Source organism: Carica papaya, chromosome 1, assembly GCF_054855325.1.
Source record: "Carica papaya isolate Zhongbai chromosome 1, ASM5485532v1, whole genome shotgun sequence".
NCBI classification, from domain to species: Eukaryota; Viridiplantae; Streptophyta; class Magnoliopsida; order Brassicales; family Caricaceae; genus Carica; species Carica papaya.
In genome coordinates this window covers 16549986-16621803 of record NC_142309.1, presented here as the reverse complement: position 1 = coordinate 16621803, position 71818 = coordinate 16549986, and the positions used below count along the sequence as shown (strand labels likewise).

Sequence of the window (71818 nt, the reverse complement as noted above, 5' to 3'; positions counted from 1 at the left end):
ATCCCTTCTCTAACGGAATGATTACTAAATATGAAAATCATAAAAATTATTACATATAATTTTCTAAGTGAATTCCTATTTACTATACAAATTTTAAATCCGAACTAAAAAGGTTCGCTTGAGTTCTCTATTGATTATGTGACCGCGAACTTATGATGTGGATTGGGGGATGAATCAAAACGAGTTTTAAGAGTTCAGTAAAAAATAATATTCTATAACAAAAACTTACATATGTATATTCATACCAAAAATATAAATATTGTAAAAGCCCAAATCTCTATCAAGAATTTCAAATATTTAGCCCAATAATAATAATATAAATAATATTGAAATTTTTATTTAGCGGGAGAGTTAAAGGGTCAAAGATTACATTCCATGCATGTTTACTTAAAATGTCCAAATAAGAGCTAAAAGAATGTTTAGAATTAAAACGAGAATAACACTATAAAGTACTCAATAACCTCGATTTGAGATTGGTGAAGTGAAAAAAGACGATTGCTTAGCTAGACTCTTATTATTCTAAGTTCGGAACTTAGTCATCCTGATATGAAATAGTTAATAAGAATGTGATGAACTACATTAACTCAATAAATGTAGTACTCAGGCTCGAAATTTGGTCTGAGAGTAATTTTAATATTTTAAAATGTATAAAAAATCTATTTTTGAAATTAATAAATTTTAATTTAATGGAATTATAAAAAAAAATAGTTAGAAATAAAATTGAAAATAATTTTAGAAAAAAGAAGTGAAATTTTAGATTCGAATGGTATTTTTAAAAGAAAAATCAAAAACTGGGAGTCAGAATGCAAATAAAAAAAATTTGGCCACGTAGGACTGCCCAGTTAGTAGCATCGATGAATCGAAGCGCGCCGCGTGGCAAGGCACGCTGACTCGGTGCTACGCGGGCAATCTGCGTGCCCTGCGATCGAACTACCCAAGATCGATCATGCACGTATGGACGACCTGGATTTGTTCATCCTTTAAACACGATCAGATGGTCGATATCAAATCATGATGAATGGTCCATATTTATTTCCTCCTTAAACGTGATCGGACGGTCGAGATCAAATGTGATGAATGATCCAGATTCGTTTTCTCCTTAAGCGCGATCGAACGGTCGAGATCAAATGCGATGAACTGCCCGTATTAACACAAGATGAATATAAATATTCACATCACACTAAACCCAAACCCTAGTCGCCAACTTCCCACTGGAGAAGAGGAACCAATCGCCGAAGAAAGGAGCTGACTGCTGATCGTCGCCGCACCGGAGCTACCTCTGCCGCAAAAAAATGTAAAAATTCTCTTAAATTTTGAGCACCCCTGTGGGCATATCGGGGCAAAATGAACGGCAGGTGAGCTGAAAACCGCGGATAAAACCCGTGGCGGCTCGCAACCTCCTCCGATGAGTCCCTTCCCGTTTCCTGTTTCGTACGATTTTTCCACCATTGTATTCATCATTCTGTTTTTTACAGGTTAATCAAAGAAAAAATCACAGCCACAAAGGTGAGCCGGCAGAGCTGCTGCATCTGAAAAACTCCACCACCAGTAGGTTTTTATTTTCTGATTTTTTCGGCCAACCAAGACCCTCTAACGTATTTTTTCACAGAGATATATATAAAGGCGGCCGAAATTGGCCAAAATCAGCTGAAAATGGCTAGGTTGAGGCAAACTACCAGCGTAGGCAGTGGTGCCGTCGCTAGAGCACGGCGGTGCTGCCATTTCGGAACCCCAAAATTGACCATAAAGAATTTTTAATGCCGATTTTAGAATTTTTGGGATATTTTTAGGTGCGTGAAGTGTGTTTTAATCTTCACAGAAAAATTCAAAAAATTCGAAGACCGCCAGTAGGCGCAGTAGAAGGTTTGGTATTTCAGACACCGATTCGAGTAAGAATCTCTCACCTCATTTCCTGTTATGGAATTGAAGCTTAATAATCAATAATATGATACTTTGTGAAATTTAAAAAAACTTTGTGTATAATTACAGGTCACTAATGGAAGCAGAACTAATTAGTTATTTATTAGTCCTATTTAACTGATTATTTGATTTTACTGCTTTAAATATATGATGATAAATTCATTGATGCACATATTGCTTGTCTTGTGTCATTTACGGCTGATTTGTAAAATTTGAAATTAATATACAAATAGAAAATTACTTAGTTATGTGAATTAATGAATGATTATCTTACTGGATATCTTGAGAGATGGTGAACGGATCGGGTACATAGGGAACTCTATCGTGAACATTACCTCATACTGGACAGGGTATCAAGAGATAGTATTTTTGGTGCTCATACCGGAGGGGGTATGGGGATGACCCGATTCACCCTCATACCGGACGGGGTATCAATGGATGATATTTTTAGCGCTCATACTAGATAGAGTATGGAAACGGCTGGTTAGTTAATAAGTTTGGATATTAGGTTAACACATAGTGGAGCACCCCTACGGACCCCCAGGGATATCGGTAATTAAAATAAAAAGAGAAAGTTATTGTTCTTGCTCACTTGAAAATAAGATCATAATATTATTTGAGTTATTGTCTCTATAGGTCGATTTTGAAAATCTCGCAACGGTAAGTATGCAATAAATGGTTTTCCTTATAATAAATAAATTTACTTAAATTAAGAGCTCTATTAGTTGTTTTTATGATTTTTACTAACCTTCAATTTCTATATCGGTAAGTAGTGTGATATTCTTATTGAGTTAGTGTAGCTCACTCCCTCTCTCATTAACCATTTTAGATCAAGAAGACCAAGTTCGAGACCCTGATCAGCAGGAGGGCTGTGAGTAGGTGTCCATTTGGATCCTATCAAGAGCTAATGGAGGTTAACCTCCCTACAATATTTATTTACTATTTTCATATATTATTAAGTTTTTTTTTTGTTTTATGAATCACTATGAAAGAGACATTTCTGTAGCCCTATTAGGCATGCTAATTTATGTATAAGGAATATAAACCCTAATGTTATTATACGCTTCTGCATTTAATTTATGACTTTATTTCCATTTAAGTTCTGAGTCTTTAAATTAAGAATATCAATACCTTACCACTGACATGTAAAATCAAAGAGTTGTAAAAAATATAAAACAACTTATGGAACATAATTTAAATGAAATCGAATACTAATGTACCCCTTATTTGTTTTACAAAAAACGTTATTGTTTCATTCCTTAGCTAATAGTCCTCTAAACATGTCACACCAAAATGAAGTCAATATGACAATTTAGGAACAATAAGTGTATATTATATGACATGTAATATTGGGTTCTTAACCGTTCATCTAAAGTCAAGTTACTTACTATATCCATTCTCGTCATACCATTCCATTTTCTCTACCAGCATCACTGGGGCCCATAGGGATCCCTGCTACATGGATTCCAAATATTTATTTTATTTCATCGTTCGTCCCTATACTTTATCCGATAATGGGCGCCACAACTTAAAAATCGTCTCAATACCCCGTTCAATATGAGTGAAATTAATTACTCTCAATCCCGTCTGGTATGGGACTTTCCAGCCCCGCATGGTTGAAGATACGTCCATAGTAGAATTCACTCTATGCACCAAGTCTGTACACTCTCTTCCATGATACCCAGTAGGCATTTTTTATCGATTCACGAATGCATATTTTCCATTGTATTTAACCCATGTATACCTCTACTTTAATTAATACTAGAATATAAAATTTATGTTTCAAATTAAAACATAATTGTAAAACATAATTAAAAACGAATTAAAACGTCAGGATAGGATAAGATCTTCTATATGGTATAACATGAATAACAAAATAAAATAAATAGGTCAGGGCAAAATTAATAAGGCATAATACGATAAATAAGCAAAACATAATAAATAAACAACACGGAGTGAAAAAAGAAAATGAAACAAATACAACGATTCAAGATGTGTAACTGATGCATGAATTCTAGATAGACATGGCGAGATAAGGGTGAAAATAGGATAGGCCAACAGAAAGAAAATAGGCAACTACAAAGTAAGTAAATTAGCAAACAAATAAATTAAAAAAAGAATAAAATGAAAATAAAATAATAAACACCATAAGATAAGAATTGAGATAAAAATAACGAATAGATAGCACAAAGTAAAACTAGTGGTGAATATAGATAATCTTTTAACTGGCTCCATCGGCAACTTGTATTTAATTATCAAAAATTCACAGAACAGTTTAAAATTTCCATATATTACCTATTAATTTTGATTTTAATCGTAATAGAAAAAAGGCTAAGGGATCCTAATACCGTAACAGAAAAAAGGTTAAGGGATCCTTACTCTGGGTTAGAGTCCAGACCACCACCTTTTTTAACTACGGCTCATGGCGGTTTCTGACTTTCAAATTTCTTGGGTTTTCTAGTAAAATTTTGAAACATATATTAAAACATCATGAAAATAAGTAAGGAATGCTGAAAAAGGGCAGGAAAAACTCACAGGAGTCGAGTTGGGGTTCCAACACAGTGGCACCGCCCAGCTCCACCACTTGATTCTCCTTCTCTGATGTTTCTCCCTCTCGGCCAAACTAATTCTGGTAGGTTCCCAGTGGAAATTAGTGTAAATCGTGGAAAGAAGGGTGTTTTATGGAGAAAAGAGGGAATTTTTTGCCTTACCAGGCAATTTCTGATCTTTGGTGCGGTGACACAACTGTGTTTCGCCGTCTGGCTCTCTCCGGTTGCGGTCTTCCTTAGTTTTTCCTACATTAGAGCTAGTCTAAAGGACCTAGAATGAGGAAATAGGGAGAACATGAAGAAAATTTATGTTTACCAATGTGTTTTAGGTCTCCAACACGGTGGCACTGTCATCCCTCCGGCGGCTGAGCTTCTCCTCCGACCACCCTTCTTCTTCTTCTCTAGTCAGAGTGTCAGCTAGAGTTTGGGAGTCGACTGAAAAGAGGTTTAAATACCTCTCTTCAATCGATTTGGGTCGTTCAACCTGGGAGATGTGGAGGCACACGGGCCGTTCCATTGCACCTGTTTAAGGAATCCATCTGGGTCGTTCAATCCAAAGAACATGGAGGCACGTGGGCCGTCCGATCAAACCTGTTTAGGAAATTGATCTGGGTCGTTCGCATGCATGGGAGTGGCCCTAAGTCGTCTGATCGGTGTGGAATGTGGATTGCCAGCATGGGCTTCCCGCGTGGAGCTTGTGTTGACGCGGTGCATTCCAATTTCCCATGTTGCTGACGTGGTCGTCCTACATGGCCCGTTTCCTTTAATTTACATAGTGACACCAGTTTTCAAATTTTTTTTCATGCGTGTCCCCCTTTATTTTACATATTGTCCCTGATTTTTGAAATTTGTTTTAAAAGTGTCCAAAATGCATATATTCTTTTTTAATAATTATTTTTGCACTTTTTTAATAATAACAAAAATAAACTATTATTATTATTTAAGAAAATTTAAATTTTAATATCATAAGACTAATTATCCCGAACCCAGAATATTATAAATATAATTGATTATAACACAAAACACTAAGAAAATCTAAAAAAAAACATAAACACACAATATGGAGCAAAACATAAAACATAATACAGATCTTAATCTAACAAAATAACAATCAAAATATCATAACAGACATCCTAGCACAAAACTTATTCTAATATACTCCTTACACATTCTTTATAAATTGTAAGTATACCAATTTACACACAAATTCACAGGTTTCTCACAAAGGATCCTTAAACATCATATTCAAAATCATATGTTTTCTAAGATGAATTTCTTATTTAAAACATTCAAATCGGATTCCTTACACACACACACATGCACACACACATTTACATATTTAAAGTCTTTTATAGCTTACCTAAATTTTCATCGTGTGATGCCATTTATATCATTATTAGGGAGAGGCGAAAAATGATCCCCTCACTAGATAGATAGTACATACATGCAAATCAAATATCGAAGTTGTAATGATTTGAATCCCTTATTCAGGGTTCTTAGTGCTCAACACTATGTAATAACAAAATAATTACTGAAACTATACAACATAGCAAAATTTTAGAGTTTAAACAGTACATCCCTTGTACATCAACTTAAAATATCCAAAATACCTGCAAGCTCATTTTATGTCCTAAAATAAATGTTACTATAAAATAAACAATCAACCTTAATTATTGCTCGACAGAACGAAGTGGGACAATATACTAACTAATCTTTCACTGTTCAGGATCCAAGTCTTGATATGAAATAGTTAATAAGAATAGGGTGAGTAACACTAGCTTAATAAAATAGCTAAAACCATGCAACTATAATAGCAATCAAAGTGTTGTAGAAAACTGTAAAATAACCGATGGAGCATACATTTTTAATGAAAGCTGGATGCTGATGCATCATTTTTATGTTTTTACGAAAAACGTTTTATATTCGTCTCTTTACTAGCAATCATCTATACACACAATATCTGGATATTATCAAACATAGTAAAAGGCACAATCAATGCACATCCCAATAACAATGGGGATTCTATGGTTCCTTACCATTTCACTAAAAACCAAGGTTACTCTCATTCTTATTTCCATTACATGTCGTCATTTTCATTACTAATATAACTAGGGGTCCATAGGGATCTCTATTACATGTGAATATACAAATATTTCTTTTATGATTCATCAGCCAACCCCATACCTCGTCCGATAATAGGTGTTACTCTTATCAAACATCTCCATACCCCGTATGGTACAAGTGTTGTTAAAACATTTCATAACCTCATCAAGTATGGAACTTCTCAGCTTTGTACAGCTGAGGACACATTCACTGTAAGATTCACCTTATGTACCAAATCCGTACACTCTCTCCCATAATACCCAATAAGTTTTTATCTCTAAAAATTATTTTTATTTCATATCTCAATCTCATAAATTTAAACACTCTTGATATTTTATTCTTTCCCTGCTCAAATATCATTTTTACATTTTAATACAAAGGAGAATTCACATCCAAGGTACAATATTAATTTATGTCCCCATTTACATGGCCAATAGCCATCTCAATCAACACATACGCAATAAGAAGGTTACCAATAGTGCATATCCATACGATTCATGATCAACATAATCAACCAGCAAACACTGCACATATACAACTTACACCACTACAACCATCAACACATCGATTTAAGATCCATACATAGAAAGAGTTCTCATATATATATATATAACCAGCATAAAAAATTATAAATAATAAAGGAAATAAGAATAAAAGTAAAATAAATAAATAATATATAAAAAATAGCAATATAAATAAAAGTAAAATAAAACCAAAATGGATAAATTACTAGAACAAAGATAAGAATTAATTAGTTCCATCAGCAACATCGAATCAGATTAACAATACATATGGATTAAATTGATTTTTTAAAATTTTTAGTTAGGGCTTCGACCAAACCATCATAGAGGAAAGATTTAGGGATTCTTACCTGAATCTCAAATGAAAGAAGGAATCAGAAAGTCTGAAAAGATTACGTTGGGGTTCCCTTCTAGTTTTCTGCTCGTTATTTTTGAAGATATACATACATACAATTAAGGGTTTGATTTAAAAGAGGAATGATCAAATGTAAGATGAAAAAAGCTTTACCAAAACCGACATCAAATTTATACTCTTGACCCAAAGCAATGCGGTTTTATTTCCTTCCTCCGACGAAGCCTTTGTTGATGAACTCTACTGCCCTCACGCGACGGCCATCTGCTTAGGTCGCTGTCACCCATTCTTCCTATTCCTCACACCATTAACCTCCTTCTTCTTCCCCTCTTTCATGTGGCTCTCTCTTTCTCTACTACTTCCTCTCTTTCTTTTTTCTCTCTCTCTCTCTCTCTCTCTCTCTCTCTCTCTCGCTCTCTTCTCCAATGGAGGCTAGGTTTTCTTTTTGAGGTGGGCTAAAAAAGGAGCTTATATATGGGGCTTTTTGGTATTTTAGACAATTGGATCTCAATGTAATGACTCAAACTCCCATTTAGAGGCTCGATCACATTTTAGTACATATGATAAATAACCTACAGTAATTCTTGTGCAATAAATAATTAAAGATTTAAAAATCAATCACATTCCCTACATAACTATTTCAAAAGCGTCCAATATTCATGAATAAAATAAATAATTCAACAAAAAGAAATGAACAACCTTAAGTATTGTCTTGAAAACAAGGTGAAATGAAAAGAAAAACAATATTCTAAGTTTCTTCTTGTTCAGGAACAGGATCCTAAACATCTTGATCTGAAAAATCTAAAATGATAAATTAGATGAGTTACACTAACTCAGTAAAGATACAAGAACCAATAATGTAATAGCTCGCCCAAAGTATTGTATAAAATGAAAAAACAACCAATGGATCATTTATTCCATTAAAAGTTCATTTTAAACTAAAAAACTAATTTGTCCTAACTTCATGTCCTATTTCCCTCAACTCCTAACCACTAACTTAGATTTTCCATCACATCCTTTTCATCTCAATTTCACATATGAATCACAAATACCAACGAAATAAATCAGATTCGTTTTTAGCCTAACTCATTCAATTTATAGATACAATCAAACACATCAAACCCATATTTAAGACATATCTCGTCATTAATAGTAAGTGCAAAAAATCACAACTCAATCCATGTTTGAGTGCAACATGCCTACCAAGTTAATCACATTATTTCGCTTAAGAATTTAAGTTATTCATTCGTATATTTTATCACGCAATATCCTTCATATTAGTGTCATTATTGATCTATATAGATTCCCTCTACACGTGGATACTCGAAGCAATTTCGTACAAAGTACCGACCGTCCTCACCCCTCAACTTAGATGAGCGCCATAAATATCATTCATTCCCATACCTCAACCTATATGGGCACCACAACATCGACCGTCCTCACCCCTCAACCTAGGTGAGCGTCATAAATGCTCGTCGTATCCACAGTAAGGTTTACCGTATATAACCATCGATACATCATTCTCACTTTCATCAATTTGCATGCATTTGTATCGTTAAATTTTGTTTTCTCTAGAATACTCTATTCTGCATGCAAGTTTCCATATATCATACATACTATGTGCACCTATCACTTCATCATACCCAATCGGTTATGTTAACATCCCACACATGCTCATTCACATGCATACATACCACACACTTATGATCATACCCCACAAGCCTTCTCGTACACAAATGAATGTCTAGTTGCTTCCTTACCTTTATTAATTTTCCTATATGTTAAATATAAACTAATTACCAACGTGTATATACATATAATTTTATTTGCACCTTAACATGCATTTTTATCATATATATGTATGTATATCGATGCACATACCTACAGCTGATTTATACACTTACTCACACATCATGTACACACAATTACAACAATACATACACACATATCGACATGCACACGTACCCTATTCACACAAACAACCATGAAATGTCTTTCCCACACACTGACCTGCCACTATATATAAATTCAAACAACATATAAAATAATAAACAATAAAACAAACATAACAAATCAATCTTACAGCAAAAATATATAAAATCAGCTTCTTAGTGTGACCATTGGCAATCACACAAGATTTAGGATTAAATTGCAATCTATCTAGATGTTTTAGGTCAAATTTTGACCAAACGATTACAAGTCAGGTTCGAGTGTCCTTACCAGAGTCGGAATCCGATTGCGCCATCCCAAGCAACCGTTGATTTGGTGTTCGCACTTTTTTCTCTCAAGTTGGCATTTTTCTAATTTAATCTACAACAAGGGTTAAAAAATAATGGAAAAAGTGGAAGAATAGAGGAAATGGCAAAAAACTGCACTTATCGAGCAATTTTTGAACCTCCGGCATGGTGGTGCCGCTGTTGCTCCACTGCCTGTGACTCTCGTTGGTGTCCCCTGCCCCCTCTTCCAATCACCTCTGTCAACTAGGGTTTTTCTTGCGGCCGGTAGGGGTGAGGTTTAAATACCCCACCTTAACAAATCCCAGTAATTCAATCGATGCAATGGGGATCGTCCGATCAGGATTCATTTAAGAGTGTTTTCGACATTTCTTTCCACGTGCATCACTGACCATCAGATCTTGTTTCCAACAAATCTGGGTCATCTGTCGTGCGAAGTGTTGGATCAATCACGAAGGAAAATTAGGGTCATTCGTTTGGTAACACGCGAATCGCTAGCATGATAGCCACATGTGGAGTACCTACTAACACAATCACCATATGACGTGATCTGGGCGGCCCTGTTGTTGAGTCAACCATCCCATAGGACTTATCTTCTCATAATTATAGAGTGACCCCTAGTCACCGAAATCTTTTCAGATGGGGCTGTTTTAATTTTGAAATGGCCTTTATTTCAAAATTTTATTTCCAAAAAGGTTGAAATTAATTATTTTGAATATTCTTTTACATTTTTAGTTGTTTTTTTAACATTTTGTTTGTTAATCCTTTTGATTTTAAATTGTAGAATACATTGTAAATAAAACTTATACTTTATTAGGTGGTGAAATTAAATCATTTTTAGTTCTGAATATTATACTCAACATCAGATCCTAATTGTCCAATTCTTTTGGGTTGTTAAAGAAGTGGTCATAACAATGCATTCACTAGGTGATCTAGAACGAAAGCATACAAACTTATTCACGTCTGGAGTAGGTGTCATTATCCATCAACAAGTAGGGTTCACCATGAAACTCGTCGAATTTTAGCCACACACACACCTTTCCCTCCTTGATTCACGAGTAAACGAGTTAAGCGTATGAACAAATTATCTAATCTTCTTATTGCACAATTCCAATATATATCTTAACTTAAGATTCATAATTCCTACACACAATCAACTATAAATACATACACTATTACACACATACAAAAATTACACATTCACACATATAATAACATGTGTATACATATAAATACACACACTTACCTATAGTTTATATATATAAATTCACACAGTATACATACATATACATATACATTACACCAATACACCTCATCACGCCACACCACATACAGTAAATAATCCATTCAAGCCTTTGTTATTATTAGTTCTATTCTTATCAATTCCTACCTATAAAAAAATATGTACATTACATAATTTATACATATATATTTATATATATCATTTATAATTTATATACACACTAATATGTCTCCGTACGGAATTAACTCAATTTTTACCTACGATTTGATTAGAAAAGCTTTCGGGATCCTTTCTGACTTGGTCTATAGTTCTCTTTCAATCACGATTATCACTTATATTTCGATTCTTCCCTTCTAAAAGGAACATCGGCTCTAATAGTTCCATCTCCGTCTACCAAAACAACTGGAAATGTTTCAAAAAAAGTAGGCATACGACGTACAAAAAGTTCACGCCCTTCTTTATCTCTAAAGATAGGGTGTCCTAACCACCCAACAGCTATTCCATCCCCGTTGTCCATTGAACCCGCTTTGAATAATCCCCCTTTCGCCGAATTATTGCCGATGTAATCATAAAAAGCTAATTTTTCAGGAATTTTAGACCAAGCTTCTGATAAACTTTGATTTTCGGCTAGCCCAACACTAATTCTTCGATATATTTCTTGCTGGAAGTATGCCTGATCCCATTGATAACGAGTAAGACCAAATAATTCGATGGGGGTAGTTGCTGAACCATACCACAATGTTTCTCTTGTTAACAAACAATATACACTATTTATTAACTGACTAATAATTTCGAAATGATATAAAATGAAAGAAAAAATTGATTTTACCTTTGACACGTAATCCAGGTTCATCGAAGTCACCGCACACCACCACACGCCACCATATATGCCACCAACAAAATGGTCGCGCATTGCCATATGCACCATTGCCAGAATGATCATGCATTGCCACACGCGCCACCGTTGGAATGACCACGCTTTGCCGCACATGCCACCACTGGAAACAGCATGCGCCACCACGTTTTCGCTGCTGGCACCACCACGTGCTGCCGTGAAGGACTGAAATTCACTGTGAAAGCTTACAACACCTTAGACTTGGAGCGGAACCACCATGAAGTCGATTGGGATATGGCTCACAGTAAGGTTGGCTAGATCTCAAAAACTCACGACACCTCATATTTGGAGCGAAACTGCTAGATCAAGCCCGACACTATGCCTGGTTTTTTTTTCTCTGGGCATGCATGAATTTGCTTCCCAATCGAAGCTCCATCGCGTTGTCGGCTTGCCCCTAAGCTACGATAGGCCGATTGCTTTGATCGAATTCCTTTATTTTCTTCATCTTCTCATTCTTCTTCTTTTTCTTTTTCTTCTTCTTCTTCTTTCTTTCCTGCGACAATCTCCTCTCCCATTGCATGATGCTGCCTCTTCTCCTTTTTGGTTTCTTATACTCCCTTCCTTTTTGGTTAGCCACGCATAGATATTCCTATCGGTCGTGTCGCCCCCTCTTCCCCTCGACCTCTCTCTCTCTGTGACTCTCCCTTAACCCCAACGCCGCTCGGTCTCCCCTCTCTCTTCCTTCCCACACGACGTCTCTTCCTCCATTGAATTTTGGCATCTCTTCCTTCCTGCTCCGCCTCTGCGATTGGCTAGCTTTAACACCTCACCTACTGAGATGTCAATTTTTTTATAAATTATAGATTGGTCCCGTTTTAAAATATTTAATTCATTTTAGTCTTTTTTAATCACAAAAAACCCTAAAATTTTAAATTTTCTTTATTTAAGCATCTAAAGCCTTAATTCATATATTTTTGTGTTTACTTTAATTTATAAATTAGTATTACTATCATTACTTTTAATTTACAAAAGTTGATGTGAAATACACTGATCCCTTTAAAAAATATGTATAGTATATAAATAACAATAGCTTGCACTATTTTCATTATTTTTTTATCAAAATTTTTTAATAATGATGGATATCTTCATCTATTGGCTGAGCCAAAGGGGGAAAATGTTAGCGGCTACAAGAGATCAGCACAATAATATATGTTAGCATTGTGGGCAAATTATTTTGTGTTGTATCAATACAAATAAACAAAAGAATGATGGTGACTATATATACATATACATATACATATAGTTGCCACGGTACTGAAGGCTATTTTTATAACAAAAGCTAGAATTTTATTTTTAAAAAATAAAAGGTAAAATAATGATGGCAGGTGCATAGCCTAAAATAACTAGACAACCTTATAAGGTTAATTGGGACAACACGCAATAGAATTTGAATCTATAAAAGACAAACTCAATGTTGAAGGTAATGAATCCCAATTTTTAATTACATACGTATATAAATATTTATATGTGTATGTTCTATTTTTTAATGCTCTCAATTAAACAACCCAACAAACAAAAATCATGGATAAGGTGCAATCCTCATTGTGTAACTTTTATTTGTCACTAGTAACTTAATAATGCATAATATATATATATATATATGTATATAGTTAAAACTACTGGTGTATTTTAGTGTATATGAGTTTGTTTTTGTTCTTTCTTGAGGCGGCTGGCTAAATAATTTGTGAAAAGAGGAGATCAAATTCTGAACCACTTGCTCAGAAAACGAGAGGAGTTATCAAACAACTTAATGTTTTTTAAAAATATTTTAAAAAACTCACTCTATTATTGCATCTAAAATTCAACATTGTGCGAATAACTTACTAACTCCTGACTTTGTATATACCCCAACATTTGTCTTTTCTCTTTTGAGACATTGAGTTTGAGTACACATATATACCCATATACCTATATATATAGATAGGATGGACCCATGAAGATTAGTAGTGCCTTTAAGAAAATAATGTAGCCAATTAGCAATTAATATTGCATGTGTGAAAGGAAAGAAACTCAAATATCGATTCTCAGGAATTGTTTGTTGGACTTATTGTAAACTTACGTAATCCATTAGCATAATGATTCTTTGCATAAAAGTTAAGGGTCTCAAGAATTACTTGAATTTTTTTTTTTGTTTTTTGTTTTTGAAAAACAAGAAGCAAAATTCATTTAAATTATTCCAATAACAGACAGTTGTTAGTCGTAATTAAGTAACTCATGAGCTACTTGAATTTATATCAACAAAATTGTTCGTATGTTTTTTTTTTTTTGGGGTACAAGGCATAATCACATAATTTTAGTGGAAGAGAAATTACGAAATTGAGATTTCAAATCTGAATGGAAATATGAATTATTTGTAAGTAAACAAACTATTGATCTATGTTTTTGGTCTAATAAAGATTTTTTTACAGTTTATGAGTAAACCAGCCACCATTAAAATATTTCAGAAAATAAAATCTTCTACGATATCATATCGCTTACATTTAAATTGGTAATATGTCTGTGGGCAGGTGAAATTAAAGGCGCAATTAACTTCCAAGAACTTAGTCTTCTCTCTCATATCGACATGTGAATAATATTTTACTTACTCAACCCCAGGCCTGCTACTACCGGGGACAACTGACAACAACAAAGCATATATACTATACTACTTACACGCTGGTTTTGTAGTCAGTTGAAACAATCTCCTCATTTGCTGCAGCAACACCCCAGGTTTCAACACGGTTGTTTTGAATAATGTAATAAATTTTTAATCTTCTCTTTAACTACATAATATAAAATAGCTATCAATCTAGAGTGAGACAATTTTGAAAATTGAATGTTTTCTTTCATTTATTTTTCCTCTGTTTGTCAATCTAAACCTTTAAACCAATGTTTTACAATGAATAAAAACTTCAATTACGACCCAAGAATTTATTATGTTCTGCCCCCTCACAATGTTTATAATAAATTCAGCATATCATACAATCTCACAGTCCTACTATTCTTTACAACATATTACCTAGCCTATGTGACTCACATAGTTGAATCCAGGAACATCAAAATACAATTTCAAGTCTGCCTTGTTGACAAACTCAGTCGTGGGAATCAGCTTTCACTTCTGCTCTGACCGTAGCAAGGAAGAAGAAGCTCCTCCCTCGATATTCCTTCCCGATGCTGAGGATGACAATTCAACAGTCTGAAGAGATGAAGACGATGATGGAGCCGGAGCAGAGGCTGCAAATGTTGAGAGGGCGCTTATGTTACTGCTCAAGTGTATGCTGGTTCCGCTCATGGAACCTTCAGTAACGGCTTTTGGAGCTGGTGGCTTCTCAATCTCTGTAATTCCCTCTAGCATCTGCACCACTTTCCCCATCATTGGTCTTTGAGATGGCTGTTCCTGTATGCACCAGAAACTGACTTGAATTGCCCTCATCACTTGCTCCATATTGATTTCCTGGTCAACAAGTCTTTTGTCGATGATTGCCTGCAAATTGCCCTTCTCAAACTCTTCATATGCCCACACAGAGAACTTTTTTCGATTCGTTTCGTCTGAGACTTCAAAATTTCTTCTCCCACTCACTATTTCTAGCAAAACCATGCCATAGCTGTAAACATCAGATTTTGACGTGATTGGGAGATTAGCAAGCCATTCTGGTGCTAAGTACCCTCTTGTTCCCCTAACACTTGTCAAGGTTCTATACCTATGATCTTTGGGGTTTATCAGTTTAGCGAGGCCAAAGTCTGAAACTTTGGCATTGTAATTCTCATCCAAGAGAATATTTTCAGGTTTTATATCACAATGAACAATGCAGTCTCTACACTCCTCATGAAGGTATGTGATCCCCCTTGCAGTTCCAAGAGCAATGTTAAATCTGTACTCCCAGTTCAACAACTTTCCAGACTGTTCTTCTGCGGCAAAAAGGAAATTATCAAGTGACCCATTTTTCATGAATTCATACACTAAAAGTCTATGCCTTCCTTCTGAGCAAAACCCAATCAATCTCACCAGATTCAAATGGTGGGTGCTGCTTATTGTAGCAACCTCCATTCGAAACTGCTTCTCTCCCTGCTCGATGCCCTCAAGCTGCTTCACTGCAACAATTGTTCTATTAGCTAGAATACCTCTGTACACAGCACCAAACCCTCCAGCTCCAAGCTTCTCCTTGAACCCTTTTGTGGAGCGCTGCAGCTCCTTGTGGGAAAACTGCACTGGTGCACCAGATGCATACTCAAGAAGGGCATATTGGGCTGATAACCCACCAAATTTAGGACTATTTCTACAACACCACCACCAGAAACCACCTTCCAGTGCAACTAAAATCAAAAGGGTAACTATAACCACAACCACAACAATCCAAGCCTGCAATTTCCAACCCTTACTGTTCCCTGCAGCCTGTGATAATGGTGAGGGATTAGGGGAAACTGGTTCACAGACCTTAACAAAAGAAGTGCTGGGCAGAACTGGGTTTTTATACCCGCTAACAAAACCTGGTGTCTTCATGATACAGACTCCAGTTCCATCTGATACAGAAGTGGAAGCGGTACAAGAACCGCTGAGAAGACAATTGGACCTGCAACCTGAAATGCCCATGAAGAAAGTCTGATCTTTTAACTCAGGAGGGTATGTCAAGAACTTGGCATGCTCCAATGTCAGCATTGCTTGATTACCAGGACAGTTATCCAGCTCCACTTTCCTCTTACATCCTTTTCTCGCTTTATTCACATCGATGGGCTCGAAATTCAGAGATGGGCATCCGCAAATCGGATTTGAATCGTTGTAGCTGCAAATCCCCATGGTTCCACAGTACCCAAATACTTGACACTGATCACTAACAGCCGCCCATCTCGCAGATATAGTTCCGGAATCTCTAGGGGAGCTGTAAATCCTCAGATTCCCATCATTGTCTAATCTCAAAAACCTCAATATATCACTGCCTTCTCCGTAATCGCTACTGTAAGCAACAATAGCTCCGCTGGTCAAATTCGAATCGAAGATTGACATGACCCCGTTAGGTTGCAAACTCAAGCTGGGAGAAGTCAAATTGGTGTCTATGGAGGAGTTCGACGCCTGGTTCCAGTACACAATAGTCTTATTCCATGTCAAAGTGAGATTACCATTTGTTTGAAGCGAAAACGAGTAAAGCCCAGATCGCAAAGTTTGACCCACACTGAAATTCTGTGTTGGGACGACGGTGTCAGTGGGGTCCTCGAAGGAAGACCAGACGACAACGCTTTTGTTGTTGAGGAGTACGAGGTTGCCGGAGTCGTCGAGTGAGCCCGAGGAGACACCAAGATTTTCAGTGCGGGAATCCCAGATGGTGGAGCCGGAGCCGTTGACAAGACGGAGCGATCCGGTAGGAAGAAGGCGGAGGACTCCACCGGAGTCTACCTCACCGGCAGACCAAACGGCGACTCCGCCAGAGTAGGTGATGGTGGCGAGGAAAGTGGGCGGGGAGGTGGCGGGGACGACGGGGAGGAATGAGAGAGAGAAAGTGGAGTCGGGAGAGGATAGAGACTGGTTTTGATAGGAGGCGTGGAGTGAGAAACCCAGAGGGATGATGGAGGAGAGAGAGGTGGTGAAAGAAAAGAAAGGTAAGAGGAAAAGAGATAAGAGGAGGTGAGATTGCATAGCCATGTTTGTGGAGGTCTCTAGCTATGGCGACTCCGGTGCGAAGTGGGTGCTCCTCTCCTCATCGGGGGTTTTGGGTTGGGGAGAAATGGGAAAAGGAGCAGGTTTTGGTGGTAGACTTATTGACTGGAAAAAGGAGTTGGGTGGACAGTTGTTTTTGGTTTTCGTGGGTCCCAGGCCTCCCCCCCTTGTTATCACTTGAAAATCCTTTCCTGTAATTATCACTCATTTTGTTACGTGCGAGGGTTTCCGTTCCCCTTTACTAGTTATTAGATTTGTGTGGCACCATAATTTTATTTATGATTATGTAAATATCATTTACATGAATTAAAACTACATATAAATACATTACTATACTTTTAATTTTTTGTAAAAAATCTGGGTGAATGAAATTATTTTCTTGTGAAAGATTATGGGTATTGATATTTTTAATAAAAATAACCAACGTATAAAATTTTGTCCTTGAGAAAATAACTTTTTGATATGAGAATTCCTTGTTAAATCAACAAATTCGTTCGTATTCAAAGATTGACCCATTCCAAGGGATTCCTCTCAGACTAATTGTTGCACTTATATTAGTTGAAAATTCAATCTATAATTTATCAAATAATATAATTATTAACGCCCACATAAATATAAAAAGAATTTTCCTTTTTAGTCAGATATCTTGAGTTAAAGAAACATCATAAAATGTAATTATACACTTTAAAAAAAAAAACCAATTTATTTATTTATTTATTTTTTTATTAAAAAAAAAAGCAAAATTTGGTCTTCCTCTTAAGCAATTTAGACATAAAGTACATAATTTTAATTTCATACTATCTTCTAATTATATTTAAATTATTTTATTTTGTTTAATTTTAATTAGTAATCTATTATTTTGTGTTATTTTATTTTATTCTGTATAATTTATTTCAAATTATTTCTCATCTTTTAATTTTAATTTTATTTTTGTTTTTTGTGTTAAGTCGTAAAATTCTATTATTTTGTATTACTAAAATTTAGTACCTCTTGTGTCATACTTTTGTGTCAATTTACATCTTTTATTATATTTATTTTTTTTATTTATTAATTTATATTGAAAAGTATATTTAAAATTTTAACAATAAAAAATATTTTTGATTTTTATTAAAATTTTAAAAAGTAATTTTGTTAAACACTTTTTTTAAAAAAAAACAATAATATTTTTTACATTATAATAAAAAATAATTATTTTTAATAGTACTTTTAAAACTTATAATATTAACAAACCTCCGATCAATACATACATACTAAAATTACTCAAATAAATGGTCGGACACAATTACAGTACGACTTTAACTATTTGATAAAATATATGTAGAAGAAGCGTAAAATACCAAGACAATATATATTAAACAATGAATATTGTTTTGTTAAGGTCAAAATATTACAGGTTACCACAAAATTGATCAGCACGTACAGCCTGCATCTTCTTTTAACATGAAAACATAACCAAACATTTATACCACTTAAAAACTGACAGCAAATATGCACTTACTAAAAATTAATAATTGTATTGACTCCCTCTTATTCTTATCCCATTCCACACACGCTTGCTCCTCTCTTTTTCATGTGTTTGTAAGAACACACGTACATGAGCCTCTATTTTTAGACACTGGAGAATTCAGAAGCAGTTTATTTTAGAAAGAAAATTAAACCCAAAAATAGCTCTTTCAAATTTCAAACGGTTAACCAGAAATATAAAACTTGTAAACACTTGGTTCTTTTTAATGGTAAAACATTACGAGGAAGCTGAAGAGAGGTCTCGAGACCTCTCATCAGGTAGTAATTAATTCATTAGCTATTAAAAATTTACTTTTTGTCAAATTATATATTCAAATAACCTTTTTGCTTCCTGATCTTCATCTTCCTCTCTGTGTGTGTGTGTGTGTGCGTGCATATATATATAGATTTAATTTTGGAAGAGATTTTTGGTAAAAAGAAAATTTTGAAATTTTGGAGAAGAGAGAAGAAAATAAGAATGTGGCTACCCAGGGGAAATATTCCAGCAAAGAAGGGAACCAGAAATGGGTTGGTGGCAGTAGCAATAGACAAAGACAAAGGAAGCCAACAGGCCCTGAAATGGGCAGCTGAAACTCTTCTTTCCAGAGGCCAAACTGCTGTTTTGATCCATGTTCTTCAAAAATCATCCAATTTACCCGGTATCTACAAATCCGATTTAGTAAATTATTTATTTAATTGAGAAATTCTAGGTAATTTCATATAAAAAAATTTAACTCAAATTTCATGTGTGATTTTATTTTATATTTTAAAGAAAAATATTATTATTTTTTCCAAACACATGAAAAAGAGTACGAAGAAATTATGATCGGCATGGCAGGTCAGGGGCAAGGCAACGAGCACATTGGAGGAGGGCCTATGTCACAAAAGCAGGTAACCGAGAAGCTGAGCGGGGAAATTTTCCTCCCCTTCCACTGCTATTGCACTCGTAAAGATGTAAGCTTCTTATGTAATTTTGATTTAATTAATTATCTTTTTCTTTGAATAATATTAATTTGGTGCTAATTACAAGAATTTATATAATCAGATACACTGCTTTGATGTGGTACTGGAAGACACAGACACAGTCAGGGCATTAACAGATTATGTGGCTTACGCTGCAATTGAGAATCTGGTTCTTGGTTCCCCTTCAAAGCATGGATTTATGAGGTACCCACATCTTCTCCTTTCAACTTTTTATCCGTACACATACCTCTATGTAATAACTTTTTCAATTTTTAAAAAAACAAATTGTAATTACAATTGTTTCTCAAAGAAACCCACTTATAGTTTGATCGACTAATTTGATAATTTGTCAAAAAAAAAAAAGGCTGAGGATGATTAAATCTAACTCCCGTTCTTGGTACAGACGGTTCAGGGCAGATGTTCCTAGTGGCGTCTCAAAAGGAGCACCGGATTTCTGCACTGTATACGTCATCTCCAAAGGGAAAGTGTCTTCAGTACGGCATGCCTCTCACTCAGCCTCATATACTTCTCCATTGTTAAGTCAGATAGAGAACCAAATTTCTGAGGATAATCACAGTAGTCTTAGAGGTATTTTCCCCTTAACAAATCTTTTCAATCTCAAGTTTTGTCTTCCAAAATTATCCTCAAATTACTGTAACTGTTCCATAGAGCGAATGTCATCCAAACTTGGAAACACATCGGTTCGCGAAGTTCGTTCAAAGTAAGTCTTAATATCATAATCACTCATTTGGTTTAGTTATCCCTTTACCTCATTACTCAAACATCTATATTTAAATCCAAAGAAAGTAAGTGAATAAAAAATTGAACTGAATGGACCGGAGTAGTTTGATTTTGGTTGGTCTAATGAGATGTTATTTGATCAATCTAACAGGTCACCTTTTGGAAAAAGAGGGTATACAAAGCCACCATTTTCAGATTTATCAGAATCAGAAACTGATATATCATTTGTCAGCTCAGACAGGACGAGCACGGACCATGCCTCTTCTTTCCCTTACAGTTGTACTGATTCAATGCCAACTTCACGACCTTCCACTAGCTCGGAACAGAGTCTTGCCCTTGGACATCTCAATCTAGGATTCAAGTTCAGTGACCAAATTTCTCTACATGATTTATCACCAGTTTCCCAAGAAAGCGGTAGATTGTCGTGTGCTTCATGTTCGTATTCATCGCAAAGCATGGTAATTACCTGATAAATTACGTTGGGAATGAATTGGTTAATATTAAAAAAATAATTATTAATATCAAACAGGAAGATATTGAAGGTGAGATGAGGAGACTGAAAATGGAGCTAAAGCAGACGATGGATTTGTATAATACAGCATGCAAAGAAGCACTTACTGCAAACCACAAGGCAATGTCTATGGTGGAGCAAGAGAGACTTAAGTACAAGGCGGCAATGGAAGCAGCAGAGGCAGCAAAAAGATTAGCAGAGCTGGAAGCACAGAAAAGAACGAGTGCAGAAAAGAAAGCCCTTAAAGAATGTGAAGAAATGAAAAAGGTTCTGGATACTTTATCCAATAATAGCATGAGGTACAGGAGATATACAATTGAGGAGATTGAAGCAGCCACCGAAGGCTTCTCTGAATCTCGGAAGATTGGAGAAGGCGGGTACGGTCTTGTCTATAAATGTTATCTTGATCATACACCTGTGGCTGTAAAGGTTCTTCGCCCTGATGCAGTTCAAGGAACCTCACAATTCAAGAAAGAGGTGAGAGCATTTGATTTCTCAAGTCAATTTTTATCTTGATCATACTAATGAGATTTTAGAACAATAATGCAGATTGAAGTACTTAGCTGCATAAGGCATCCAAACATGGTACTTCTTCTGGGAGCCTGTCCAGAGTATGGCATTCTAGTTTATGAATATATGGCGAAAGGAAGTCTAGAAGATCGATTGTTCCGGAAAGGGAATACACCGGTGTTGTCATGGCAGCTCAGATTCCAAATTGCTGCAGATATTGCCACAGGTTTGCTCTTTCTCCATCAGACCAAGCCAGAGCCATTGGTTCACAGAGACCTGAAACCAGCAAATATATTGCTAGACCAAAACTATGTGAGTAAAATAAGCGATGTGGGATTAGCCAGATTAGTCCCTGCAGTGGCTGAGAATGTAACTCAGTACCGAATGACTAGCATGGCTGGAACATTCTGCTATATTGATCCAGAGTACCAACAAACAGGAATGCTTGGTGTAAAATCTGACTTATATTCATTAGGAATATTGCTTCTGCAACTTCTTACAGCACAAAATCCAATGGGATTAGCTCATTATGTTGAACATTCAATCAAGAAAGGAACATTTGAATCAATGCTCGATCCGAAGGTGACTGATTGGCCTGTTGATGCAGCCTTGTGTTTAGCCAAGGTAGCACTCCAGTGTGCAGAATTGAGAAGGAAAGATAGGCCGGATCTTGGCAAAGTCGTGCTGCCGGAACTTTGTAAATTGAGAGAATTAGCTCAAGAAAATATGGGCAGCATCATTCCATGCGGTAGCAGTGCAGGCCCATCCCCTCACAACAGCCAAGTTTCCTCACACCAGGTGACTTGATATGCAACAATATCATACAAAATGTGGCATCTAATTACAAATATATATATATATATAGTTGTATATATTAAAATCGGTTTTGCAGGATGTGATGAGCGATCCTCACTATGTACCTTCGGAAAGCTCAAAGACAACACTATAAACCGCTTCATCAGAACTAGATAAATAATAAGTATGCATACATTTTCGCTTAAAATATTCAGAGAAGCATATCAATGAATAATTATAATGATTTTATATTTCTTTCATCATGCAGGCTGACCTAATCACGAGTTGTAACTTGACATTTTTCCTTACCACCCAGGTATCTTAACTTGCCTCTTCTCTTCTTCTTCTTCTTCTTCTTTTCTTTTTCTTATCATATATGTATATATACATTTACTTGTGTGTTATAATATCACTTTTAGGTTGCGTGCATAAAGAGAGACAAACATATCAATCAACAGACAGACATATTAATCACGAGTTGTAATATTAGCATTTTTCCTTACCACCCAGGTAAAAATAACTTGCCTCTTCTTCTTCTTCTTATCATATATATCATATGCATTTATTTATTTATTGTAATATTACATACAGGTTGTGCATAAAAAGAAACAGACATACTGTAACACTCAAGTATTTTAATTTTATTCTTATTATTATTATTTATTTTATTTTCTTTTTTTTTTTTGTATTTGAATTTTTTAAATTTTTAATTAATTTAATTTGATTTAATTTAATTTAATTTAATGAAAATAAAAAATAATAATAATGATAAAATTAGGTAAAAATATTATTTGAATTTAATTGAAATTGATTTTTGGAGAAAATGGGTGAAAATTTGGATTATGTTGGTGTTTTTGAAAAGAAAATCAAAAATTGGGGGTCAAAACGCAATTTAGAAAAGTTGTGCCACGTCAGCGGCCCGTTCAACAGCCCCGGCCAACCAGGACACGCCGTGTGGCAAGGAAACGCTGACCAAGGGACGGGCCACGTGGGCAATCCGCGTGCGCGCGATCGGACGGCCCAGATCCGTTCCCCTGTGTACAGACGGGCCAGATCAAACGTGCGCACGGACGGCCCAGATTGCATCGCGATGGACGGTCCAAATTTAATCTCAATTAAATCGCGATCGGACGGTTCAGATTAAAAGGCAAAGGGTATAAATAACCTCACCCACACCTGACCACAAAACCCTAGCTGTCAGTGCCTCGCCGGAGAAGAAGAACCAAATGCCGGAAGAGCCGGCCGCCGGAAGAGCTCGCCGACGCACCGGAAAAATTTTCGATCGCCGATCGAGGTAAATTTTCTCTCCTGGCTCGTTTTTCGATGCTGAGTCCGCCTATGGCCAAATCGGAGCCAAACCACCAGCCGAAGTCCAGCGGCGTCGTCGCGCCCCCCCTCTGTTTTTGCCTCCGATGAGGCCCTTCCCGACCTCCGTTCGATGCAAATTTTATACCACTGTGATCACTGGTCTTTTCTCTACAGGTTGATCGGAGCCAAACATCAAAACGCGACTCACGCCGGAGGAGCCGCCGCACCCGAGAGCACCGTCGCCGGTAAGTTTCGATTTTTCGTGATTTTTTGGCCCCCGAGGGCCCTAGAGTTGTTTTATCGCAGGGATCGATGCAAGTGTGGCCGAATTCGGCCGAAAACGGCCAACCCGATGCGGATCGTCGCCACAAGCGGCGGCGCCGTCGCTGGAGCACGGCGGAGCCACCGTGCCGGAATTCCGATATTGGCCGAAAGGGGCCCTAGGTCTGATTTGAGATTTTTTGGGACGTGTAGGTACCGGTAGTGCGTTTTAGTTTTCCGGAAAAAATCCAGGAAAATTAGGGACAGCCTGTAGGCACACTGTAGAGTCGAATTCAGACCCCAAAACAGGTAAAGACCCCTCACCCTATTTCCTATCACGGTATTAAAGCTAAATAAATAATTAAACTGTACTTTGTGACTTTATAGATGTATAATTGATTAAGGTTGTCAATGGAGCCCGAGTCTAACACAGTATTGGTCTGTTATTATTTGATCTATTTTTCAGTATTAAATGCAGCATGATGTTTGATGTAATTATATTATGGTATCGTATGCATGAACTATGATTTCTTTTATTATGGTTTGAATTATGGTGAACCCGGTACTGTATTGTCTTATTTGGTGTCGATGACTGGTTTATATGTTTGTGTATGATTGGATGAGTAAGACCAAAGAAAATAGCAAAAAGGTTATGTGAATTGATGAGTGGATAATGTGGACAGCCTGACTCTATCTTGGGAGATGGTGAACGGACCGAGTCCGTAGGGAACCCTACCGGGAACGTGGTCTCTCATACCAGACGGGGTATGGAGACCTTATGTGTTTTGGCGCCCATACCGGACGGGGTATAGGGACGGCCCGTTTCACCATCATACCGGACGAGATATTGAGGTTCATGGTTTTGGCGCCCATACCGGACAGGGTATGGGGACGGCCCTGGAATCAGGTTGTAAATGTTAATGGTTCACGTGTAGCAGGGACCCCCTATGGATCCCCAGAGATACTAGTAGGCTGGTAAAAGAGGAAATCTATTTTTTGATGATTGAAATGTAAAGGCATGATATGTGTTATGTTATAAAGTGTGTATGATTTCATGATATTATAAGGTTATTGTTTTCATATGCTGTTTTCATGGATCTCACCGAGGTAAGTGGACAATAAAGGTTTTTATGTTAATAAACGAGTTCGTTATAAATTATACTCCATTAGTCATTTTTGTTTTCTACCCACATTTACTTCCGTGGCGGGGAGATAGTGTGATGTCTTTACTGGGCTGGTGTAACTCATCCCTTATATAACCATTTCAGATCAGGAAGACGTTGTTCCCGAGCCCGTTCCGCAGGAAGACGGCGAAGGAGACGCCTAAAGACTTTATAGTTATATTTATAGTTTTTATTTCGAGTATCTCTTTTAGTTAGTTTGTTCCTTCATGTTTTGAGTACGTTTTGGTTATTATGTAAGGGATGTTAATCAAAATTTTTATTATGCTTCCGCAATTGAGATTTTTAATACATATATTTCATTTAAATCTTCGGGGTCGTACAGTTGGTATCAGAGTCGCGTTCCTCGAACCCATCCCTTACACAATAATGCTTAGAGAAATATTCACCAATAAACCATTACTCAACCATTCCTTATGAAATGCAGGTGCAGAGAGATGAGGAGAGGAAGACACCCACTAAATCGAGCGGCCCGGGATAATTCACTTCGGGAGGATGTAGACAGGTTATTTGAGATGATGGAAGGATTCATAGCTGCCCAGCAAGGGCGAAAGGAGAGAAGGGAGTTACCCGACCCTCCTCCACTACCGTAGGTTGAGCCTCTGCTACAGCAGGCTGATCCCGAGCCACCCCGGCACGAGCCTGCTCCTCCACAATACCACCCGGCACCACTGCCGCAGTACAACCCGGTACCCCAGCCACGGTACCACCCGGCACCGCCACAACACGACCCAGTGCCCCCAGCATATCAGCAGGTGCCACCACAGGACCCCCCAGTCTATCCCCAGCCGGGTCCAGTCCCTCCTCCACGAGACCCCACTCCTTCCTTGATCGACTCGGGCTACATAGAAAGGTACAGGAGACTGAATCCCTCCACTTTTGCAGGGGGATCCTCTTTTGAAGAGGCCCAGTACTGGCTGGCGGAGACTAAGAGAGCTTTCAGGATCTTGGGAGTAGTTCCTGAGCAGAGAGCTGCCCTTGCTTCCTACATGTTGGTAGGGGAAGCAGGACGTTAGTGGGAGCTCAAGCAGACCATCCTGCCTACACCAGTCACTTGGAGGCAGTTCTTAGCGGTCTTCCATGCGAAGTATCTCCTTGAGCACATCCGATACCTAAAGGAAACGGAGTTTGTTCAACTGGTTCAGGGAAATATAACAGTATCAGAATATGCTCGTAAGTTCCTAGAGCTGGGCCGATACTCCCCGGAGACATTGATGGATGAGGGCCGAAAGGCCAGGAGATTCCAGTGGGGTCTCCGCCCAGAGATCAGGCAACACTTGTTAGTACTGGAGCTCAAGACATATTCAGCAGTCCTAGCAAAGGCGCAGATCGTGGAAAGAAGCTTCAGCACCCGTCCTCAGCCAGGAGGGAGTTCCCGACCCTCAGCTCCGTTCCGCAGGCCAGCACCTACTGCGCCTGCCCAACCAAATAAGAGGCCCAGACCAGCCATCCAGGCCCCTCCTCAAGCTCCAGGGGCAGCACGTGGGAAGATCTGTCAACACTGCGGCAAAGATCACGGGGACCGACCCTGCTACCGCCTCAATAACACTTGTCGCATTTGTGGCAGTGCCCAATATTATGCAAGAGAATGCCCGAGGAACCAGAATCAAGGGAGGCCTCCTATCTAGGGCAGAGCTTACAACCTTACCCAGCAGGATACCGACGCCGACTCGGATGTAGTACAGGGTATGTATACTATCTGTGATCATATTGCTCATGTTTTATTTGATACTAGTGCATCGCACTCTTTTGTTTCACATGCTTTTGCTTCCAAAATTAATGTATCACCTAAAAAACTTGATTCATTGTTGTTTGTGTCTACTGCCAGGGGTGAAACACTACTAGGGAAAGTTATCTATAGGGCTTGTACCGTGGAGATAGTAAATAGGAAACTGAGTGTAGACCTGATAAGATTAGACACGGGGGATTTTGATGTAATCTTAGGAATGGATTGGTTAGCGGCGTATCACGCCACCATAGATTCCTTTAACAAGAAAGTTGTATTTAATCCTCCTAACGAGGAGCCATTTACAAATTAATAAAATTATTCAGTACTTATTCCTTGATGGCAAGTTTTCTTAACTTCTAGTGCCTTACTCTTGCTGTTTTCTCTGACTAGGTAAGCCCAAGAAGGAAATTTGTATTCAAGAGATTCTGGTAGTCCGAGATTTTTCAGATGTGTTTCCGGACGAACTGCCCGGTCTGCCAGTGGACAGAGAAGTCGAGTTCACTATAGACCTACAGCCAGGTGCCCATCCCATTTCAGTTGCTCCTTACCACATGAGCTGCATTAAGATGGAAGAGCTGAGGAAACAGATCACTGAATTGCAAGACAATGGTTTTATTAGACACAGTGTGTCCCCTTGGGGTGCTGGAGTCACTTTTGCAAGGAAGAGAGATGGAACGTTGAGACTGTGAATTGATTACAGAGGATTGAACAAGGTTACGGTTAAAAACAAGTATCTCCTTCCCCGGATTGATGACCTCTTTGATCAGCTGCAGGGTGCACAGGTATTCTCTAAAATAGACCTACGATCAGGTTACCATTAGGTGAAGATAAGAACAGAAGACATTTCCAAGACGGCCTTCCGAACCAGGTACGGACACTATGAGTTCCTGGTCATGCCATTTGGGCTAACCAATGCCCCGGCAATCTTTATGGATCTGATGAACAGGGTCTTCAGAGAGTTCTTGGATCAATTTGTCATCGTGTTCATCGATGATATCTTAGTCTACTCAAAAAGCAGAGAAGAACATGCTCACTATCTTGCCCAAGTTTTGCAGGTCCTTAGAAATAAGAGATTATATGCGAAATTAAGTAAGTGTGGATTCTGGCTTGAGCAGACCGCCTTCCTAGGACACATCATATCGAAGGAAGGGGTATCAGTGAATCCCGAAAAGGTTGAACCGGTACTTGGCTGGGAGAAGCTGACATCAGTTAAGGAAATCCATAGCTTCCTGGGAATGACAGGTTATTACCGCAGGTTCGTTGAAGGATTCTCCAGTCTAGCAGCTCCTCTAACTCGACTCACAAAGAAGAATGCCAAGTTTGAGTGGAATGAAGACTGTGAAAGAAGTTTTTCAGAATTAAAAAAACGGCTGACCACTGCACCTGTGCTGGCTTTACCGAGTGGATCGGGAGGATATAGAGTTTATAGTGATGCCTCCTATCTGGGCCTGAGTTGTGTCCTAATGCAGCATGGAAAGGCTATAACATACGGGTCCAGACAGTTAAAGAATCATGAGAAGAACTATCCCACCCATAACTTGGAGCTTGTCGCAATCATTCACGCCTTAAAAACCTGGCACCATTATTTATACGGAGAGACCTTTCAGATCTATACCGATTATAAGAGTTTGAAATACATATTCACTCAGAAGGATCTCAATATGCGTCAGAAAAGGTGGATGGAACTCCTTAAGGACTATGATTGTGATATCTTATACCATCCGGGTGATGGCAACGTGGTAGCAGATGCCCTCAACAGGAAAAGTGCAGGTATCTTAGCCCATTTGATGGTTTCAGAATACAGACCAATTGGGGCCACGCAACAGGTTCGACTTCATGATCTGAAGAGAATCACATGTTTGGGCCGCCTGACAGTCTAGCCTGAGTTAATCCAGAGAATAAGGGAAGCCCAGACAGTTGACCCCATCCTGGTAGCCCGCAAGAAGGATGCAGAACAGGGAGGGAGCTCAGAATTCTGAATCTCTGCCGATGGATTACTTCGTTTACAAGACAGGGTGTGTGTCCCAGATGACAGTGAATTAAAAAGAGACATCATGACGGAGTCCCATAGCTCGAAATTTGGCATGCATCCAAGAAGCACCAAAATGTACCAAAGCATGCAACCCCAGTTTTGGTGGCATAGGATGAAGAGAGACATAGCCGACTTTGTATCTAAATGCTTGGTATGTCCGCAGGTCAAGGCAGAGCATCAGCGCCCAGGTGGGTTACTTCAGCCTTTACCGATCCCGGAGTGGAAGTGGGAACATATCACCATGGACTTCGTATCGGGGCTACCCAAGGCACGTTCAGGACATGATGCCATATGGGTAATCGTTGACCGACTTACCAAGTCTTCCCACTTCCTAGCCATCAAGATGACCAATTCATTGGACAAGTTGGCAATGATGTATATCCGGGAGATAGTCATATTGCATGGGGTTCCAGTGAGAGTAGTATCCGACAGGGATCCCAGGTTCACTTCTCGGTTTTGGAGTAGCTTCCAGCAAGCTATGGGAACAAAGCTGTCTCTTAGTACTGCCTTCCATCCCCAAACTGATGGACAATCAGAGAGGACAATTCGTACGTTTGAGGATATGCTCCGAGCTTGTGCCCTGGACTCTGGGGGCCATTGGGACGACCATCTACCCCTGATAGAGTTTGCCTACAACAACAGCTACTAAGCAAGCATCAACATGACTCCATATGAGGCGTTATATGGGCGCCCGTGCAGGTCACCGATTTGTTGGGAGGAAGTGGGCGATAGAATATTGTTCGGCCCGAAGTTGGTGGAAGAGACCACGTCCAAAATAGTTAAAATCAGAAAGAACATTCAGACAGCTCAAAGTAGGCAGAAGAGTTATGCAGATACCCGGAGGAGAGACCTAGCATTTGAGAAAGGCGATCGGGTGTTTCTTAAGGTCACTCCTTTCAAGGGAATTAGTAGGTTCGGCAGGAGAGGAAAATTAAACCCCCGATATATTGGACCCTTTGAAATCTTAGATAGGATTGGTACTGCTGCATACAGACTAGCACTGCCTCCAGAGATCTCCAGAGTCCATAACATGTTCCACGTATCCATGCTACGTAAGTACAACCCAGACCCTTCTCATGTCTTGGCTCATGAACCGCTTCCACTCCAAGAAAACTTGTCTTATGAAGAAGTACCAGTCGGTATCGCGGACCGAAACAGTAGAATACTCCGCAGCCAGAAAATATCATTTGTAAAGGTCGTGTGGCAGAACCACACGCCACATGGGAGCTAGAATCAGAATTTAGAGCCCAGTATCCCCATTTGTTCGACCAAGAGTAAGAGGCAAATTTGAGGGACCAAATTTCTTTAAGGGAGGAGAGTTGTAACACCCAAATATTTTAATTTTATTCTTATTATTATTATTTTTATTTTATTTTTCTTTTTTTTGTATTTGAATTTTTTAGATTTTTAATTAATTTGATTTGATTTAATTTAATTTAATTTAATGAAAATAAAATTAATAATAATGATAAAATTGGGTAAAAATATTATTTGGATTTAATTGAAATTGATTTTTGGGAAAAATGGGTGAAAATTTGGATTCTGCGGGTGTTTTTGAAACGAAAATCAGAAACCGGGGGTCAAAACGTAATTTAAAAAGTTGTGCCACGTCAGCACCCACGTCAGCACCCACGTCAGCGGCCCGATCAGCAGCCCCGGCCAACCAGGACACGCCGCGTGGCAAGGAAATGCTGACCAGGGGACGGGCCACGTGGGCGATCCGCGTGCGCGTGATCGGACGGCCCAGATCCATTCCCGCGCGCACGGGCGGGCCAGATCAAACGTGCGCACGAACTACCCAGATGCACGCGTACGAACGGCTCAGATTCAATCAGGCACGGACGGCCCAGATTGCATCGCGATGGACGGCGCAGATTTAATCCCAATTAAATCGCGATTGGACGGTCTAGATTTAATCTTGATGGACGGTTGAGATTAAAAGGAAAATGGTATAAATAACCCCACCTACACCTGACCACAAAACCCTAGCCGCCAATGCCTCGCTGGAGAAGAAGTACCAGACGCTGGAGGAGCCGGCCACCGCCACCCGCTGCTGCACCGGGGAAGTTTTCGACCGTCGATCGAGGTAAATTTTCTCCCCATTGCTTGTTTTTCGATGCTGAGTCCGCCTATTGCCAAATCGGAGCTAAACGACCGGCCAAACGGCCGAAAAACCTAGCCGAAGTCCAGCGGCGCCGCCGCGCCCCCCCTCTGTTTTTGCCTCCGACGAGGCCGTTCCTGACCTCCATTCGATGCAAATTTTATACCACTATGATCACCGTTCTTTTCTCTACAGATTGATCGGAGCCAAACATCAAAACGCGACTCACGCTGGAGGAGCCGCCGCTGGTAAGTTTCGATTTTTCATGATTTTTTGGCCCCCCGAGAGCCCTAGGGTTGTTTTATCACAGGGATCGATGCAAGTGTGGTCGAATTCGACCGAAAACGGCCAACCCGAGGCGGATCGTCGCCGGAGCACGGCGGAGCCACCGTGTCGGAATTTCGATATTGGTCGAAAGGAGCCCCAGGTCTGATTTGAGATTTTTTGGGACGTGCAGGTACCAGTAGTGCGTTTCAGTTTTCTGGAGAAAATTCAGGGAAATTAGGGACAGCCTGTAGGCACACTGTAGAGTCGAATTTAGACCCCAAAATAGGTGAGGACCCCTCACCCTATTTTCTATCACGGTATTAAAGCTAAATAAATAACTAAACTGTACTTTGTGACTTTATAGATGTATAATTGATTAAGGTTGCCAATAGAGCCCGAGTCTAACACAGTGTTGGTTTGTTATTGTTTGATCTATTTTTCAGTATTAAATGCAGCATGATGTTTGATGTAATTATGTTATGGTCTCGTATGCATGAACTATGGTTTCTTTTATTATGGTTTGAATTATGGTGAACCCGGTACTGTATTGTCTTATTTGGTGTCGATGACTGGTTTGCATGTTTGTGTATGATTGGATGAGTGAGACCAAGGAAAATGGTAAAAAGGTTATGTGAATTGATGAGTGGATAATGTGGACAGCCTGACTAGATATCCTGGGAGATGGTGGACGGACCGAGTCCGTAGGGAATCCTACCGGGAACGTGGTCTCTCATACCGGACGGGGTATGGAGACCTTATGTGTTTTGGCGCCCATACCGAACGGAGTATGGGGACGGCCCATTTCACCCTCATACCGGACGGGGTATTGAGGTTCATGATTTTGGCGCCCATACCGGACAGGGTATGGGGACGGCCCTGGAATCAGGTTGTAAATATTAATGGTTCACGTGTAGCAGAGACCCCCTATGGATCCCCAGAGATACTAGTAGGCTGGTAAAAGAGGAAATCTGTTTTCTGATGATTGAAATGTAAAGGCATGATATGTGTTATGTTATAAAATGTGTATGATTTCATGATATTATAAGGTTATTGTTTTCATATGTTGTTTTCATGGATCTCACCGAGGTAAGTGGACAGTAAAGGTTTTTATGTTAATAAACGAGTTCGTTATAAATTATACTCCATTAGTCATTTTTGTTTTCTACCCACATTTACTTCCTTGGCAGTGAGATAGTGTGATGTTTTTACTGGGCTGGTGTAGCTCATCCCTTATATAACCATTTCAGATCAGGAAGATGTTGTTCCCGAGCCCGTTCTGCAGGAAGACGGCGAAGGGGACGCCTAAAGACTTTATAGTTATATTTATAGTTTTTATTTCGAGTATTTCTTTTAGTTAGTTTGTTCCTTCATGTTTTGAGTACGTTTTGGTTATTGTGTAAGAGATGTTAATCAAAAATTTTATCACGCTTCTGTAATTGAGATTTTTAATACATATATTTCATTTAAATCTCTGGGGCCGTTACACATATCAACAGAAGGTCGTAGCTTATCATTCTTTTCAATTCTTTTCCTTCGTGTATATATATATTAGTGGTGCGAGTGTGTATATATATTTTTTCAAGATATGGTACGAGTGTATATGAGATTTTGATAAATACAATCTTGTAATATTCTTTTCCTGAAACTAATTTTGTATCTTGCTAAACCTATTCTCTTGTGAAGGTATTTGAGCAAAAATGAATTAATTGTTTATTCAAATCTTGGTAAGCCTAAAATATAGTTTAATTATCAAATTTCAACATGTATTATTTTGTAAAGATAATCACATATATATTGGTCTTACCATATCATTAATATCATATTTTGATCATCATTAATATCATATTTTGATGATCCAACGATCAAGAACATTTTAAATTAAATCATAAAAAGTTTTACTGTCACTATTAAAATTTTCATCTTAATGTAAAGTCTCTAAATTTAATTAATGATTTTACGATATAAATTAAATAACAAAATAATAAATATTAAAAATATTATTATCATATATTAAAATAAATTATTAAAAAATATATTTAATATATTACATTAATAATTAAATATTATGTATAATAATTATATACTAACAATTTTGACCTTAAAATTATTAACCCACCACTTCTTCTATATTACTTTCACAAAATGTTGCTACCAATTTGCTTCCAATAATTACAAGTTCAACTTGTTACTTTTGTTTCTAAGTGTGATAATTTCTCTTTTTGAAAAAAAATTATAAGGTATGAAAATCTTTAAAGCAACAAAAGTATTTACAAAATTTTTTAGTATTTATAACTAGACACTTTAGATAAACTGTAAATAATTATTAGCATTCATGTTCAACCATATATAGCTATTATGGCATTAGGGTTCCCGATTTGCAATTTATTGAGAGAGAAAATATGTTTAAAAATTACTGATATATTAAGAACAAAAGGGTTAGATTCAAAGTATTAATTAGTGATGCAGAGTTAATGCTTACATTGTTATTTTTATTAATTTTGATAACATTTTGTTATATAAATGTTGTAATATATGAACTCTAGTACAGTATTAATTTTAAATTTTAAAAAAATATATAAAAATATAATTTATAAATTTATAAATTTTTCTTTAACGTAAAATTAGAAAAAAAAATAGGTGGATGATGAAATTAAAAATAATTTTGAGAAAAAATTGTGAAAATTTAGATTCGGGATGTATTTTTAAAAGAAAAATAAAAAATTGAGGGTCAAAATATAATTTAAAAAAATTGCCCCACCTAGGATTGCTCAGTCAGCAGCTCCGACGAACCGAACCACACCGCATGGCAAAGCACGCTGACTCGGTACCACGCAGGAGGCTACGCTAGCAATCAGTGTGCTCGCGATCGGACAGCCCAGATACATTCCCGTGCGTGTGGACGATTCGAATCTATTCCCTCCTCAGGCACGATCGAACGGTCGCGTTTAAACGCGATGAATAGTCCAGATTCGTTCTTTCTTTAAATGCGATCGTACGGTCGATGTCAAATCGCGATGAACGATCTAGATTTATTTCCTCTTTAAACGTAATTGGATGGTCGAGATCAACCGCAATGAACGGTCCAGATTTAAGGGAGACGGGTATAAATATCTCGCATCATACTGAACCCAAACCCGGCTCCGCCCGCCGGAGAAGAAGAACCAGTCGCTGGAGAAGGGAGCCGACCGCCGCTTGCCGCCGTGCCGGAGCCACCTCTGACCGCCAAAAAATATAAAAATTCTCATATCCACTTGGAATTTGATTTGAACACCCCCATGGCCAAATCAGAGGAAAAAGAACGATGGATGAACCGAAAATTGTGGGAAAACCCTGGTGCCGTCGCCGGGGGGCAAAACCAAAAATCACCTCTGATGAGCCCATTTGCTGTTTCATGCGATTTTTCCATCATTGTGCTCACCATTTTATTTTTTACAAGTTGACCGAAGAAAAACGCTCAGCCACAAAGGTGAGCCGGCGGAGCCGCCGTACTGAAAAATTTGGTCGCCGGTAAGTTTTTGTTTTTTGACTTTTTTCGGCTAACCGAGGGCCCCTAACGTAATTTTCTCGCAGGGATGAGTTTAAAACCGGCCAAAACTAGTCGAAAACAGCCAATCCGAGGCAAACCGGCGTTGCCATCGCCAGAGCACGGCGGTGCCGCCATATTGGAATTTTGAAATTGGTCAGAAAAAGTTTTTAACACCGATTTTGAATTTTTTGGGATATTTTTATGTATGTAAAGCGTGTTTTAACCTCCGCATGAAAATTTAGGAAACCGGAGGACCGCAAGTAGACGCAGCTAAAAGTTCGGTGTTTCGGACACTGATTCGGGTAAGAATCCCTCACCTTATTCCCTGTTATAGAATTGAAGTCTAATTATTAATAATACGGTATTTTGTGTAATTTAAAAAATTTCGAGAATTAATTACAAGTTATTAGTATATTATTGTTGTCCTATATAACCGATTGTTTGATTTTACAGCTTTAAATGCATGATAATATACTAGAATTTGTAAAATGAGTCAATTGTGTTTCCTTGATGCACGTATTGTTTGTCTTGCATTGATTTATGATTAAATTGTGAAACTGAAAATCAAATGTAAACAGAAAATTGATTGGTTAAATGAATGAATGAATGGTAGCCTTACTGGATATCTTGGGAGATGGTGGACCGACTGGGTACATAGGGAACCCTACAGTGAATGTCGTCTTATTCCGAACGAGATATTGATGGATGGTATTTTTGGTGCTCATACTGGACGGTGTATGGGGACGGCCGGTTAGTTAATAAGGTTGGATATTTGTTCACGCGTAGTGAGATATCCCTATGGATTCCCGTAGATACCAGTAAGTAAATAAAAAAGAAAAGTTGTTATTCTTACTTACTTGAATATGAGATTATGATGTTGTTGAGCTATTGTCTCTATAGGTCGGTTTTGAAAATCTCGCAACGGTAAATATGCAATAAATAGTTTTACTTATGATAAATGAATTTACTTAAATTAAGAGCTTTATTGGTTGTTTTTATGATTTTTACCAACTTTCAGTTCTGTATCGGTGAGTAGTGTGATATTCTTACTATGGTAGTGTAGCTCACCTTTTCATTAACTATTTCATATCAAGAAGATCAAGACCCAAATCTCGATTAACAAAAGAGTTGTGAATAATTCACCATCCGGACTCCTTTAAAAGCTAGTGAAGGTCGTCCTAAGATGCTTAGTTGTTTATTTTTCGTTTATTTTTTTAATTTTCGTTTGTTTCTTTATGAGGGACATTCTCGTAATCCTATTTGGCATTTTAAATTATTATGTAAGGAATGTAAACCTTAACTCTATTATTATGCTTCCGTATTTAATTCATGTCTTTATTTCCTTTTAAGTTCCGGACCTTTATAGTTAGTATCAGAGCCGCATTCATTCCTTACACAAAGACTTAAAAATACTAAATACGAACTATCGCCCAACCCTTCTTTGTGAAAAAGAAGTACGAACAGGGAAGCCCGAGATAGGTCACTTCAAGAGGATGTCGATTGCCTCTTCAAGATTTTAGAGAGACTCATCTTTGTCTAGAAGGCCAGGGAAGAGAAGAGGGACCTGTCTGACCCTCCACCACTTCTACACCATGGGCCACCCCTATAACGAGTGGATCTAATGCCACTTCGAAGCAATCTTGCTCCTCCATCGTATCATCTGACATTGTTACAATACAATTCAGAGCCCCCCACCTGATCATCTAGCACCGTTACAGGGCCACCCGGTCCCTCCCCAACAACATCTGGCCCCTCTTCAACGAGACTCGATTTCACCCATGATTGACCTGATAAAGATTGACACAGGGGACCCTGTGTATCTCTAAAAATGAACTGGTTAGCGATGTATCACGCCACCATGGATTGTTTCCACGAGAAAAATTGTATTTAAGCCTCATAACGAATAGTTATTTGCAAGCTAATAAAATTTTTAAATATTATTCCCTCATAGCAATTTTCTTATTACATATCACTTTAACTCGATTTTTTTCTCTACACTAGAAAAACTTAAGAAAATTAATTTTTATTTAAGAGATCCCGGTAGTCTGAGACTTCCCGAATGTGTTTCCTGATGAAGTTTCCAGACTACTAGTGGATAGAAAAATTGAGTTCACCATAGACCTTCAGTCTGGCACGCAGCCTATCTTAGTTTTTTCTTACTGCATGAGTCGTGTCGAAATGAAAAAGCTGAGAAAACATATCAATAAATTATAAATAGTGGGTTCATCTGACATAGTGTGTCCCATTGGAGTGCTGAAGTCACATTTGCAAGGAAGGGGGATGGGACGTTAAGGTTATGTATTGGAGACTGAACAAGGTCACAATCAATAACAAGTACCCCCTCCCCAGAATTGATGACTTTTTTGATCAGTTGTAGGGTGTCTAGGTCTTCTCTAAAATAGATCTATGTTCAGGTTACCATTTGGTAAAGATCAAGGCAGAAGACATTCCCAAATCAGCTTTCTGAACCAGGTACGGACACTATGAGTTCATGGTCATGTCGTTTGGATTAATTAACGCACTAGTCATCTTTATGGATTTGATGAACAGGATTTTCAGATAATTCATAGATTAGTTCGTCATTGTATTTATCGATGATATCCTAGTCTATTCAAAAGTAAAAAGGAACACATTCACCATCTAACTCATATTTTATAGATTCTCAGAGAAAAGAAGTTGTATGCAAAGTTGGGTAAGTGTGGATTCTATCTCGAGCAGACTATTTTCCTAGGGCACATCATATCAAGGGATGGAGTGTCAATAAACTCTGAAAAAGTTGAGGTAATGCTTGGTTGGGAGAAATTGATCTCGGTCAAGGAGATTTGTAACTTTCTGGGGATGGCAGGTTATTACTGCAGGTTTGTGGAAGAATTTTCTAGTCCAATTGCTCATTTGACTCGGCTCACAAAGAAGAACATCAAGTTTGAGTAAAACAAGAACTGTGAAATGAGTCAGAACTAAAAAAGCAGTTGACTACTACACCTTTGTTTGCATTGTCGAGCGGGACAGGTGGATATACAGTTTATGGTGACGCCTCCTACCTGGGTTTGAGTTGTGTTCTGATGCAGCATGGGAAGGTCATAGCCTATGGGTCCAGGTAGTTGAAGAGTCCTAAGAAAAACTACCCCACCCGTGACTTAAAACTTACCGTAATTATCCACACTTTGAAGACTTTGTGCTATTACTTGTATGGAGAGATTTTTCATATCTATATCAATCATAAGAGCTTGAAATACATATTCACTTAAAAGGATCTCAACATGCGTCAGAGATGATGAATAGAACTCCCCAAGGACTACGATTACAATATCTTGTATTACCTGGGTAAAGGCAACGTAGTAGCCGACGTACTCAGCGAAAAAAAAGCAGGTATATTAGCTCACATAATGGTTTCAGAATGCAAGGTAATATGGTCTGTACAATAGGTACTATTTCAGAATCTGAAGAGAGTTATATGTTTGGCCCACCTGACTGTTCAATCTGAGTTGATCCAGAGAATAAAAGAAGCCCAATCTGCCGATTCCACCCTAGTAACCCTCAGGAAAAATGTAAAACAGGGAGTAAATTTAGAATTTTGAGTCTCTGCAGATGGGTTGCTTAATTTTCAGGACAAGGTGTGTGTTTCATGTGATAATGAGCTGAAAATGGACATCATGATAGAGGCTTATAGTTCAAAGTTTGTCATGCATCCTAGAAGCACTAAGATGTATCAAAGTATGCGACCCCAGTTTTAGTGAAACGGGATAAAAAGAGAGGTGGCTGATTTTATTTTCAAGTGTCTGGTGTCTCACCAAGTCAATAAAGAACATTAATGCTCAGGGGGGCTACTTCAGCCACTACCAATTCTGGAGTGGAAGTTGGAACACAACATAATGGATTTCGTGACAGGATTGTCTAGGGCACGCTCGAGATATGATGTCATTTAGGTAATTATTGACCGACTCACCAAGTCTTCCCATTTCTTGGCCATCAAGATAACCGACCAATTGGACAAGGTAGCAAGAATGTATATCCGGAATATAGTTAAGTTACATGTAGTGCCAGTGACAGTAGTATCCGACAAGAACCCTAGATTCACTTCTCTATTCTGGTCTAGTTTTTGGTAAGTTATGGGAACGAAATTGTCTCTTAGTACCACATTCCACCCTCAGACTGATGGACAATCAAAAAGGACGATCCGCACACTGGAGGATATGTTCCGAGCTTGTGTTCTTGACTTCGGGGGCCATTGGGATGATTATTTACTCTTAATAGAGTTCACCTACAATAACAGCTACCAAATAAGTATCGACATGGCTTTGTACGATACATTATATGGTCGGCCCATGCAGATCGTCGATCTATTGGGAAGAGGTGGGTGATAGAAAATTATTCAACCCAGATCTTGTGAATGAGACTACAGCTAAAATAATTAAGATCAGGAAGAACATTCAGACGACTCAGAGTAGGCAGAAGAGTTATGCAGACAACCGGAGGAGGGATTTGAAATTTGAGAAAGGTGATCGAGTGTTCCTTAATGTCACTCCTTTCAAGCGAATTAGTAGGTTTGGCAAGATGAGAAAACTAAATCCCCAGTTTATTGGGCTATTTGAAATCTTAGATATAATTGGTACCGCCACCTACAGACTAGCACTACCTCCAGAACTGTCCAGGGTCCATAATGTGGTTCATGTAACCATGCTATGTAAGTACAACCCAAACTCCTCTCACATCTTGGTCCACGAGCCCATTTCACTTCATAAGGATCTGTCCTATGAGGAGGTACTGGTGGGTATTGTGGACCGAAAGAAAAGAGTACTCTACAACCGGAAAATTTCCTTTGTTAAGGTCCTATAACAGAATCACACACAGAGAGAGGCCACATGGGAGGTAGAATCAGACTTCAGAAGCCAGTATCCCCAACTGTTTGATTGAGTGAGAGAGAGATAAATTTGAGGGACCAAATTTCTTTTAAGGGGGGAGAGTTATAATACCTGGGATTGAAATTTGACTCGATATTAATTTTAAAATTAAGAAAAATATATAAAAATATAATTTTTAAATTTATAAATATTTATTTAATGTAAAATTAGGAAAAAATATGTGGATGATGAAATTGAAAATAATTTTGAGAAAAAAAGGTGAAAATTTGGGTTCGATGGGTATTTTTAAAATAAAAATTGAAAACTGATGGTCAAAACATAATTAAAGAAAATTATACCACGTAGGACAGGTCAGTCAGCAATCTTGATGAACCAGAGCATACCGCGTGGCAAGACACGCTGACTCAGTGCCATGCAGGAGGCCACGCTGGTAATCTGTGTGCCCGCGATCAAACGGTCCAGATGCATTTCCGCGCGCGTGGACGGTCGATATATGTTCCTTCATCAAGTGTGATCGGACAGTCACGATTAAATACGATGAACGATTCAGATTTATTCTCTCTTTAAATGCGATCGTACAGTTGAGATTAAATCGTGATGAATGGTCCAAATTTATTTCTTCTTTAAACGCGATGAATGGTCTAAATTTAAGGGAGACAGATATAAACATCTCGTATCACACCGAATCTAAACCCTAGCTGCCAGCCCCCTACCAGAGAAGAAGAACCAGTCGTCGGAGAAGGGAGTCGATTGCCGTCACCCGCCGCGTCGGAGCCACCTCCGACCGCCAAAAAAGGCAAAAATTCTTATATCCACTTGAAATTTGATTTCGAAAACCCTCATGGCCAAATCGAAGCAAAAAGAACGGCAGATGAGCTGAAAACTATGGGTAAAGTTTGGCAGTACCACCACGAGCAAAATAAAAAATCGCCTCCGATGAGCCCCTTCCCGTTTTTCGTTTCGTGCTATTTTTTCACCATTGTGTTCACCATTATGTTTTCTATAGGTTGATCGAAGAAAAATACCCAGCGACAAAGGTGAGCCAACGGAGCCACCACACCGAAAAACTCTACCTCCGGTAAGTTTTTTTTATACTTTTTTCGGCCAACCGAGGCTCCATAACGTGCTTTCTCGCAGAAATAGGTATAAAACCGGTTGAAACTGGCCAAAACTGGCTGAAAATAGCTAGTCCGAGATAAATTTCTGCTGCAAGCGGCGGTGCCGTCGCTGGAGCACGGCGGTGCCATTGTTCTGGAATCCCAAAATTGGTCGGAAAAGGTTTTTAACACTAATTTTGGACTTTTTGTAGTATTTTTAGGTACGTGAAGCGTGTGCTAAGCTCTTCAGAAAAAATCAGAAAACCTAAGGACCGCAAATAGGCACAGCTGAAAGTTCGGTGTTTCAAATAACGATTTGAGTAAGAATCCCTCACTTTATTCTATGTTATGGAATTGAAGTTTAATTATCAATAATACGATATTTTACGTAATTCAAAAAGTTTTGAGAATTAATTAAATATTACTAATGAAACCAGAACTGGTTATTTGTTACTGTTGTCCTGTTTAACCGATTGTTTGATTTTACAGCTTTAAATGCATGATAATATACTGAAATTGGTAAAATAATTCAGTTGTGTTTTCTTGATACATGTATTATTTGTCTTGCGTTGATTTACGGTTAAATTATGAAATTGAAAATTAAATTTAAACAGAAAATTGATTGGTTAAGTGAATGAATGAATGGTAGCCTTAATGGATATCCTGGGAGATGGTGGATAGATCGGGTACATAGGAAACCCTACCGTAAACGTCGCTTCATACCAGACTAGGTATCGAAAATTGGTATTTTTAGCGCTCATACCAGACGGGGTATAAAAACAGCCCGTTTCACCCTCATATCGAATAAGGTATTGAGGAATGATATTTTTAGCGCTCATACTGGACGGAGTATGGAGACGACTGGTTAGTTGACAAGATTTGATATTTGTTCACTCGTAGTGGGATATCTCTATAGACTCCCATGGATACCCGCAGGCAAATAAAAAAAAGTTATTCTTCTTACTTATTTGAATATGAGATTATGATGTTGTTGAGCTATTATTTTTATAAGTCGGTTTTGAAAATTTCGCAACGGTAAATATACAATAAATGGTTTTACTTATGATAAATGAATTTATTTAAATTAAAAGCTCTATTGTTTATTTTTATGATTTTTATCAACCTTCAGTTTCTGTATCGGTGAGTAGTGTGATATTTTTACTAGGATAGTGTAGCTCACCTTTACATTAACTATTTCGTATCAAGAGAACCAAGATCCAGATCCCAATCAACAAAAAAGTTGTGAATTTCACGATCCAAACTTCTTTAAAAGCTAGTGAATGTCGTAGTAAGATACTCAGTTGTTTACTTTTCGTTTATTTCTATAATTTTCATTTATTTTTTTATAAGAGACATTCTTGCATCTCTATTTGATATTTTAAACTATTGTGTAACGAATGTAAACTCTAACTTTATTATTCCTTAGTATTTGGGTTGAACAAGAAAAAAGATTACTTTGACATAAAATTAAATACTGGATATCTTAATTTTAAAATTTAAAAGTTAAGTGGAGGACTGATTATGAAAAATAAAAAGAAAACTAGAACTTGCGTCCAAATGTACCAGATTACCCTTTCATTCTCTCCCGAAAATCATCTACCCGGCCATCCATCACACTAACCTCCATGAGATCCTGCGGACACCGAGGCGAAGCAGAGCTCCAAAACTCCACTCGTGGCTACCAAGAATAACTTCACAACCATGAAACCTTTGAGCTCGGTCACTTGTCTATTCATCTCATTTACTTTTTTCTGTATCCTCTCACTTTCTTTCCTCTTCTTCTCCTCAAGCCCCACACCCAAAGACCCCGATCCCGCTCCCCTAATTTCCAAAGATACTATCCAGTCTCCCACTCACATCAATGTCTACGTAGCAGAGCTCCCCAGATCTCTCAACTACGGCCTTCTTGAAAAATACTGGTCATCTGAACCAGACTCCCGCATCCCCACCGACCCGGACCACCCGATCCCGCCTACCCATTCGCCCAAACCCGCCAAATTCCCGCCATACCCTGAGAATCCACTGCTTAAGCAGTACAGTGCGGAGTACTGGATCATGGGCGACCTGGAGACACCTCAGGATCAGAGAAGCGGATCTTTTGCCAAAAGGGTTTTCGCTGAAACTGAGGCTGATGTGATTTTTGTGCCATTTTTCGCGACGCTAAGCACTGAAATGCAGCTGGGAATGGGAAGGGGAATCTTCAAGAAAAAGACGGGCAATGAAGACTATCGCCGGCAGAGGGAAGTGCTCGACTTTGTCAAGAACACAGAGGCGTGGAAGCGGTCCGGTGGGCAGGATCATGTGTTTGTTCTTACCGGTAAACTCTTGCTGAGGTTGTAAACTATATGATTTCCGAACTTTCTTACTATATCTTTGATAGAGAAATTAATAGAGAGAGAAAGGCAAATTGCTTTTGATAAAAACTAAAAATTTACTGAAAAACTGCTGTAAAAAAATCAATTTTAAGTTTCATTACATCTCATTTTATGGATGGGGCTGCACTAGTATTCCTAATATAATAGGGTTGTGGCTTATTAGAAATGAGAAGCCGGCTTTTGGTAGCTTGGATGTTTGGCTGGTTAACCTGAGAAAATGTATGACTAGATATAATCAATAGTTCTATTTCCCTGAGCTTTGTTTTCTGGGCCCTGATTCTATCAAAGTGAGTTATGTTAATTTTTTCTGCTGAAGCAAAAATTGTAGAAATATCCATATGCTTTAGCAGCTTATGATCCAAGTCTCTGGATTGTCAGGTTATGTTAAACCTTGAGGCATTCTTTGGCAGACCCAGTTGCAATGTGGCATGTGAGAGCTGAGATAGCACCGGCCATTCTCCTGGTGGTAGATTTTGGTGGGTGGTACAGGATTGATTCTAGGTCATCCAATGGTAGCTCAACTGAGACGATACAACATACACAAGTTTCAATTCTCAAAGATGTAATTGTGCCATATACACATCTGCTTCCCAGATTGCACTTGTCGGAAGACCAGGAACGCAATACACTTCTTTATTTCAAGGGGGCTAAACATAGACACAGGGTCAGTGCTTTTCTTGATTTAAGAATTCTAATCATCACGTTATCATTTCTTCTACGTTCGATTTATCTAGCAATAACTAGTTCATCGTTTTCTTGCAATGATTTTCCTGTGTTTCTTCCTATGTCCAAAGCTTTCTCTTACACGAACATGAAAAGGAGACTTTCTTGTTTCAGTTATGACCTCTCTCTCTGTTTTTGACATAACTTCACTTAAACAAGGGATGGAAAGATGCAATTCCATGTAAATGATAAAGCTTCTTTCCTTTTTAACTTCTGCATTTAGACCCTTTCATTGTGTTTTGTTCTATTTTCATTTAATTCTTATTCATTTTTGTAGTTTTAATTCTTGTATTATTCTTATTACATATTAAAATATAATTTGTTGTGTTTGAGTTATCACTGGTTCATATTGAATTCGTTAACGTGGGAATTCAATTCATAACTTTACCAATTCAACTTGAACTGATTGATGTGGGAATTCATTTCTCAACTTGAAAGTTATGAATTGAATTCCTGGCATTCAAGTCTCGATGGTGTTAAATCAAAAACAAGAAATTATGTTCTGATTATACACGTTTAAGACTAAAAAATTAAAAGTAGGAATTGAAATGGGAAATTAACCAAGATGCAACCTGTGCAACCTAATAGTTATTTTCATTCTCCTCTTTTCTTTTTTTTTTTCCCAATCAGAAAAGTTTAGACAGCTAGTATATTCTTGTCTAGTAAACCACACAAATAAGTCAAAACTGATAGTTTACCGCTGCCTATTAATTAGCATACTGACTTTTAGTTTGATTTTCTTCTAGTTTTATGTCTTCCATCTCTTGTGCAACGCAACAAACAGTGTGCATGAGCATGTGGACTGCATGCTAATCAATTATCTACCTTGCTGAGCTATAACTCTAATTTTATTACTTCTACTCAAGCAGGGAGGTCTGGTCCGAGAGAAATTGTGGGATTTGTTGGTTAATGAACCTGGGGTTATAATGGAAGAAGGCTTCCCCAATGCCACTGGAATAGAGCAGTCAATCAAAGGGATGCGATCTTCCATATTCTGCTTGCACCCGGCTGGAGACACACCTACTTCATGCCGACTATTTGATGCCATTCAAAGTCTCTGCATACCTGTTATCGTCAGCGACAACATTGAGCTTCCATTCGAAGGGATGGTGGATTATTCAGAATTCTCTATCTTTGTGGCAGAAAATGATGCATTGAGATCAAATTGGCTGGTAAATCACCTCAGAAGTCTTTCTAAACAGAAAAGGGAAAACTTCCGCCAGAAACTAGCTGAGATCCAACCTATTTTTGAGTATGATAACGGATTTCCAGGTGGTATCGGGCCAATTCGTCCTAATGGTGCTGTGAATCACATATGGCAAAAAGTGTACCAGAAATTGCCCGCAATTAAGGAAGCCATTGTTCGAGAGAGAAGAAAGCCACCAGGTGTATCCATTCCTCCTCGTTGCCACTGTACTTGAATGTATTCGTCATTTTTATCTTTCCTTTCAGTATCTTGTAATGCCTTGAGACTTTTGATATCTAGCAGGTTGGTACAATTTTAATTATTAATCAATTGCGAAAGAAAGAATTTATTCTACACCAGCAATTAATGTTATTTGTTAAATTTTCTTTTTCTTTTTTCTTCTTTTTTTTTTTTTTTAAAACTGGATTTTCAAGCAAATACCATAGTTTTACTAGCAGGCGTTTTTATATGAAGTTGATGGGATGGTTATTTACGAAGAAAAAGAGTAAATACAAATTGTAGTTAAGAAAGTTGATCAGATGGATTTTCGTTATTCAATAAATTTGATATGTAAATCACAATTTATGATTAGTTTCTAACGTGATCTGATTGGCCATCTAATTTTCTCAAATTATTAACAAAACAAATTATTAAATGTTTGAATATAGAATAAACCAGACTCCTTGTCATTCACCAAATCATTATTCTGTTTGACTCAGACCTGCGAATCATTTGGCTTCAATTAAGCTACTCTCTGACAAAAAAAGACAAGTCTGTTACCTCATTTCACCGAAATACAAATCAAAATATTCTGCAAGAAGACAAAACTTGAAATTGCAAGAAAATTACTAGCCACAGTCAGGTTTTCGATCAGGTAAAGAAAACCAAAACAGAGTGAAATATGAACAACTTGTCACATTCAATTCATTCGCCATAGATGTGGCTACAAATGCTCATACTCTTCATAGTTTTAACTGCACCAAGAACAAAATAGAAGTATCAAGTAGTAAAAGGCAAGATCAAAGTGCAATGCTAATCCTATCCCACCAAACATAGCCCTATTCTCTCCTACCTCTAAATTCACAAACTAGCTCTCCATTACAGCTTCATCAAAATTCCAGTCTCGCACAAGATCCCTTCTTACAGCATGGCTGCGTACTAGCCGTGGAGCACCTGAGACACTGCTGCTCTGAATGTTTGGTTGTGGTGTCACTTTGGAGGTTGATGTTGTTATACAAGAATTTGATCTTGGAGCTGGAAGAGACAGTTTCCGAGTTAGGCAACTTGCGATGGTAGAACATCTCCCTTCGTTATCTGAACTTGAAACAGAGTAACTCCTAAAAGAGTGCGATGGACTTTCAACACTATGGCACACCAGACATGCCAGACTCATGGTTTGTTTCCAAGCAGCTTCGGCTGGCAGAGTGAGAATGCTTTATGCTGCAATGGAAATGTCAAGTAGAAACAATAAACAAAACCAAATTGATATACACGCACTAGCAGAAGCATATACATATGCATATATACCAAAAGCTACAAAACCAAATTGCCGTTCCCTCCTGCAAGTAAATAGATGGCATATATTCTGATCAACCATATTTATAAACATTAAAGCTGTAAAAGGGAAACCCTTTCCAGAGCATGAAAAGCTAAGAACAAATGTGATTTCATTTGTTATGTTCTAAAAGAAAATACCACATCAACAAGATGAAAACCCGAAGCTAGATTTGTTCTGAAGACACTTTTTAAATTGTCTAGTTTACAAGGACAGTGCATCAGACACCAACTCTTGAACCAGCAGTTGGTAAATTAAAAGCTGATTTCAGGAATGGAAGTATCGGGTTTAAAACTCTGGAATTTATGTGCATCCACGAATATACACACAAGACCAACCCTTCACGCATCAAAAGCTGGTTTCAGGAACAATGAATCTGATTTCAGTTGTATCAAGTCCTATGCTACATAACACCTGATTCAGTTGTCCAATTTGTCTTCCTTCACAGATTTGGTTTCTGAAAATCTAAGCAAATGCTACTTTCTACACAAAAAGAGCTATTTCGCCTCAAAAAGTTCCCCATGTCCTGAATGTCTACCTATATTATATCATCTTAATCATTCAAATTCCTCAACAGTACCCAAGGATCAAAAACCAAATACAACAATCTTTTAAAGGTCAAAGCTAGCTTTTTGGGAGAGCATAATGAACTGATTAGTTACAGCAGTACCACTGAATCTTTCATCCATATCCGAAAGCCTGTGTTATGGAATGTTTAGTTACTAGAAACTACTTCACAAAGAAGCTCAACCAATAACCATACTTGTTTTCATTAAATTCCAATGGTCTTTGTTAAATTACCTGTTCTAGTATAATATGTAATTGACAAAGAAGATCACTGAAATCAACAATTTCTCTTTTCAAGATTCATAAGAGTTATTTAGGTGGATTAAGGTAGCAGTTTCTAAAAGTTAAACTATGTTAAGGTGTCTCAATATAATCAGTGTAATCAGCATTCTCTACCCTCCTCTCCACATTGCATTTGTATGCAGGGTGCACATTATTCAGTCAGAACTAAAGTAAGTAGTCAAATTGACAAAAACTGGTTAACCCAGTTTAGTTAAAATCACCAAATCCATCTGTTTAGTTATCCCAGCTTTTTAATTTCAATTTTAGAGGATCCTAATTGGATGAATGAAATAGAACGTGATATTAACTATCTAATATCGAATGCCAAATGTTTGTGCATGAGTGAAACCCTCCCTCAGAATAGACACAAAACGAGATGATAGTTCTCAGCATTCCCTTACCTCTAGAATCTTACAAGAAGCAATTGAAAAAGGCAACAAGTAACCCAGAGGGGTTAACATGCTGGTAAAATACCATGTGAGCCAGGTCTAATTTCATTCTCTTGGGCAAGAATACAAGGATTATTGTTGTAAATCTACTAGTATCAGCTTTAACCAGACCATGTAGGACATTAGTCTCATTATATGAATGTCTGCTAAAAATTGTACCGGAGTGAGAAAAGCATCTTATTTCAAAGATTACCAACGCGAAGCAGGACTGGATTCTTTGTAGGTAAAAGAAATGAGCAATCGTACTGTCCTTTCTTCATATTTTACATGAATATATTAGGGACAGTGCTTTAGTTCAAAGAGTCCATTATTAACAATCCACCAGTAATCCAAACCCATTACTTAAAAATTCACAACAAACCAAAATGCACAGGATTGGATAATCAAAATCAGAATAAAACCCCAATCTTATAGACACAAAACCCAATTTCAAGAATTTACGCAGACCACACAACTCTGAAACCCTAATGAAGAATTCAAAAACTCCCTGCAATCCGTCTCCTTACAACAGCTAACATGAAAACGACATCTCCTAACCGGAATTACTGCAATTGCAAAAGCATGCAAATTTTGGAGCTAAACCAACATAATTAGAGAGTTCAAGTGCTGAAATACGCAAAAACCCAAGAGAACCATTAACTCCATAGAACTAATTTTCCTATATATGCTCATGGAAACATGCGAGCAGCTAGAATATGGCCTACACGAAGATCCATGAGAATCATCTGAAGGACAATGATTTAAGAAGGAGATCTTTTAAGAGACCCAGAGACAAATATTGACAAACTAGAAGGGGAGGAGATGGAGATCTGAGAAACAAACCTTAAAGACAAAAACTTTGTAGGTCTCTGCTATTTTCGTGATTAAATGATTGATTGTTTATCTTGATAATCATTCCTGGAAGCTAGAAACGAGGGATCAGGGGTACAGTCAGACGCATTTTATATGTGGGGGAAACGGAGAAGAAGAGGGATCAGGGGATCAGATTCTTCTGTGTAAGCATGACAAAGGAGCGTCATTACACGCGCCTGTCTAACTCTTAAATGCATTCACCATTTAATAATCTTGAAATAATGACATTGAAGAACTTCAAGCTCATTAAAAATTTAAAGGGTAGGTGTGAATTATATAGTTTTATGTTCTGCATATAGATGGAAATTTGTTTCATATTACACGCAACTTATAATTTTAAAAATTAATTATATTATACATAATTTATAGTTAATTAAAAATAAAATTTTATTTATATTCAGAAATTTTAAATAAATAATTATTATATATCATTAAAATTATCTTATATTTTAAAACTATTTAATACATAATTTATAATTAATTTTAATTTTATATTTAAAAAATTACTATATATGTTATCACGTAAATTTTATTTGTATCTTTTTAAAATTATTTTTGTACATTCTCAATCACACTCCGTTCTCTTTAAAAAGAGAGAGAGCATAAAAGGGGGAGTGAGAGAGAACAGAGAATGAGAGAGGCAAGGAAGAAGCACAAATCTACAACCCTATGGAACTAAAAATGAAGAGAAGTTTCTAATTGAACGGTTGGGATCATTAAAGTACAGGTTTTTATTTAAACAATTTATAAAACTTCTATTCAAACAATTTAATTTGTCATTAATATTTTTTAGCCATTGAATAACTTATCTATTATGTATAAAACTTACCCAAAAAGAAACTACAAAAGGTAAATTGTTAATTAAAAAATAGTAATAGATCCAAACATACCCATGTATATTTTAAATAATTAATTTCAAAGACGTAAATAAATATTTTTTATCTTTAAATAGCACGATTTTTTTAGTACCAAACAGTGTGTGTCTTAATGTTTAATATTATATTTTTAACTTAGAAATAAATAAAAATATACAAATATAAATTAAATTTAATCTGCCGTACTTTTAGAGGCAAAACCTACGGTTTGCATTGACCGACAGAAGAAGCTGGTGGAAAACATTTAGCAGCGGTCCGTAAACGCGTTGCATGGCGGCTTTAAGCGACGATTTTCAATCTGTAGCAAATGAAACAAAAAACGGATGCTACGTCATGATGAGATCAGCAGATGCTTAACTGCGGGAAAAATGTCAAGCTTAGCGACAGAATAAAGCTAACGTTTTTTGGCCGGCGGATTAAACAATTCTTCTTTTAGCGGCGGTTGAATCTGCCGCTGTTTATAGTTACTAAAAAAATATTAACAATACAATAATGTTGGCAATACTAATGACTAATCAGGAATTATAAAAAAGATTAATTTTTAATATGTATGATTAACAGTAATTACTAAATGAATCTAATGTAGATGAGTTTATTATTAAATTTGAGAATTTAAGTAAATCCTTCTTTTTCCCGCCAAATGACAATTGGCAGATTTTAGCCTCTCGATTTCAAAAGACTTCTCTGCAGCAAAAAAGGGCATCCAATGCCTCTTCTCTTCGAAGGAAACACCATAAACAAAACACTCACCACCAACCCAACCACCAGCGGCATGGACTTCGTCACCTTCCTGGGAATCCCCGGATAGTAGCAACCCACTACGTCCCTGTGCGATCCCGCAAACGTCACAAAAGCCACCAGCGAAAGCAAACCATGAAATCCATCTTCCCATCTCAGTCTGTAATCCGCCGGAACCCTCGGTTTTTTCCGCCCGCCGTTGAACGTCCACATGCCGTTCACTGTCGCCACCCCGTAGTACACCCTGCCCGCCGGTGTCCGGAAGCTGTCGGTGATAGCAAAGAACACGCAAGATGCCGAGAGGAGGAAGATGAAGGAACCCATCAGCCGCCTACTGAGGGCGGTGCAGGCTCCGTCGTTGGTTAGCAGAGGAGCGAAGATGGAAAAGGCGAGGATGGTTGCTGTTGGTAATAGAACATTGAGCCTTGCTGTGCCGCTTAGTATTGCGTTGATTACGTATATGTAATGTGATTCGTCAGCGTGATCGTCGTCTTCATCTTGGTCTTGGCTGGTTATGATGAGGCGTTGTTGGGTGTCTGAATCTGAGTTGTAATCCATGGATTATCTTCGAGGAGGTCTGGGAAATTCATGGTGGATATGTGTTTAAGAGGAAGAAGAACGGGGGATAAGATTCTTTGTTTAATCGAGGAGACGAGGAATTCTGTTCATTTCCTGCGTTTTGTTTTGCTCATCCGCGTGGTATTGGGATGCCTTGCGTCCTTTTGCACAGAAATCATAATAGAAACAAATATTCTTACTTTATAAAGTAGTGTATGCATTATTCATTGTACAAAATTCTACTTAAAATATCTAGTAATACAAAATACGACCGAAAAATTAATGTAACTTGCAGCAAAAACAAGAAAAAAAATGGCAGTTGTTTCCCTTCTATTTCTTCAAAAAATAAGTGATAAATGGATGTGTGAACGACTGTTAATAACAAATAGAAATTAAATCTCTTTACCATCTTATAATAAGCTGACAAAAAATTTTCAAACAGAAAATAATTTATTTACTCTTACGTGCACATAATTGGTTAATCCAATTTTAAATTTTTCCTGCAATGAATCTATATAGCTCATATTCCATAATAAATTATCTGAAAATTAATTTATCACATATTTAGAATTTAAACACAAATTGGGTAATAAATCCATACTTAAAAGTCAAGCCACTTTTATTTCCCCTTGAAATTTTAAACAATGTTTTAAAATGATTTGGGTAAATGACCAAATGATATAATTGTTTACAATGAAATTGAACATCTGAACTTGGGTATCCAGAGAAGGAAAGAAGCCTTATTACGTTCTGAAATGCTGGGGACACAAGCATCAAAGATCCAAAACTAACACCAAATGGCGGCAACAACTTTTCATTGATACAAAATAATATCTGTAGGCTTCATTCACCGGGATTTTCTACACTTTCTCAATGGCTTTACAAAAAATAAAATATATATATATATATGGACATGTAGATGGATAGGGGAGACCTACGGAGATGATGAAATTTTTCCCCAGAAATTTGCTAAAAATTGCAGAATGACGAGGAGGGCTCTTACATAACCTATTTACAATAGCAACAATATCATCTCAACTGACTGTATAGATCAAGTAAATAAATAACCTGAAAAGAAGAGACCTACGAAGAAAAACCATTTATCCCCCCTTGCTTCTGGGATTTGTATTGAGATAAATGATAATCTTCATGAGGCTCCGATGATCCTTGCAAGCACCAATCGTCTGGAACACTCAAGAAATGAGTAGACATGAACTTTCTGAATCTCTTCTTATACTCTTTTGGGGAGATAACAGTTGGCAAAACATTCTTGGGAACCACAAGTGAAGACTTAACCCATGTCTCTAGTTGCTTGTCCCAAGTATATTGCCTAAGGTAATCAATAATTCCACAAACAAGCTCCCGCCGCTCGGTGTCCACTCCAAGAAGTAAAGAATAATCCATTACATTGATTGACTGGAAATAGACGGAGGTGTCAGGAGTGGTAAAGATTGGAAACCTAATTTTTTGGACCAAAATTTGATAATGCAAATAGAAAAAGGAATGAAAAATGTATAAAGTGCAGCCAGAATAGAGAAAACGAACTAGCAAAAGCATGTGCATGTTAACAGATTCATAACCATGGAAGCAAAATGCTATTTGCTCTTTTAACAACCTCAGAAGGCGGAGCATTGCCAGAGTGTATCCAGTTAATCGATGAAAACATGTCAGCGACTATGTCACATGAAAAGATGCTATTAATATAAAGAATTAACAGCAAAACTCACATAGAGGAAAGCAGTGTCATTCCAAACAGCCCGTTGCAGGAGACGCTTTGCTGTATTACTAACATATAATGGACAAGAATTCATGTCATTGACAAAGTTCTGATCCAGAAGAACATCTCCTGAACTATCAGCAGCTGAATTAAACCGAGCATGTAGAGCCCCTTTAAGATCATATTGACGAGTAATCTTTCGACCAAAAGTGAGATTCTCCATCACCATGAGATCATGCCTAATCTCTTTTCCACTTTTTGGATGTCTTATGGTCACCTGCAAAGTATATTCAAGCATTAAGGAGAACAAACGATGAAATAAAAAAGCCTAAACATAGTAAGGTTAAAAGTATAAACCTGATAAATCCCAAGAACTTTGGCAAGACAAGTTTGGTTCCCCAAATCAAATGATTCATTCATGTACTTGAAATAATGCGGAGCAAACTTCTCAAATGAATCATATTCTGTTTTCTTAATTTCCTTTATAATGAACCTGTCATCAATTGTTTTAGCAAACAATGATTTGCTTTTGCCACCTTTCGCATCCCAGATTCTACAACGACTGAGAGAAGCGATAAAATCAATTTCAGACGGGCAACATCGATTCCGAAGATTACGGAACTGGCTGGCATATAGACATCTTACTGAGTATTTGCTCTTTCCAAGTGACTTTCCAGCTCCAAGAGACACTTCCATGCTAAGACCTTCAGGCAAACTCAGAGAATCCAACAAATTCAACCCATCAAAACTGGAAAGTCCTGTCTCTTCTGAAGAAATGCTTAGGGTAGCCTGGATTGCATCTGAATCAGAAGATCCATTAAGAGACCAATTTGAGGATGTCATGGTAGGAATTCTAGATATGCTGTGTAAACTTTCAATTGCTTTAGCAGCCACTCCAGACTCTCTCCTGCTGTCTTCATCAACAATTTCTGCAGATACAGGTATATCTTTCAACAAGGCTAGTGCACATGCAATTATGCTCGAGACTTCACCCTCATAATCCGACACAATACAATTATTATCTCCCAGAGGTATGTGTAGCCTTGAACCTTCTTCACTGATTAGCTGACAGACAGTGGATAGGTGCTCTAAAGTATAATTATTGACGGATTCAAATTTTGGCAAGTAACCTCTCTGAAGACCATTCAAGTGTATCTGCCGGATTTCCCAGAAAGGCATCCAGAACCATCCACTTGATCTTTCTAAGCTTGATGATATTGAATGTGGAGAACCCTTTCTAGACATATTTGTATCAAGATGATCATTGTTCTCATATTCTACGGTAACTGGAGTTATTCTATCTACTTGCAGACTATCAGAAAAAGGAATTTTATTGGGTGGATAACTGTCATCAGAGGGATGACGGGAAGCAGAAATGGCACATGCGTCTGAATGTGCGTGGATCCTAATACCCTCATCAATATTAGATATGTTATACTTATCATCTTGTTTTTCCACATCTTGGGGAGGACCAGTAACTGGAATTTCTTTTACTGAAAATTCATGTCCTTCAACAGGTTTGTCCGATAGAATTGGTAAATCACAACAATTATCAGGAACTGTGTGACCATTTTCCAGTTTAGCTTTTGCCTCTTTATCCCTGGCACCAGCAGCACCATCCAACTTTGACTTGAACCATTCTGCATTTTCCTCACCAATTCCTGTCACAACTATTGCTGGTGCAGGCAAGACCAGCGAGTGCAAACGCCTGTCCCATATACGTGCCAGAAGCAGAAGCTCCCATCGTATTCGGTTCAAGTTGAGAAGTTGTGGTAAATCTTCCTCCGGCTTCCCATTCTTACCAAGGCCACTCTGAATTTTAGTGCATTTTTTTCAACAATAAAAGCCAAACAGGAGAAAAAAAATGAAATAAGATAACATAAAAATGAAATCAGGGACTATTCCTATTGATGCAATTGCAAGTACAGAAAGGTTATACTGCAACAAAACACTAGTTTTGCAAAAATTCAGGTTCATAATTGAAATTTTTCATAATAAAAATAAGCCTCAAAGGATTCAGTGAGCCACCAATCTTGCAAAAGTGCATTTGTGCACCTGACTGATTGCATCAACCACATAAATCCATAAAGGTAAAATTTCTTCAAACAAGTACCAAGAGAGAAACTAACCTCAAACTCCAATTTTTCCTGCTTCAACATCGCTTCAATATCTAAGAAGTTCTTCTGTAACCCTTGAAGGATTATAGTTGAACCAATGAACTGAGATTTTAACCGTTTCAATGAGTTTGCAACCTCTCGGAACAGTAAAATTCCTTTTGCATAGACCTTGAGTAGGAGAAAAAAAACATACTTCCAATTCAAAATCATTACTAAAAGGAAGAATTCATCAATTACATGAAAAGATTAGATTTCAAAACTGGCCAAGCATATCCAAGCATTCACATAAATCAAAACCAAGGATTTAATCAGGAAAAACGCACATTTTCAAGTTCTTCCTCAAGCCAATCTCCTCTAATTGAATTGCTGAACTCTAGCTTTTGAGGAGGCATAGAGACAGTATAAGTTGTAACTTGAGAGTACTTGAACATTGCAATCATGGGGCCAGACCTATATATGCATGAAGGTTCCATAAGTAAATGGACAGAAAAAGATATGCAGGCTAGCAGAAAGTTGATTCAAGTAATTAGCATATAGTTCCTCAAAAAGCATTGGGGCACCATAGCCATTATATGCATTTAGTTGAGATCTCCACGTTTTTACTCACAAATTTGTGAAAACAAATCTTCACCTTGAAACTCAGAGAAATTTTACTTACTCTACTCATTCAGAAGAAAAAAAAATCATGTGGAGATAGAAAAACGACATTAAATGAAAGGAGATAAACCAGACCATACCCAAAAAAATAGAGGAAGTCTCTGTCCAGAGAATGGCCACAACCAGAGAAACTACCCATGGAAGAGTTATGAGAAAAGCTGAGCTCCAAGAACTTTCCGAATGACAGACCACGTGCAGCAGTGCAGATCAATACTCTTTTTGTAGATTTTGGAGTTCCATTCCTACCTTTACATTTACCACACCGACTCCACATCCAGAGTTTTCCTCTGGCTTCTCCAGGCAACTGTTTTCCATTGGGAAGCCGTCTCACTTGTATTGTGAGTTGCCTACTATTATGAGCATAATAGTAAAAATGTGCTTCTGGCAATTCACCACATGTCATGCACTGGCTTTTCTGCAGCATGAACAGTTTCCATCAGTCCAAAGTTGAGCTAATCCAGCCCAAGAAAATAATATGCAAACTCAGTTACATTAAGGGTTAACAAACTTTACAATGGAATTACAGAAGCAATTCTTCGAACCTAAAAAATAAATTCCGTACTAGCAGATAAGCTACCTAGGGCTTTACCCATTGAGATTCATAGTAAACTACGTAAGTGTAAAACTTGGTAATAAAAGGAGATCTGAGAAACCTGATTTAGTAAATTGTCTTTAAGAAACTTTCCCAGGGGAACATCAAAGTTCTTGTAGAACATGATATGAGAAAAATGGCTCTGTTCACAAACAATTCCTTTCGAGGCATTCCGGCTAGACATCAAAACCAAAATACTCTGAGAATCCACCACTTTGTTGACATCATCCTTACACTGCATTTGGTTTTCTTCATTTGCATCATCTATTAGTATATCTGTCAGGTTGTCACCACATAATGATAAAGACTGTGTTTTTCCATCCTCAATTGATTTCGTTTCATCAGAGTTACCTTTACTTTCAGCATTACAGTGATCACAAACGTCTGGAACTTTCAGAACTGGAATTTCTTCTAAGATCCTTTCAGACTCCTTTCCATTTAAGCCAAGATATGCAGACAGAGACCGAGAGGTAGCAGACGCAATAGGAAAGCTTTTCCATATAACTTTCTTCAGGGATGCTGAAAGAGATGATAACCCAGTAAAAATGGCTGGATTATACGGCTCATAAGATAACGCATAATCTCCATCTGACACTCCATTGACCATTTTATCATATTCCAATACCCTGCTGACATGGGAATTTTCCTCGTGTAATCCATTCAAAACAAGGCTATCAATTTTGATTAATGCAGTTTCAGTGCTAGAGTCATCAAGACAAGGAACACTTGAATTACCAATTTCTAAAGCAGGAGATAGCTGATCTGTTGGTATGACTTCTCCTACTCCAGCAAAGGGAATCGTAGAGAACATTGCCTTCTGATCAACAAGGAAAGAAGTCTCAAGGATTAAATGATATGCCATGACAACTGCACACTGCACCACATATTTAACCCTCTTCAATTCATCACTATGGCTTCCTTTCAGCAAAATCTGCATGCATCAGGCAATACCGTCAACTAAGTAAGTACTGTTGTCCAAGGATCCACAATGGATAATCCATAGAAAATTATCCCAAAACAAAGAGCATCAGCAAAATATCAATTATCAATGTCAAGGTACTGAGTAACTTTTTTCCTCAGATGAATAGCACAATAAAAATATCTTACTCTAAAGGAAAGGATCAGTATTAACCATCTATATCAGAAAAACAAAAGCTGTGACAAGTTATTTTATAGTTTCAGGATCATATCAAAGTCTTGAATTCAATATTACTTACCAACTAGTATGGTTTAATTACAAAAATTTGAACTTACAGTGCAACCTAAACGTGTGGGACAGCCCTCAAGAAACATCAATGTTTTAGTTGGCTGCTTGCCACCTTCACTAACAGCAGCATGCTCTTCTATAAACTTCTCAATGTGAAAGGAATCACACTGCTTTAGCTTTTGATTCATCAGAGTATCGGATGATACAATTTGCGAACCAGTACAGCGAGCAACTCTCTCCAAGCGATGGAGCTTCATGTCAAATATCAGTGTCATTCCTTTGGAAAGGATAGACTCTTGAACATCACGAGAAACACTTTTTTCTACTAATACAACATTTGGATGGCACATTTCTATCATCTCAATGACAGAGTTCAGATGATCCTTTTCCTGTTTGCAGCCAAATGATGAGAAAAAAATAGCATAATGGATGATGAGAAAATACAAATTTCCTGCTAGAATACCTGATCCATTAACTTGAATGATGATAAAACACTGGAAGACTGACCAAGCACACCTTGGATAAGCAACAACCTTGGATTCTTGTACTTAGTTGGCATGTGCTTGTGAGCAGCATGCTTTTTAAACACCAAGCCTTTCACTACTTGACTGCAAGACAATATTTTAACCTCATGAGTAGCAAATAAAAACAAAAATACATTGTGTGATAATTAAGAAAATGTGAGGACACCAAATTAAGATGTTGATAATCTCCCTTCTAAATTAAAAGAAAAGATAAACAAGACAAAATGCCATTTGATGAGGGGCCATAAATGATATTCCCATGTTGTCAAGGAAAACATGAACAGGTACAAATTCTTTCTTACTGATCAGATAATTTTCTGGAAAAACAAAGTGTATTTAATCAACATATTTTGTAGCTCTTTATTATATTGAAGATTATGTATTTAACATTAAAACCCTCTAGAATAACCCAGTAATGGGCAATGTTATCAGAAGTTAACTATGTTAGTTGCTGCACATAAATAATCAAAAGTGTAATATAACTAATAACTATTCTGGCTATATCATATCACCTTTGGCTGCGAGACCCAGTTGCTATGCATTTAACTTTCACATAGCCATCTGGATCCATTGGCTTGCCATCAATACCATCAAGCTTCAAAAATGAAGCAGCTTCCCAGGATAAAGAAGTAACTATATCAACCCAGTTTTCACCATCTTCAACAGGTGAGGCAACACCAGCTGATTTTAGAAGCTGACTCACAATTGCTTTAAACTTGCCATTTATCACCTCTTCCATTGCTTGTTGTTTTTCTTCTTTGAACCTGTAGTTTCCACAACCTTCATCATTAGAATGACTAAAAGAACTTGGATTGCCCCAATTGACGCCATCACCACACTCGTCGTCGTCATCATCATTATAAGCCACACTACTCTCCAAGTCATCCTCTGGATCTTCTGATTCTGGAGGTTCCCAAATCTTGGCATCCATCAGATCATCGTCGGGATTTGAACTTCCAGATTCCCCAATAGAACATTTGCTATCATATTCTGGGCCAATTCCTTTTGCTTCCAGAACATTAGTATTTTGAACTATGTCCACTTCTCTAACTACATCTCCATCAACACCATAATTTCCATTCTCAATCACTGTATTAGATCTATCAACCCCATTTACTGGACATTTTGAGGGTAACTGCAGTACTTGGTCACTCATCCTATAGCTCAAATCATCATTACTGCTGTCTGCTGCACCTTCATGATTTACCCTAAGAGAAAACATCAAAAGGACAATTTGTTTTAAGCAGAACACAAAAGTTTGTACACCAGAAATACAATTCAACAGCAGATAACTACCTGTCATATGAAATTCCATCTACGGAAAACTCACCTAAAATGACAGATGAATGAAAGAAATCATCAGAATACAATATGATGGTACACAATCTTATGTCAAAGAAGGGTCGTTTTATAGAAAATTGATAGAGAAATATACTTGAGCTTGAGAAGGACCGATCACTGCTTGACAAGGAAGTCGTCGGACTGATCAATGGTGTTGCATATGGACTCAAAACATACTTCTTTAAAGATTCACGTTCTTGCTTCTCCCAACAAGATTTACAGGAACCACGAGGGCATTCACCATTCAACTTCAGAAATTTCTCATTCTGCTGCTTATTATTGCCCTCAGACGTACAAAGTTCTCCGCCACAGGTGTGACACATGCTACACATCTGCTATAAAAAATAACTCCAGCTGGTATATTCCAAAAAATGTTGAGACTAGACGACCTATTGATTCAGGAAAAAAATTAAACTGATATTCGCTAAGAACATAGGTTACAGCTCTAAAAAATAAGTTGATTTAACAAAAATCCATTTGATTCTTAAAATCAGAAATTGAGAATCTGAGGTTAGTGCAACTCAAATGTTTAGAAAAGAAGATTTATTAATACAGGGAAGTAATCCCACTTCATGGAACATTTTCATTGAAGATTCTTAGCTGATGAAGCCGCAGCGTAGAAGAGCAGCTTAAAAATTTGGAGTTCAATAGCCAAAAATAAGAGAAATATGAGGGCAGTGAAAATTTCATAGCTTAATATCCAAAAATGAGAGATAAGGAGAACAAAGATATCGTTGAGACCAAAAACCAATTCAAAAACTTCTGAGTGAACAAATGATAAGCAAACTTTAGATCCAAATTTGTTTCTTGCAAACTAGGTGAATCAGACTAGTAACATAATTTATTTACTAGAAAGGTTTGTTGAGCAGTGTTCTATTAGATATTCTACAATTTGATTCCCATTTAACTTGTGCATTGCTTCTTCACCATAAATATAATTGCATCATAGTACTCATATTTGAACCACCTCTATGCCCACAATGTAAAAATTAGAGTCAACTAAAACGTGAGAAACTTTCCAATTTCAGCTATCAGAATTAGTCTACTAATTAAGTGTAGGAATAATGTAAAAATTAAAAGAGAACCAAATCAAACGAATTGGACCAAAAGCCGGATCAAGAACGCTACTCCCCCATGCCACCTAAAGGGAGCAAATAACCAGAAAAAAGCAAAGAGAGAAAAGCACATATGTCAAAATCAAACAAACAGAAAGAAAAGTTAGCCAGTCCTCGAAACTCAGTAGGAAGACACAAAATACGATCTAAAACTCAAGAATTTTAAACCATTGTGATCCGCCTAAATTCACACTGGCATTCAAAATGCCGGAAAATTTTCTTAAAACAAAAAGTTTAGCAGAATAGAGCACCAAATAAGCTTGTAATCGAACTCTACAAAAATCAAGAGAAAATTGGAAAAAAAAATAACATAATAAAATTAATCATAGCTAAATCCAGCAATCCGAATATTTATCTTATCCAAAACTCAATCTAATACTTGTGTTCCAAAATTATGATAAAATTTATTTATCCAACCAATAATCTTGCTAAAACTTAACCGGCAAATTCAAAACAACAACAAAACCAACGACTAAGATTTTGAAAGAAAAGACCGACTGTGTATTTAAAAGAAAAGAAAATGGGGGAGAGAAACAAATGAGAATACCCAAATCTTGAGTCTAAAGCCAAAGGGAAAAAACAAGACATGAATTGATCGAAGTAAAAAGAATCTCAAAATCTTCAATGCAAAAACAAGAACCGAGACATGGAAGAAAGAAAGGTAAAATCAAATCTCAAAGATGATATCACAGCAAATTGATCTGTAAAACTCGGACAAGATCACTAATTAATCAATCTGCAGTTTCCAAAAACTTGAAAAAAAAATTCAAATTCCGGGGGGAAAAAGAGAAAATCTATACATTTCGGTTTGAAAAAGTTTGCATCTGCAACTCTCAAAAATAAAGTTAACCTACCAAAAAAGCTAGAGAAGATAACTTACCGTTAAAGAAAAATCAAGAAGAGCAACAAAGATTTGGCTGTGACCTCAAGTTGAATCACAAGCATAATGGAAAAGCTTTGTTTATTTTCTATTTTCTGTCTATAGAAACAGGCTTGTTTTTCTCTCTCTACAAAGCAAAGAATAATAGGCTCCGGAGTGTAGACAGGGAGAGAAAGTAAGAGAAGAAGGGTACGGTACAAAGACAAAGAAGAAGAAGAAGAAGCAGGAGAAATGAGGAGTGTGGAAAAGGAAATGACAATTTGACACAGCTAGAAAATAAATAAATAAATAATAATAATAATAATAATAAAGAGTGGGGTCCACTCGTGTGGTACACAGAAGAGAGCGTGCTTCGTAGTTGGTCACAGTAAAAATTAATTTTTGAAAATAATTTTGTTTAAACGGAATTTACCCCCAAATACGGCGTAGACATAATGTAATAAATAGGGAGGATTTGTTTGACTTGTTTTGTACTGAAAAGTTTCCACGGCTGTGTCGCTCCTGCTCCTATCATACACGTATTTCTAAATACAACATTTTATTTAATTAAAAAAATTATGAAAATATAATCCAACAATTAAAATGATATTTAAAAGTTCCAGTTCACAGTCAAAAGATTTTAATCATTCTAAATAATTTTAAAGCTCATTCTTATATATGATTCTGATACATTTAATATTTTATTTATACAGACTACTCTTTAAATTAATAAAACTAAAAATTATCAAAATAAAAAATAATGTTAAAAATTTGACAACACTGCAATACAGCTTTTAATTTTCTATTTTAAAGAAAAAAAAAATTAAAAAAATCACCCTCATATTATGTTATAATTAACAATAATAGTATTTTTAATGTACCTAAACTAATTATCTTTTCAAACAATTTTAGTAACTAAACTACATACGTTTTCTTTATCATAACTTTTCTATACCATGTTGATTTAAAAGCCGTTGGTATTAGTATTTCAATCCTTCATAATAAAACTTTTTTAAATTTGTGTGATATAAAGATTTAAGTTGTTTTGTGTTGATAAGACACAAAGAACATTGTTTGAAGAAAACTAAACAGCATTAACACGTGTTCTTATATGATACGTGCGAGTGAATAAATAAGGAAATTTAATTACTCCTCCCTCAATGGTAAATCTCATTAAATATCATCATATTATTATGTGATCCTTTTTTGATAAGCTCATCAGTTGTTGTTTTTTTTTTATAAGCTACTTACATAATGAAATATACTATTTGTTCTTAAATGAATAATTAAATTATTGTTGAAAATGTGTCGCACGATGCCAAGAACAATTAAAATTATTTTATATACATAATAATTTAAAACAATAAATTTTGTTTTTCTATACTTGAAACATCAAATATAATGGAAATAACATAAGAATTTTGAATTACAATATTAATTATCTTACTTCATAAAATCTCTAAAATGTCAATGTGAATATTAGATCCATTCCATAAAACTAATTCAAGGATTATTTTTATTAGATGAAATTATATGTAATATTCGGGTCCCAAAAACGACCTGAGATAATTTTTTTATTCTTTAATTATTAATTTAAAATAATTTATTTATTTTATTTTATTTTTATTTAAGTAAAATTTTGAGAAAAAAATGAATTAGGTACAACATTGAAAATAATTTTAGAAAAAAAAATGAAAATTTAGGTTATCGATGTGTTTTTAAAAGAAAAATTGAAAATATGATGTCAAAGTACAAATAGAAAAAGTTCGGCCACGTAGGATCGCCCAGTCAACAGCCTTGACGAACCAGAACGTGTCGCGTGGCAAGACGCACTGACGTCGATGCCACGCAGGAGGCCACGCTGGTGATCTGCTACCCTGCAATCGGACTGTTCAGGATCGATCCCGCATGCATGAACGGTCCGGATCCGTCCAATCGCCAAAAAATGTAAAAATTCCTCATACGAGCTCAGAATTCGATTCTGAGTAATTCTGTGGCCAAATCGGAGCAAGAGGGACGACAGATGAGTCGAAAATCGCGAGTATAGCCCGATGGAACCGCCGTAACTAAAACCCCAAAAATCCTCCGATGAATCTCTTTTCGATTTTCATTTCACGTGATTTTTTTATCATTGTGTTCTCTGTCCTTTTCTGTACAAGGTAGCCAAAGAAAGAACCTTGGCCACAAAGGAAGACCGGCGGAGTTGCCGCACATCGAGGTCCCCCCCACGGTAGGTTTAGTTTTTTTTTAATGATTTTCCGGTCAACCGATGCCCCTAACGTATTTTTCTGTAGGGATACAATCAAAATTAGTAAGTCGAGGCAAAACACCACCGTGGGCGGTGGAGTCGGTGCCGGAGCACGACACCGCTGCCATGCCGGAACCCCAAATTAGCCAGAATGAGTTTTGGACACCGATTTTGAATTTTTATGGTATTTTTAAGTATGTGACGAATGTCTTAAATTTCATAGAAAAAATTTAGGGAACCCGGTACCCGTTAAGAGACGTAGTAGACAGTTCGACATCTTGAAACACTGATTTAGGTAAGGATCTCTCACCTTATTCTCCATTACGGTAAATTGAGACTTAACGATGTATAATTTTATATTTTTATGAAAAATTAAAAAATCCTAAAAATAATTACATGTTACTAGTGGAGGCAGAACTGGTTAGTTCACAATTATCTTGATGTCCTGTTTATTTTTATGTACTGTCTTACTTACTTGATTTTTCTATAATATATGTTCTTAATTTATAGTTCATTAGTCTTATCAACTTATCTAGTTATTTTGGTTAAATACCGTCAGCATAAATGTAATTTAATTTATCTGTGAATGTGATATGAGATATTGGTATGAGTTCATTGGTTATTTATTGATGAAAATCGGTATGTGAAATACTTATTGGTTACCTAGAGAAAGGACGAACGAGCCCGATACATAGGGAACCCTACCATGAATGTTACATCAGTTGGATGGAACTGGAAAGTCCCTTACCAGAAAGGTTTTGGAGATATGGTTCACTCTCATACCGGACGAAATATCGAGGTGATGGAATATTTGACACTTATTACCGGACGAGATATGGGGACGGTCGGTTAATTATAAAATTGGATATTTTGTTCACGAGTAGGGAGGCCACCCCTATGGACCCCATGGGTATCAATAAGCAAATAAAAAGGGAACGTTATTGTTTGTCATTCTCTTATGTGTGAAAGTGAAAAGTGACATAGAGATGGGTCTTCATAGATTGTCTTTGTAAAATTTGTTATAATAAATATTAAATAAATGTCTTCAAGTTTCAAATGTATTTAAATAAAACAAGGGTTTCATTAGTTGTTTTTTTTATTTTTTTACCAATATTCAGTTTTTCATATATGTAATTAGTGTGATATTTTTACTGAACTAATGTATCTCACTATTTCAGATCAAGAGAACCAAAATTCAGATCCCGGTCAGCAAAAGAGTTGTGAGTAGTTCACTATTTAAATTCCCTTCAAGTGTTAGTGAAGGTTGTCATAGGATGCTTAATTATTCATTATTCATTTTTAAATTTTTTTTTTTTTTGTATTTTAGAAAGAACATTCTGGTAATTTTATTGGACATTCAAAATTATTGTGCAAAGAATATAAACTCTAAATATTTAATTTATAAATTTATTTTCTTTTAAATTTCGAATCTTTACATTATATGTTAAATTTAAAGTTAAACAATAAAAATAAATATTATTACAAAAAATATATATAATAATTTAAACTTTTCATATTTCAGTTAAAAAAAATTTCAAAGATGAGGTACGGCATAATACTCAATTTAACTTTGTTAATTTTACAATTTAAGTTAATTGTGTTTGGTGATATATCTTAGAATACACTGTGCAAACCAATAAAGTAGCTTTTTCTCTCACAATTCCTGTATATTTTGATATGATAATACCGTATATAATATTTTAATACTTTATACTGAATAATTAAATAAGTCTTTGTTTATTTATTTACAATAATTCTTAACATTTATATATATATATATATATATTTTTTCCGTTATGAGTTGATTTCTTTATCCTTCTATTGAAAGATATAGTTTTCGTAACATTATATATATGTAAAAAATTTTATATTGAAATATACTAAAATATAAAGATAAATTTTCAGTATTAAAAATTATAATCAATATTGATAAGTAAGTTAGTGATAGAAAAAATTAATTTAATATATTGAATTTCTTATGAATTTTTTAACATTGAGAGACAACATGTTGTATTTTTAATTGATGAAATTTTTTTTCTCAAAAAGTATTTTAATATATTGAGGTAATGAATTTTAAAATTAAAATTTAGAATTACGTATAAATATATTTTGTAAATAATATGAGTTTTTGGATTATTTATTTATTAATTTCACATAATATTTAAATTAAAATACATAATTCGATTTATAATTATTTTATTTTATTAAGAGAATCATTTCAATTCATTTTCTAAAAACATCTATGGTATAGTATAATTAATTAAAGTATATATTAAAATCATACAAATCACATTTTGTGAAAAAGAAAAATCACATTTTGTAGAAAGAAAAATGCAAAGATGACATCAAGTTTCCTTGATAATTTATGGCATTATACCGTAATTATATATTAGTATATAAAAAGGAAAGGAAAAGAAAAGAATAAAAAGCTATGGTAATTACAAATTGAAGGGGTTTGGGGTGATAACAGAAATGCAAAACATGAAAGGGCATGTCTGCAATAATATCTTTTTCATAGGATATTTACGAGGATTCCCGTTAAAATCTCTTTTTGACGGCGGAGACGTCAACTATCGACCAGTGATGTAATGACACATTGCCATCTGTTGCCACGTGTCGACAAACATCCATGGCTTTACAAGTGATATGGATGATTTTGAACAGTTCTGCCACCTGGCATTGAAGAGAGCGTCCCTGTCAATTTCGGCGCGTTCATTTACTAAACTACCCTCGTTACGTGAAGTGCAGGGAAGGCCATCGGCCGCTAACGTGGCGGCTTATTATTTGAGGGTCCTTAAAATTGGGCCCGTGCATTAAACGGGAAGCAATAATTGCACTTAAAAATTAAAATTTCGAAAACAACCGCAAAAAAATATAATTAAATTGTAGAAAAGGAGGGTATTTAAGTTCAAATTTGTTTTAAAACTTGATATCCTCTTAATCGTCTCCCTGTCGATGAATTTATCTATTAATTAAGTTTTTTAGTGTGCGTATAAAGTGATGTCAATAACAAAATTATTGAGAATATTGATAACTTATTTATCTATAATTATAATACATACATATCCAAAATATCAATGTCTATAGTAATATTGTGGCTATCCATAATGATTTTTCATTTTTAAATGAGAATGCTATAGTAATGTACATTTCCAAACTATAAAAACACTATGGTAATTCCCAAAATTTATGATGATACGTAAATTATTTCATGTATTAATTATTATTTTCCTAGATATTTTTTCTAATTATTTGGTTCTTATAAATCACCTTATAATATTTTGATAAAAAAAAAAAATTACGTAGCAAAAGTCTTTTTAAGTTTTCAAATTATGTAAATATCAAATGAGTTAGTGGTATAACAATATTATTGCATATAAAATCTAAATTATAGATTACTTATGTAAAAAAAGTCAAAACAATTATTAATATTTTTGAGATGATAATTGTTCTAATTAATATCATATTACATTAAATATTATTTTATATTGAAAGTTTAAAGATAAGAAAACATACATTATTCATCAACGGGTTATGTAACAAAATTACTATAAAAGAAAATGCAATAATAAATTTAAATTTATAACTATGATTAAATTTAAATTTACAACAAAATTATTTCATTATGAATATGTGAAGATCTGTTTGGTTGGTACCAAAAGAGGGATAGTGTAAGTGTATGTGGTGAACCCTACTGTGGATACAGTCTCAGTCAAGTCTGTCTGAAAAGTTCCATACCATACATAATTAGAAAACTATTTGGTGGCACCCATCCCGAACAGGGTATTGAGGACGGTCGTTGGTTTAATGACGCTCACACCGAATGAAGTACTGAAATAGTGTATAATTATGGTGCTCATATCGAACAGGATATTGAGAACGACCGTTGGTTTAATGACGCTCATACCGGATAAAGTATTGAGACGATGTATAATTATAGCACCCATATGAGACGAGATATTGGGGACGATCGATGGCTTAGTGATGCTTATACTGGACGTGGTATAGAAATGGTCTACAATTGTGGTGCTCATTAGCATATAGGGTATGAGGATGACCGACAATCGTTATAAAAATATTAAGTATCCGCAAATAAAAAGGGTCCTAATGGGCCCTTAATGGTGCCAGTCAAAACGACATTGGGTGATGAAATTTGAAAGTGAATAAAGTTTCAACTCTTAAGTGAAAAAAAAAAGTGATTGATTTGATGTGTGTGTTATACTTGGATACGGATCTAGTATTAACTGATGATATTATTTTTAAAAATAAAAACTATCTGAATATGTATATAATATAGTTGATGATATTTGTGAATCTAAACTTTGTTGATCGAATATAAATTCGATTTAATATGATGATAATTACAAGAGAGAATGAAATTGCGATGAAAAACAATAATGGAAACTCTATATTAGAGGAATAGGGCATTAAGTGAAGAAATTAAACATGTTTATAAGTTTAAAGCTAATTTTATTAAAATAAATATTCCATCGGTTGTTTACTATTTTCTACAATACTTCAATGGACCATTACGTTGTTTGGTTTTTATATCTTTATTGAATTAGTGTATCTCACCCAATTCATTATCTTTTCCAGATTAAGACGTTTAAGATCCTGCTCCTGAATAGTAAGAAATTTGTTAGGAGACTATTCTACTTCATCTTACTTTAATTTAGATAATAATTGAGATTATTTATTTCTTTATAGTAGGTATTTATTTTAAACTTTAGATATGCCTCATGGATTTTTGATACTTTTAAAATTAAGTTATGTAAGAGATGTACTTTTAAATTCTTAAATATTTGAATGAGAGATATTTTCATAAATTACTTATCATTCCATAGTGGGATGTGATAAGCCTGAAATCAATTGAAAATGGTGAATAAAAAAACTTCTATCGAGAAGATGATCCAATAAAAGTAGGAGAACAAAGTATGAGAGTAGAGTGTTGTTTATTCTAGGATTTATCTCTTTAAATCCATTAATAAGCTATAACTCAAGTTTTAACGTTAAGAAGCTTTCATACATGCAATAATTTGACGAGAATGATTATGTTTCCCTTTACTTTTTTTTATCTGCTCTAATTTTCTGTGTGCGTTATGCTTAAATTATTCTACAAATATATATGTATTTATTTTCGTATACTTATACAGTGAAGGATGAAAGGGAGAGATGAGGCAAAGAAACATACGAGACGTTAATAATCGACTAACATATATATATATGCATGCTTATAATTATGCATTCATGTATGTATATCAAAATATATGTGCCTGTGCATGTGAGGGTGTACATATATATATATGAATCAGTGCATGAGCGTGTATTACTCAATACATATGTTATACAGATATATACTATATGTGTGTGCATATATATATATAAGTGAAATATGTATGCTGTGTGATTTTGTAAATAACTGTAGATATATGTAAATATGTGTTATGTATATATTGACCTGTGTGTGTATACGCTATGCTATACAATTTGTCTGGATGCATATATATATGAATCGGTGTGTGAATGTGTGTGCATGTGAAGATATATAGGTAGATGTAAATCTGTATGTATATAGATGCGTGTGCGTGTAGATAAATGTGTGTATGTACAAATATGTGTTATGTATATGTATATAAGCACATATATATATATGTATGTAAAATCTATTAAGAGGAAATAAGGCTTTAATGTTACTGAAAAAGGGAAGCATATTAATTAGTAGAATTATAATTGGAATGAAAATCAAGAGAAAATTAGGCAAGGGAATACATATGTGAAAATAAATAAAATTTTCTTATTAAATAATAGTTAGAGATTTCTAAATTAGCAATGAATTAAGGAGTTCTGATTGTTATATAATTAAAGAAATAATCATAGGAATAAGTAAAACAAGTCATGAAAGATAAAGAGCATAGGTGAAACGATGAATAAAATTAAAAAATAAAATAGACTAATAAGAAAAATTTAACTAAGTGAAATGAAACCATCTTGTAGAAATAGTGAACGAATTTAATGGAATAGATAAAATTAGTTAAATTAAAAGTAATTAGCATGAGAAGGTAATAAGTCATACTTAATAATACTTGTCATTGAAATATAAACAGAAAAAGATAAGAATAGAAATAGAGAAATTAGTTGATTATAAATAAGAAAAAATAATTAAGTGGACAATTAAAGGAATCATTCTTACATGAAAGAAAGTAAAGACAATAATAAGAATTGGATTAGTGTTCATACGGAGACCGAACTTGTCTTCTCTAAGTTTTATTTTTTTATAGTTTTTCCAAAACAATATTATGACATTCTTAGATTTCCTTACATGTTTTTCCATACTTATTTAACTTTAGTTTTGTGCACTTAAAATATATAAAATTCATATAGATGATTAGTGGAGCTATATACTATAGGAAAGTATGTATGTCTGTATGTACACATGTATATAGTTAATGATTTTTGTCTATGCAACTGATTGTGTATGTTTGTAGAATTAAATATGTGTGGATGAGGTTATATATATGTATATATGATTATGTGTGAATGGTCAGTATGAGCTGTGTGTAGTTGTATCTGTGTATGTGTAATTAGGTGAATGAATAATATATATACGTTGTATATACATGTTGTGTGTCCATGTATATATGTACGTTGTATATACTGCATGTCGGTATGTATATACAAGTGTGATATACGTTTATATAAGTCGTATATATATAATATAAATGCAGGTTTGGATGATGATATATGTATAAAATTGAGGATATATACATCTGTAAGTGTAAATGCATAATGTGTCTCACTATGAATATATATACATATGAATGATGCTTATGTGTGTCTAGTATAAAAGTGTGTAAGAAAGTCTAGATATACGAAAATAGTAAAATAAAATAACATGAATAACATCAAATTTTATAGATCTCTTTTTCTTAAAAATCCTCGTTACTGCTAAGTAAATTCCCACAGATGAAAGAAAACACTTTCAGGACTCGTTCTCATAACAAACTATTATATTGAGACAAACTTCTCAAGCATATATTATCAGAGTAGCCTAATGGAAGCGTGATGAACTATAACTACCACACATGGAAGACTTCTCTATCTGAATTAGTAAGGAGAGATTAAAGATATAATAAACACATGACTAGTATCTTAAGATTATACTTAAGAGTGGTCACTTGAAAATTTTGGAAACTTTGTACCTGTAAGAAACTAGAACTAAACACAACCACTTATAACAAAACTAATAAATGAACCATCTAGCAAAGGAATTCTTAATGATTGTCGATAATAGCCATGGATTCCATAACTTACCATGTATATTCTAAAGGACTTTAGGAATAAACTCATTAATTATTAAGGTATATTAAAAATATTCAACTTTTGATGGATTTAGATGAACAATATGATGCAGCTAAGAATAATTCACGTAGATGTCGAATCACTGGGGTAAAAGAAGAAAAGATCTTGTAAACTCTAATATTGTGTTGAATTTATAAATAATATTCAAAAGTCAGGAAACTAACCTAACCACTTAAGTTCTGTATTCATATGTCTTGGAAGAACATAAACTCGAAAAGAATAGTAGAGTCAAACTATATTACTAGCAAAATTTTCCTATATGAGTATAAAAAAATGAAATAAAAAATATAAATTAAAACCCTAGGTCATTGGAATAATATCTATGTTCTGATGATAAAAAAAAAAATTAAATAGACTACAGGTTATGGAGAATATTTTTAAAAATATTCACGTATTAATTTTCAAAAATAAAAAAACAAATAGTTTTTATTTAGGCATACGAACGTTAGAGAATATATAAATGTAACATGGCATTGAGATTACCTAGGTAATTAAGAATTTAATCTCGTGGAAAGTTGAGAATGTGGTGTATTATTACTAAAAATTATCATGCTTAATGAACTTAGAGGTTTAATATAATCGAAGAGAATAGTTCGGTATGAAGATAAACGATTTTAGTATACCTATAATGAGATACTGTCAACCCTTAGATTTTAAAATCTTTGAGAGTTAAAAGACAAACTCTTAGCAATTATACTCTTAATTATGTGAGGTAGAAAGATGATATTACTATCTAAAGTGATCCATTAGTAAAAATGTTATAACACCATTTTATTGTAGAGGTCACTTGAGAACAGATAAGGATATTTATTTTCAAAACCTCAGTAAGTGCAAATTTAGAGGATCAAATTTTATTTAAAAAGTGAGAGAATTGTAACAACCTAAAAGAATCAGACAATCAAGATTTGATGTTGAGATCCAATGGTCTAAAATTACCAAAAAGGCCTTTATACAAGCTCCATTTTCAATACCTAAAAAAACCTAATCTCTATTAAAAAAAAGAAAAGAGAGAGAAGAAGTAGTAGAGAGAGAGAGAGCCACATGAAAGAGGGAGAGAAGAGATAACACTGTTGAAACAACGTGTGACTG

General features: G+C 36.1%; 6 protein-coding genes across 12 annotated transcripts; 2 read left to right on the top strand and 4 right to left on the bottom strand.

Moving 5' to 3' along the window:
• Positions 1-14700: 14700 nt before the first annotated feature.
• LOC110813280 (lectin protein kinase family protein) lies at positions 14701-17565 on the bottom strand. Its single transcript, XM_022040350.2, has one exon. The coding sequence runs from the start codon at positions 17429-17431 to the stop codon at positions 14909-14911; it is 2523 nt and encodes an 840-aa protein (XP_021896042.2). The 5' UTR covers positions 17432-17565; the 3' UTR covers positions 14701-14908.
• A 1537-nt stretch (positions 17566-19102) lies between these two features.
• LOC110813229 (U-box domain-containing protein 34) lies at positions 19103-32816 on the top strand. Of its 5 annotated transcripts, XM_088220590.1 has the most exons (15): positions 19103-19228; positions 19357-19608; positions 19788-19903; positions 19995-20116; positions 20316-20500; positions 20582-20633; positions 20805-21111; positions 21183-21641; positions 21714-22472; positions 22567-22653; positions 22738-22785; positions 22889-22979; positions 23061-24347; positions 25647-26905; positions 32596-32816. In XM_088220590.1, the coding sequence occupies exons 1-10, from the start codon at positions 19177-19179 to the stop codon at positions 22621-22623; spliced, it is 2361 nt and encodes a 786-aa protein (XP_088076716.1). In that variant the 5' UTR covers positions 19103-19176; the 3' UTR covers positions 22624-22653; positions 22738-22785; positions 22889-22979; positions 23061-24347; positions 25647-26905; positions 32596-32816. The 5 variants fall into 5 exon arrangements, with proteins under 5 accessions (XP_088076716.1, XP_088076721.1, XP_021895963.2 ...); XM_088220595.1 differs by lacking the exons at positions 23061-24347; positions 32596-32816 and adding an exon at positions 27339-27428; XM_022040271.2 differs by lacking the exons at positions 23061-24347; positions 25647-26905.
• Positions 32817-42392: 9576 nt separating this feature from the next.
• Positions 42393-45480, top strand: LOC110813312 (Exostosin family protein). Its single transcript, XM_022040393.2, has 3 exons — positions 42393-43150; positions 43619-43872; positions 44801-45480. The coding sequence occupies exons 1-3, from the start codon at positions 42535-42537 to the stop codon at positions 45350-45352; spliced, it is 1422 nt and encodes a 473-aa protein (XP_021896085.1). The 5' UTR covers positions 42393-42534; the 3' UTR covers positions 45353-45480.
• Positions 45481-46012: 532 nt separating this feature from the next.
• LOC110813317 (PyrD) lies at positions 46013-49067 on the bottom strand. The gene is made up of 2 exons (XM_022040398.2): positions 48793-49067; positions 46013-46557 (listed from the first exon to the last, which is right to left on the bottom strand). The coding sequence occupies exon 2, from the start codon at positions 46508-46510 to the stop codon at positions 46205-46207; it is 306 nt and encodes a 101-aa protein (XP_021896090.1). The 5' UTR covers positions 46511-46557; positions 48793-49067; the 3' UTR covers positions 46013-46204.
• Positions 49068-49779: 712 nt separating this feature from the next.
• On the bottom strand, positions 49780-51179 carry LOC110813304 (protein DMP2-like). The gene is made up of 2 exons (XM_022040383.2): positions 50448-51179; positions 49780-49995 (listed from the first exon to the last, which is right to left on the bottom strand). The coding sequence occupies exons 1-2, from the start codon at positions 50991-50993 to the stop codon at positions 49942-49944; spliced, it is 600 nt and encodes a 199-aa protein (XP_021896075.1). The 5' UTR covers positions 50994-51179; the 3' UTR covers positions 49780-49941.
• Positions 51180-51791: 612 nt separating this feature from the next.
• FAB1D (FORMS APLOID AND BINUCLEATE CELLS 1A) lies at positions 51792-61385 on the bottom strand. Of its 3 annotated transcripts, XM_088220563.1 has the most exons (14): positions 61144-61385; positions 60234-60289; positions 59243-59537; positions 59104-59137; positions 58320-59015; positions 57747-57891; positions 57331-57672; positions 56138-57007; positions 55565-55899; positions 55151-55277; positions 54840-54995; positions 53068-54522; positions 52721-52987; positions 51792-52409 (listed from the first exon to the last, which is right to left on the bottom strand). In XM_088220563.1, the coding sequence occupies exons 3-14, from the start codon at positions 59478-59480 to the stop codon at positions 52077-52079; spliced, it is 4998 nt and encodes a 1665-aa protein (XP_088076689.1). In that variant the 5' UTR covers positions 59481-59537; positions 60234-60289; positions 61144-61385; the 3' UTR covers positions 51792-52076. The 3 variants fall into 3 exon arrangements, with proteins under 3 accessions (XP_088076689.1, XP_021895972.2, XP_021895973.2); XM_022040280.2 differs by lacking the exon at positions 60234-60289; XM_022040281.2 differs by lacking the exon at positions 60234-60289 and having other exon boundaries at positions 59243-59480.
• Positions 61386-71818: the final 10433 nt, after the last annotated feature.

Bases quoted from the DNA above. Each gene is read 5' to 3' on its own strand.
- LOC110813280 (XM_022040350.2), bottom strand. From the start codon at position 17,431: ATGGCTATGCAATCTCACCTCCTCTTATCTCTTTTCCTCTTACCTTTC.
- LOC110813229 (XM_022040271.2), top strand. From the start codon at position 19,177: ATGGTAAAACATTACGAGGAAGCTGAAGAGAGGTCTCGAGACCTCTCA. The intron at 19,229-19,356 runs GTAGTAATTAAT...ATATATATATAG, and splicing joins GTCTCGAGACCTCTCATCAG to ATTTAATTTTGGAAGAGATT. The intron at 21,112-21,182 runs GTAATTACCTGA...AATATCAAACAG, and splicing joins CGTATTCATCGCAAAGCATG to GAAGATATTGAAGGTGAGAT.
- LOC110813312 (XM_022040393.2), top strand. From the start codon at position 42,535: ATGAAACCTTTGAGCTCGGTCACTTGTCTATTCATCTCATTTACTTTT. The intron at 43,151-43,618 runs GTAAACTCTTGC...ATTCTTTGGCAG, and splicing joins TCATGTGTTTGTTCTTACCG to ACCCAGTTGCAATGTGGCAT. The intron at 43,873-44,800 runs GTCAGTGCTTTT...CTACTCAAGCAG, and splicing joins GGGCTAAACATAGACACAGG to GGAGGTCTGGTCCGAGAGAA.
- LOC110813317 (XM_022040398.2), bottom strand. From the start codon at position 46,510: ATGAGTCTGGCATGTCTGGTGTGCCATAGTGTTGAAAGTCCATCGCAC.
- LOC110813304 (XM_022040383.2), bottom strand. From the start codon at position 50,993: ATGGATTACAACTCAGATTCAGACACCCAACAACGCCTCATCATAACC. The intron at 49,996-50,447 runs GTGAGTGTTTTG...CATTTGCTACAG, and splicing joins CGCTGGTGGTTGGGTTGGTG to ATTGAAAATCGTCGCTTAAA.
- FAB1D (XM_088220563.1), bottom strand. From the start codon at position 59,480: ATGTGTAGCATGTGTCACACCTGTGGCGGAGAACTTTGTACGTCTGAG. The intron at 57,892-58,319 runs GTGATATGATAT...ATTGTCTTGCAG, and splicing joins ACTGGGTCTCGCAGCCAAAG to TCAAGTAGTGAAAGGCTTGG. The intron at 55,900-56,137 runs GTTTCTCAGATC...TTCATGCTGCAG, and splicing joins AAGACAATTTACTAAATCAG to AAAAGCCAGTGCATGACATG.